Source organism: Magallana gigas, chromosome 1 (assembly GCF_963853765.1).
Source record: "Magallana gigas chromosome 1, xbMagGiga1.1, whole genome shotgun sequence".
NCBI classification, from domain to species: Eukaryota; Metazoa; Mollusca; class Bivalvia; order Ostreida; family Ostreidae; genus Magallana; species Magallana gigas.
In genome coordinates this window covers 57,923,730-57,995,818 of record NC_088853.1, presented here as the reverse complement: position 1 = coordinate 57,995,818, position 72,089 = coordinate 57,923,730, and the positions used below count along the sequence as shown (strand labels likewise).

General features: G+C 32.9%; 5 protein-coding genes, 1 long non-coding RNA gene and 1 pseudogene across 6 annotated transcripts; 2 read left to right on the top strand and 5 right to left on the bottom strand.

The window, feature by feature from the left end:
* Positions 1-12,838: 12,838 nt before the first annotated feature.
* Positions 12,839-20,459, bottom strand: LOC117685616 (uncharacterized). Its single transcript, XM_066086988.1, has 8 exons — positions 20,209-20,459; positions 19,867-19,990; positions 19,398-19,524; positions 18,694-18,818; positions 17,048-17,243; positions 16,861-16,911; positions 16,014-16,055; positions 12,839-14,647 (listed from the first exon to the last, which is right to left on the bottom strand). The coding sequence occupies exons 1-8, from the start codon at positions 20,457-20,459 to the stop codon at positions 14,433-14,435; spliced, it is 1,131 nt and encodes a 376-aa protein (XP_065943060.1). The 3' UTR covers positions 12,839-14,432.
* A 1,653-nt stretch (positions 20,460-22,112) lies between these two features.
* Positions 22,113-23,471, bottom strand: LOC136276085 (uncharacterized). Its single transcript, XM_066086980.1, has one exon. The coding sequence runs from the start codon at positions 23,469-23,471 to the stop codon at positions 22,113-22,115; it is 1,359 nt and encodes a 452-aa protein (XP_065943052.1).
* A 466-nt stretch (positions 23,472-23,937) lies between these two features.
* LOC105321081 (uncharacterized) lies at positions 23,938-29,780 on the top strand. Its single transcript, XM_034466741.2, has 5 exons — positions 23,938-24,008; positions 24,398-24,607; positions 25,626-25,681; positions 26,640-26,777; positions 28,484-29,780. Exons 2-5 carry the CDS (start codon positions 24,398-24,400, stop codon positions 28,512-28,514), a joined length of 435 nt encoding a protein of 144 aa, XP_034322632.2. The 5' UTR covers positions 23,938-24,008; the 3' UTR covers positions 28,515-29,780.
* Positions 29,781-37,706: 7,926 nt separating this feature from the next.
* On the bottom strand, positions 37,707-39,443 carry LOC117685136 (uncharacterized). The gene is made up of 7 exons (XM_066079870.1): positions 38,889-39,443; positions 38,752-38,781; positions 38,573-38,605; positions 38,442-38,477; positions 38,231-38,248; positions 37,976-37,993; positions 37,707-37,793 (listed from the first exon to the last, which is right to left on the bottom strand). Exons 1-7 carry the CDS (start codon positions 39,032-39,034, stop codon positions 37,715-37,717), a joined length of 360 nt encoding a protein of 119 aa, XP_065935942.1. The 5' UTR covers positions 39,035-39,443; the 3' UTR covers positions 37,707-37,714.
* An 18,596-nt stretch (positions 39,444-58,039) lies between these two features.
* On the top strand, positions 58,040-59,022 carry LOC136273988 (uncharacterized). The gene is made up of 3 exons (XR_010712230.1): positions 58,040-58,126; positions 58,550-58,627; positions 58,885-59,022. It is a non-coding gene; the product is annotated as an uncharacterized lncRNA (long non-coding RNA).
* A 1,815-nt stretch (positions 59,023-60,837) lies between these two features.
* Positions 60,838-62,349, bottom strand: LOC117686247 (piggyBac transposable element-derived protein 4-like; annotated as a pseudogene).
* A 4,000-nt stretch (positions 62,350-66,349) lies between these two features.
* LOC109620301 (uncharacterized) lies at positions 66,350-69,031 on the bottom strand. The gene is made up of 3 exons (XM_034462830.2): positions 68,428-69,031; positions 67,467-67,655; positions 66,350-66,739 (listed from the first exon to the last, which is right to left on the bottom strand). Exons 1-3 carry the CDS (start codon positions 68,553-68,555, stop codon positions 66,550-66,552), a joined length of 507 nt encoding a protein of 168 aa, XP_034318721.2. The 5' UTR covers positions 68,556-69,031; the 3' UTR covers positions 66,350-66,549.
* Positions 69,032-72,089: the final 3,058 nt, after the last annotated feature.

The window sequence follows — 72,089 nt, the reverse complement described above, 5'->3', positions numbered from 1 at the left end:
GTTTACATGTTAAATGTTTTGATCTTAGCATTCTTTGTTTACAGAAGCTTTGAAGTGATTACATGTTCCATGTTTTGATCTTAACTTCTCTTATAATACCGGTAAAGACATTAAAGCAGGCAATTCTTTTATTTTATGATAATCTAATGATGATGATTGTTGCAGTCATGGTTATGACTCAAACATTACAATGACCAAAACCCATACAATGTTGTCAAAATATCATTCCTATGATTGGTTATTCATCATACTGTGTCATATTTTTTGATAACTGAAGGTGATTTCATACTAAGTTTATCAATATCATACTTGTTTACACTGATAAATGTTTACAACGGTACTTTTACAATTTTCAGTTAAACAAATCTATACTACTATATTAAAAAAATAGACTCGAATTTTTTAGCTTTAATACCGATAAATCGGAAGAGTAATGTCTTTAATGTGTTTAATATATTCTAAACATCATTGGAACTTGGAGATTACCAATTTGTTTTTATTTTTTCTTAATCAAGCTTCGCTAATGAATAATCAACGAAAATTCCTCAAAAGATTCCGGAAGTCATCTGAATTTTTGGATTTTACAATCTGTAACACCATTTTAACTCAATTCTTCACCTACTCAGACCAACTCCTTTGTTTATTCATATTGCCTGTCGTAATTTTCTGGTCTAATGTACTACCTCATATTTGGTCCATAGAAAAACATTCCGATCTTTCAGTTTACCTTTTAACCCTGCAAGAAGGCACAGCGTACACTTCGTTTCACTTCTGTTGCACGCTGGGTGCCTAATTTTTCAACTGAAATCTGTCCTTACTCTAGAGAGCTGTTATCTTTTGATAAAATTCCTTATCAGTAATTTAACACAGGTATGCAAATTATGTTTTTATCTTGAAAACTTAAAACTCAACACATTGCAGGTATGAGTTATAAATAATGCTTAAATGTTGCAGTTATGCCCAAGGGGAAAGCCCGGAGTCTCCCACGAATCTTTTTTTTCAGTAGTAGATCGTACATCGGAAGTTTTCCTATTCGGCGATACCTCATAAATGTGCTTAGCAGCGTTGAGTAGAAGGGAATCAAAAAATAATAGAAAGAGAGGGTTTTTAATCTTAGTCTTAACAGAAATATTCGGAAATTTCTAGAATAGCGATTTCTTTACTTTCGAAGCAGAAATGTGCGAAGTGTCGGTTTGCGTCGTTCGTTAAAAATTTTACATTATTAACTTTGAAACTTCAAGGTACTCTTTCTTAATGTGAAGCAGCTCTATGGAAAGAGAAAAAGCAACTCCAGCCATGGGGACATGTTTTAATAAAATTACTTGTTTTATGCGAGCAATCCGTCTGCTGTCTCCTTGTATAACTTTCCAGCAGAAACATTCATGTTCTGGACAAAGCAAATAACCCGCAAGACATTGCAAATTTGCATCTCCTGCCAAGTTAGCCGCATTGTCTTCCGTAATGGCAACTACGTTATCTTTTTCACCAAAGAAGATAAGACATTTTCTTTATCTTCAAAGATATTGTATATCCAGTCTGAGACTCATACATCGCCTTACTTTGTAGAACTTTGTTTCCTAGAGTCCAGTCTTTAATGAAGTGAGCTGTTGTAAAATCAAAGTAGAACGCACTCAATGGGAACAAATTGTCATTCCGAGGAAGTCATAATGTTTAGAAAATACTTGTACAAATTTTACTGTTGTTTCCTAATTTTGCGCGAGTAATTTATTCGCGACTCAAGCTTTCTTTGAGGGATAAAACGGTTTTAGATAGGCACTACATCCTCTGCCAAAGGAACATACATCGGCTTCTTGAATTTGTCAATATGCAAAAATGTCTGCAATTTTCATTTAGCATCATTCTTTTCGATTATTGCATTTAACTTCAAGATTTTGGCGCGTATGCTTAGGCTGTGTCCCAGTTTTAAGTGTTGTGAGGGAGTCTTGTAAGAGTTGTCTTTTTCGTCGTGGCCAGCTAACGTTTTGATTCCAAGAATAAGTGTGTCCTAGTTGTCTGGATTTAGTGCAGACTTAATTGAGGTGATTTCAGTGTGATCTTTCCTATTAAAACATAGAACTTACAATTAAACAGTTTTCTTTTTCAACAAGATTGCAAAGATATTAATTTAGGGCATCATGTAAAAATTACAATGAAAATTTAAGAAAAAGTGGCCAAAACAAGAAAAAAAAAGGAAAATGATCCGGATTTTTTTCCTCAATAACAAATGTAACTATCATATACTAGTGCGTACCAGTATCAAGCTCACCAAAAACATTTTTAATTCCTTCGTTTTTTAGAAATCCACCTTTCCTGATTGGGTAAGTAAGAAAAAAATATAATTAAGTGCTCTGTATTGATTTAGGAGACACTCAAGCCGCACATATTTTTGTAGAGTTTTTTGATTTTGTTTGAATGGCAGAAAAGCAGTGAAGAAAGATATGGCAATTTTATTTTATTTGAAGATGATTTTATTTCATCATAGAGGTAGGTTTGATTTTGTGGACCATATCAAAGGAAACACAAAAATATTGGGCCCAGTAATATGCCTGTAATAAGTATATTACTGAAGTTTCCAAAATTTAGAGTTACCAAATCTTCTAAAAAGAATAGGTGTTTTAGAAATTCAGTTAATTCTTCGCGGGCATGAACAGACAACTCTAGATAAGCGATTGTGTAAAATTCTTCTGATCGATATTACATGACAATAAGCAGCATGTCATAGTTTGTATAGTTGAGCAATATGGCACATGGGCCTCTTGTTTTTATTTTGCATTTGAGCTTGCTCACTGTTTTATCCATTTTAAAAATATTTTTGCTTTTCAGAAATGGCAGTCTTGATGCATTACAACTTCATTTTTCAGGTGGTCGTAGAGGCAATGTAACATTAAACCGTATATTGCAGTTTGTTACCGGAGCAGATGAGGAACCAATACTTAGATATGCACTGCCCCCATCTTTATGTTTTGTCTTGTCTGCAACTTCATTTCTACCTACCTCTTACACTTGCATCAATAAGTTAAACCTTTGCATTCTAGAGAAACTTGAGGACATTCCAACTACTGATGTTTGATTTTTATGATTATTCTTTTCGCAACAGTTACTTTCGATTGAATTATTTCATTTTGGAACCGTGACTTCAAATAGATATAGATGCCAAACTATGTATAATTCTGGGGTTTTTTTTGCAATTTGATTTCACTCATGTGACATATTTGTCCATTACTGTCAACAACTTTTGAACATTTTCATCTTTTTTTCTGCAATTATCAAATTGTTGTGAAGCATGCCACTCCTATTATATATTTTGAGTAGAAACTGTAAAAATAATTGCAATTTTAAAAACCCTTTTATCCTATTGTACTATCACCTTATAGAAAACAAATTGATATCATTTTTAGGTCACCTGAGTCAATCAGGTGACATATTGCCATTGGTCTTTGTCCGTCATCCTATGTCGCCCGTTCACATTTTTAATTTGTTGCTGAAAAGGACAGGGCCAATTGTTACTGTTCTTGGTGTTAAACGTCTCACCATCGGGACATTGTAGGCAGGGCCAAATGTGCATTAAAAAGCCAAATATTTTAAAATCTTTTTCTCTACTCCCATATGTGTGAGGATAAAAATGTATGCATGGTGTTTATGAAGCTCTTAACAAAATTTGTGAAACTCATACCCTGGGTCAGGGGTTCAGGCCCTAGGGCGAGACCATTATTAACTGCCAAAAAAATATAAAGCTATCATTTTTTATTACATGTATATTACATATCACCTTTATGTAAAGCAAGGGTTATAGTTAAAGGGGGGATGTCATAATTATTTATTCTGCTCTGGAATTTTAATTAAAGAAACGAGTAAATTCACATATTTAGAAAACACAAAGAATAAAGTTGTTTATCAAAATTAAGATATTGTGAAAGAATATGGAATTTTTTTTGGGAGGGGGTGTTCAACAGTTAATGGAGTTATCTTCCCTTGCTTGTTAATATTTAGTAATTAATCATTAAAAGTGATGTAATTAGAAGAAGGTTGTATGATTAAAAGAGTTAAACAAGTCTTTTTATTGCTTGAAAAAGCTGCTTTGGAACTTTCTAAATAAACAGATAAAATTGCTAATAGTAAAGTATTAATTGACTAACTAAAATGATTGATAAGGAGAACATTTAAAATGATTAAGGGATAAATGTCAGATGGTAATGCAACAACAATGGTTGGATATTGAAAATCTGGAAAATTAAGAATGGAGTAGATATGATTGATAGTAGGGGTTTTTGGTCTGGTTTTCTTCAATTAAATGCTCCACAGGGAGAGTTTCTGTCTAACCCATGGGGATGGGGTATGGTAGGTTAATTGAAATAAAAGGTATAAAAGTCATCTTGTTTTATTTTATGATCTATGAAAATCTTGAACGTTAACAAACGTGGGTCCTAACAGTCTTGCACGTTTTTCGTATCAGGTTATGCAGCTCTTTAATGATCTTAGACCGGAAGTGACGGCCGATCATGGTTTTACCTGATCGCCCCTAGGAATTCAAAAATATATTATTCCTGAGAATTTTAATGATCTATCTTTCATCGTTTTTGAAAAAAAGGGAAGTAAAAAATCACTTTAAAAAAAAAAACTGAACATAACGGTTGACCAGAAGTGACGTCATCAACAAAAATGCACGTGATAAAAGATCTCGAATTTTTGTACTATTCGTGAAAATTTCTTAAGAATCTGCTGTAGCATATTTGAGTTTCAAGAAAAATGTCAAAGCTGCTTTGTCCGATTTTATATCAAGTTTAATGCACGCTTTTGAACGATGGCTATGCTTAGTATATGTATAATAATAGACATTGCAGTAGTTTTAACCGTCAAGTATGCCAAATTTCAATGAAGAAAAATACATACAAAATTTGCTAACAAAACAAACGACATTAAATGGTACCGCGTTATTTCGCCTCATGTTAAATTTCACCACTGACGACAAGATGGGTATGGTTGTATTACGAATTTGACATCGATTTAAATAAAGGTCGAAATGATCAGACAAATTACAAATAAACATGTGTACGTTTTGTTCGCTAATATTTTTGAAGTCTGCTTACTTTACAATCGATGCATAGCATGCGGGTTGAATAACCCCAATCATTTGGGGGACGGAACCAAGCGGTTTCATTTCCTAAACATCCCCGTGATGCATTTTGGTTTGTCTTTTCGCTTGCCCAAAAAGAAACTTTTTTTATTTACTTTGAATATTTCTAACTTTGAAAGGAGACTGATTCTGCTGGTGTAAATAGATAAATGATTTGTATGAAAACAAAATTGATACTGTAATAACAAAAAAATCGGACAAAGCAATATTTTAATATCTTACTTGAAAAATAGACTTTGATTTGCAAGCAATATGTTTGTCTAAATGCATTGATTTTACAAAAAAAAAAGTGTTGATAAGATATTGCAATGAGATAGTGTATATCCATTTTACCTCAAACTTTGTTAAGGTGTGGAGGAGTAGCAACGCTGTTTGTTGAAGTCAACACCGGTCTCACCAATCTGAATTTGAAATCAAATATGAATATATTATGTACGCTTGTACATACTCAAAAAGACACCGACGTACAATGTACATTATTTATACATTTACACTTTTTACTTGTACCGGGCCAAGGCAGAGTCTCGTGCAGTTAGCCAACGAGGATACTTCAGCCATAGTAAATGTAGTCGGGGAAAAGAGATATGTCTTTATTTTCTTCTCATCCTCTGTTAACTCAAACAGGGTGTCCATGATCTACAAAACAATATTCAAATAAACTACACAATATTCCTATAATTAGGGCCCCGCAAGGATTTGCGGGTGCCCTATAGTAATCACTCTGTCCGTCCGTCCTTCTGTCCGTCCGTCACTCTTCCGTCCACAAATTTCCTGTTTTTTTCTAATAACTTTTTTTATGGTTTCCCAATCAAGTTCAAATTTGGTATGGTAGTTCAGTAGGCAGAAATACATATTTTGATGCTAAGTTTGGTTCTCTCTGTCTTCTGGTTTGGAGCTGGGGTGGTGGGGTAGATTGTTAACTATGCAAAAGAATGATTGGGCAAAGAGAGATAACTGCTTAGAATGAATGAGCAAAGAGAGATAACTGCTGAGAATGTTACCATTGTATACATGGAAGGCTGTGCAATATTTGTCCTTTGGGATTAATTAACCTTCCACAGGAAGAAAATCCTAAGCTTTATCTTTATCTGTCACAATGAGATTAATTACTGCACTGCCTGTGTCTGCAAATGAACTTTGTTTTGAAGTTAAGGTCAATTTTGAATGATGTGTAGTATTGTGTACATTCTTTGAAATATGGATTTAAAATATAATATTCATATTTTATTTTGGTTAAAATACCGTACACAATGATTTATAATAATTTTATTTAATATTAAAATCAAGATACATATTAAGATATCCGTTTTCACTATTTTATTTTTTAATTATTTATTTTATTTTTTTCTGCATTAATGCTGTTAATTTTAACAGGTAATCAGATAATAAACCCATTCTGTCATTTCTGAAAAACCACTAAGGCTCAAGAAAAAACACTTTAATTGTTGGATGAAAATCATATCCAACTACAAATCACGAGATCCTATATATTCCAGTTCTTTACATCTTCTGCAGGGCATTTATTTTTCATCATTGTTAATATAAAGAGGATGGAATTCAAAGTTTTTTTCACTTCTCTATATTAATTGTCATAGCGGGGCCCTTCCTGACTGGTCAGTTTTCTAGTTCATATAGATATACATAGTGGGAGTTAGTATCTGTGTTTATTTTGGTATGTTTTTTGTTTAAAATATAAGGACGTAAATTAAAAACAAAACCAAAAAAGCAACTTACGATTGAGTCCGCCTAAGTTCGTTGCCAAAGGTGGGGTGGCACGTGCCATTTACGAGCCTATAATGCCTCCCCGGCTTCAGGGACTCGATAGGCGTTTTCTTAAACGTAAAAATGTTTTTGGTTGTTGTCTCCCCCTGAACAATAGCCGGAACGTAGTATTTTAAACTTCTTTCAGACTTTTCGTAACGGCTTATAATTGTCCTTATAGTATGTTCATGAAGAATATACACTCTGACATTCTGAAATGCTTTGAATAAATAGAAAGAAATATTCATTTATTGATACTGTTTGGATGTAAATTATGCTTTCTCAGGCAAAAAAAGTCACCAAAAGACAACACAACAATAACACGAAGAAAACACAAAGTTGTAAATTACTGATCAAACATATACCAGACTGATAGAGACAAGCGTCAATACTAAATGAATTAAACATACAAACTTATATATATAACACATTTGTTTTGCACACTGACCCGTTTATAAATTAATTAAAAAGTTATATAGAAATAAGATACCAGCACGTATTAACAACAACTCTTACTTTTTTGTAGCCTGATCCTCCATACTTTCGTTTCTTCAGGGAGCCTGAATGAATTTAACAGATTTATGGTGCAATATATATACATGTAAAAAGTGCTGACTTGGCAGTTCTTAACCTTAAACTGTTAAAGGTTTTATTTTTATTGGCCAGTTGAATAAAACAGTAGTTTTTGATTGGTTGTTACCAATCGCGCTATTAGTTGTGTTCGAATGGATCTTTGTGAATGACATTCATGCTCCGCGTGCTTACGTGGAAAAGTGCTGAGTAGACACTTGTAGACCTGAACATTTTGTTTCTTTGCTTGAGTAAACGCGATGAATGAATTGGCAACATAAATGACCGCTGTAGCGGGCTGTTTATTCCCACTGATTTCTATGAAATCTAAGAATGCAATACACATATTTATGTACATATAGCATTGACATATTAACATTGTTTTGTAATATTTTACATATCCACTATATTTTATTAAAATTAAAACCACAATGACCATATTTTTAAGTTACAAACAAATTCCTTCATGAACAAACATTGCATGATAATAGGATAGATATACAGTCACCATGGCGCATTTAGTTAAGCGTCGCCTCTGTAATATAAGGGTCGTGGGTTCGAGTTCCGTTCGGCGTGTTCACATACTATTATTTAAATTGTGAGTGTAAAGTCAATTTGATGAATTTGTAACTGTTTAAAAAAAGAAACGAATAAAAATCTAAAATAAAAGAAATCCTTAAAATAAGTATGCAAGTTTATTAGTAAAAAAATAATTCAGGGATGAGGAGACTTTTTTCGGAAAAAGTTCGGATGTTACGCCATCATTTTTCAACTATTGAACTTTATTGAGTGCGCATCTTTCAAAGAAGATGGTAGGTAGATGACATGTGGATTGTCATTCCGACACTTAATTTTTTTATATTTTAGTATGGGGGGGGGGGGGGGCGTGATGGAAAGAAAATACTTGTTAGATTGTGAAAGGTGTAAGATGTACTTAACTCACGATCCATTTATTTTCCCATTAAAAGATCGGATTGCAGACGATGATTATCTGTCAAAGTGTCATACCCCGCGATTTAATTTACGGAACACGAGGTCACATTTTTTTAGTTGATGCATCGCATCAAAAAGTGGGGGGAAAAGGAATAAACAGTAGAAATTTAACATATAAAGAAGGGAATACCTTGTGTGACAAGCAATTAAAAAAAGGGTAAATTCTCAAATTCATGAACTGTAACTTCAATTCCTTATTTGCAGTTTTATTTAATACATGCTTCTATAAAAGTGAAGGGGGGGGGGGGGGGGGGAGGGGCAAATCCATGATATTTCAATTTATTATATAAAAGTTAAGAAAAGTGCCTGCTGCAAAAAAAGAGGGGAGGGGGAAAGCAGTCCCCCACTCCCAACCCAACCCCCGATGATACGTGCCTGTGTTATTTACAGAGCACGATGTGCTCTGTGGTATTCGCATGATCCCAACGTACTGGTCCACTAATCGGCGCGCAAAACTATGAATGAGACATTTTGGCGCGAAGTCCTGCTTTACCATTCACGCAACGGCTGATATCTTGATGAACTCATCCATTGGCAGAGATCCATGGGGAGGGGGTCAGATGAATTTTTGACATGTGTTTTGTAACAGCTACATACATGTATATTATACTTTGGATCGGATGTTTTGGAAGAGATCTGTCAAATAATTAAACACACTTGATTAGTAGTTGTTAAATGTAGTAATGTACATTAAGTAAGACCCGCGAGTTATAACCCCTTTTCAAGATTAATGAAATCGCCCAACTGAACGAAAATCGGGTCACAACCCGTTTTTGGTGATTTAGTTCCTACAGTAAACATTCCTGCTGTATAAATATATATTTGTTTTAATCCAGACTGATGACACACTTGTAATAATGATAATCCAACACCAATTATTACTTACATTGAATCGTAATAGGCAATATGTCACAACTTGTTGCGATGACCCCCTCCCCCTTTTTCACCGTTCTAATATGGTGGAATGCTGATCTATTTTTAAATCAGGATTACACACGTGCACTGCATGGTGAGCATCCCTTTTACTTGAAAACTCTTGCTTGATGTTGTTATATTACATCCAATATAACGTTTTCATCAATTGTGAATGTAAATGCCGACACCTTAAACATGCATCGGTTAATCTTTTCTGTGAAATATGATATTGCTTGATCCCATTGTCTGCACTGTTTCGGAGAATTTAACTTTAAAACCCCTGACGTCAGGCAATCAATACATCTTTGTATATGTATTTATTTGATCAAGCATCCACTATAGTTATTACCTTATGTCATTTTCATTGACTTCCTTTTCTGTGAAGTAGATTTTATATTATAGATATTCTAAGCAAAAAAAAACAAAACCTAAAACTTCAAATCACAAATTATTGCATGCATGTGCTAGTAATATGTAAAACCTAGTGAAACACAAAAGATACTAGTATAGGTGAATTATTTCATGAGATATACAATTTTGTTCTCTAAATTGAACTTAAATTATTTGTACGAATTTGAAAATACAACACAACAAACAGACTAAAGGTAATTATTGACCTTTTTTTTTCATTTTCACCCCCTATTACAATTCCTCAAAAGGGATCACAAATTCATTGAATAATCTAGTAGAAAACTGTGATTACGAAGAAGGCATCATTTTGTTTCTGGTTATATTTATACGATATAAAATAACTTTGTTAGCTAGTTGGAAAGCGCATTACAACCATAATCAAGTAGGTAAAGTTTCAATGATGTTTAGTAAAGTTTCAATGATGTTAACCTTTACTATTATTATATGTAAACATTTTCATAACTGTTTTCATAAATAATTGCATTAACAAATAATGATAAAGTTTAGAGCTAAAAAAAACTAAAACAAAATGTACAATTCAACACAATGAAATGGTTCTAATAACGATATACCTTCCATTATTTAAATATTTCAATTACTTACAACTGGAGGTACATTCGTATAATTCTTTCATACTAGTATGAATCTGTAAAATGGGTTAGGGCAGTTTACGCATTATAAACCGCGAAGCTATTAATAATTTTTCTACCTTTATTCATTATACTAGGAACCATAGAATTAAAAAAAAATATCCAAAATGTCAACCTACAGAATTCTTTTAATTATAGGTGGTAATATTTTACAAAAAAGGGAGCATATCAATTGGTTTAAAACTCCGATATTTCTTTATTGACAGTCATTTGTACGATATGCGGTTTTTTTCGATTGATTTACAGATTTTTATACAGAGAACACAGTATTTTACTTTAAGTACAGCGAATTCTCTAATTGCACTCCCCTGAAGTATCTGATTAGATTGATTTACTGTATATTTTTTTTATACTGGAAATGGTGCAATAAAAATGAATATTTTACACATAATGATATTTGTTCAAGTATCATTCAAAGAATTCTCTAAATGCAGTCCCCAGGAGAATTTATAATTTATTTAGATTGGTTTACTGTACATTTATTTCATACTTGGAATAATACGTCATGAAATAAATAATTTACGCAACAATATTAACTTTAAAATCCTGTGATAATATTTCATTGCAATCCTCTGCACCTATTTTTTTTTGTCTGGGAATGATGCATTATAGAATGAATATTTTACACAAATAGTATTTGTTTACTTAAAATTCAGAAAACTCCACTCAATGCAACCCCATGCACTAATTTTAATTCATTTTTGATTGATTTACACGGAATTTTACAGCACCAAACAGACAAGACTTACGTGTATCACCAACGCAGAACCGAAAAGCTGATCTCGGTTTTGCTTTGGTCGTGGTCTGCTTCAAATAATATAGACAATTGGTCATTTTTCAATTGCAATATGAGGTTCTGCTTCTCACACCGGGGTCTGCTTTGTTTGTACGCCCTGGGTCAGCCTGAGGTCAGCTCCGGGTCCTCCAAAGCAGACCAGAGACAGAACCTGTGCGGATAGAGAAAGCAGACCAGGGTTTGGTTTGGGTCTGCTTTCTGTAAGGATTAATATGATCGGTAATTTACATTTTATTTTTAGATGAATATTTTGTTGTTTATGAAAATTATCTGTTTCTACCAAGTGCACAAATCAGTCAGGACTTATTGCACTACTTAAAAGCAGCAGGGTTTATACAAACATGTTCACATGCAGCTTTACAATACAACAACAGGGAGAACAGTATAACAACTTCTTTTGAAAACAAATGTTCAAATATGATTTTTAAATCTTTTAATGACTCACTTTTTCAATGATCTGATTTCCAATACTCTTGTGGGCAACAGCGGCTGCCACACGAAAAGATGTGCTCTCTGATCCACCAAATAACACATTTTTTGGTTTTTTACACGCCACAATTCTGTTTAAATTTTCATTGGCTTGTGTACTCCCTAGATTGGATAGTTTGGTTGCATTCTTTGCCAATTCACTAAGGACATGTTGCAATTCATTACGAAAATTCTCATCCGTTAGATATTTTCCAAACGGCAAGTGTTAAGGTTTGTAGTTTTCTGGGTCTTGCAAATTATTGCACCACTTCATGTCACACTCCTTATGATCTCCAAAGACATGGGATGGAATGATTTCCAAATTTTTCTGTAAGACACTTGTGTCATTGTTTGATTTTACAGCGTATGTAAAACATTTCAATAAATGTTGGATTGATTTAGGGCCTAAGAGGGGGTATTTCTTCTCTTTCTTCATTTCATATATTTTACTTGCTAGGTTTTTTTTGTATGGTTAAAATCAGAACCATAAAGCAATTAAATGTGTAACAAACTATAAGTGTAAAAAACCTTTAAATTTATTTGTTTTCTACCACATTATACAACTATCAAACATACAACCGTAATATTGTCATCAAATCATTTTGATATCAAATTTTACAACAAATCTGCTATCTATTACAGGTTTTCTTATTCTAAACAAGGAAGACACCAGAGAAAATTGAGGTCTGCCATCCCGTCAAAATTTTTTGAACCCCTACAGTATTACATTATTTATGAGACTTAGATTTCAAAAGAAGCTGTTGTTTGTTCGAGCCACTTCAAAAAAGATGATTTTAAATGGACTCCAGTGAGGAAAACTCTCAGACCAAGCAGTGTTCCATCGTTATTTAACTGGAGCAAGGAGTCAACCCAAAGGAGACAGATCATTAAAACTCCACTCCCCCAGAAACGTGATGCTGGATACTTTGTGATTAGAAAAGCTTACATTAGCCTTTGGTTAATGTGACTAAAGAAAATCCCAAGTTGCACTAAATTTCACTACATCATATCAAATGTTCAACAGTGTAACAAAAATTTCTCCAAACAAGTTCCATTACTAAGTCACAAAAACATTCTCGGACTGATTCATCCAGGTGTTATATTTATAGTGTACAACCAACATGGCTGCACAGCGACAGAAAACAAACTTCAAAAAGATGTGGGGGAAATTTATTTTAAAGTAATGATTAGTCTTTATATTTAGGGTTAATGTTAAGTATTTTGATATATTTTATGTCTCAAGTAAAGCTACAACTAATTTCTTTTGAATAAATGGAAACAGCTGATTTGATCAAACACAGTTTTGCCATTTAGCAGGAGAAAAATCAACAAGAGGCTAATTTGAATGGGTTGGCCGGGGTACAGGAAACAAACATTTTTTTCTAGGCCTTATGGAAAACAAAAATGAAAAAAGCAAGTTGATCCTCTCTGATCTTAGTTCTTGTGTCATACAATAAAAAAAAAAAACCACGAGGCCCATGGGCCACAACACTCACCTGAGCAACTGGCTAAAAGCAAAAATCAGTTCAGTTCTTGTCTTGAAATATACTAGTAAAAGTGGATTCAGAGAAAAAAGGGGAGGGGGTATTTGAACAAACTTAAATCTATACTTCCTGGGGATGCTTTTAAATTAATATGATACAAAATGACTTTGTTGTTAATAAGATGAAAATATTTATTGATATAGCCTTTATAATCCTGTGTATAACTTTAATCCACTTTTAATGGCTCCTCTTTTCTCCTGGTTGGTCAATGGAACAAATTTAAATCTACATTACTTTTTTCAATGCTTTATAATGATGATCAATGATAGCTTTGTTCTTGTTAAAAATTTTCACAATTTTCCCTATGTATTCCTACATATTACCTTGATCACCCATTGTGGCCCCACTCAACCTCTACAGATAAAGATTTGAACAAACTTAAATCTACACTACCCAAGGATGCCTCCATATAAATGATATGATATGAACAATAAGAGCTTTGGTGTTCTCAAGAAGAAGAATTTTAAAGAATGTTCTATGAATTCCTTCTTAAAAAAATTTATATCTCATTATGGCTCCATCTTTGCCCAAGGGGTCATGATTCGAGCAAACTTGAATCTAAACTACAAGAGGACTCTGACCAATCATGGCTTTGCTGTTCTTAAAAAGATTTTTAAAAATGTTCCTATGTATTTCCTATGTGAAACTCAGATTCCCAATTGTGGCCCCCCTTTATCGTGGGGGGTCATGATTTGAACTACATCAAATGTACACTACCAGAGGATACTATCATTTAACTATGACCAATCACAGCTTTCCTGTTCTTGCGAAGAAGATTTTTCCTATATATGTCTATGTTAAATTTTGATAACCCATGCTACCCCCAGGAGTCATGATTTCAACAAACTTGAATCTACATTTCCTGAGGATGCTTCCACTTGAGTTTCAGCTTTCCAGGCCCAGTGGTTCTTGAGATGAAAATCTTTAACATATGCCATTAATTTTTTACTAATTCATAGTTATCTCCCTTTGGAATAGGGCCCTTCATTTAAACAAATTTGAACCCCCTTCACCTAAGGATACTTTTTGGCAAGTTTGGTGGAAATTGACTCATTGGTTCTTGAGAACAAGGTTAAAATGTGAAAAGTTTACTACTACAACGACAGCTACGACAAATAACAAACAAATTTTGATCTGAAAAGCTCACTTGAACCTTCTGCTCAGGTGAGCTAAACATTGTATAAGCTACTTCATACTTGAATCTTGACTAACATATTGGAAACTTTTTTTTTCAAGGTTTCCCATTTTCTCTTAAAAATTGTTCCACCATTTTCTTTGCTTTTTTTAAGAGCATTAAGGCAATGCTCCCTTGAGGGGCATTTCTTTTGAAAATGTCCCTCAAAATAACGAGAGAAGTATTTCTTTATCTCCTCTTCTTCAGCTGGAGACCATCTGACTCTTTCAGCTAAAAAGAAAGAAACATCAGAATATTTGTTTCACAACAGAATAGACATGGAGTTGCATTGTAAAATCTCACAGCTTTTATGTGTATTTCAAACTTCTGACCAAAATTATGCTTAGAAAATTTCGTTTTCCATTGTCTGAGTATTTAACCATTATAAGCATCCATCACTCCATTTTCAATGCAAAAATATATGTTAAAAAATATAAGAAAAAATGAGCAAGCTCATTTACCCCACACTCCCCTAAAAGTTGACAATGCAACAATGACACTGTGCACTTTAAATATACTGGGTATGTAAAATTCAAAAAGGGCATTATTTGCAAGAATTCATCACATTAAAACTCCATGTCCAACAAATGACAATTTACACATTTAAATAATTAATGGAAACAAATTTATGATGTAGCCACATAAAATTGTTAATATTGGCAAAGCACTTATTTCACGTTTCACGTGAGAGGGGGGGGGGGGGGGGGGCTTGTGTACTTCTATCCTACAAAAAAATCTCTGTGTGTGTTGAATTGTGAACATTCTGTTATCAAAATCAATAGGGTCTTTTAAGGACATAAAATATTTCGCATAAAATTTTATTAGGAGAGCTGATTACAGTAGATTTCCTTATATATACCTAGCTGGAAATTCAAAACTCTAAGGACAAAAATAATGGAATCGGAATTTTCTGGCAATATGCACATCTATACACTGTATCCTAAATATTTGCAAAGATTAACAAAATTCTGCGCAATGGTTTAAAAGGAGTTGTGCTGACAAAAATACAGGACTGACTGATTGACGTACAGGTCAAAAACATTATACTTCACACAACTTGTTGTATTAGGTATAATTAGGCAGAAAAAGCATGTTCAAATACAAGTACTTACATTTCTTAGCCTTTTTTCTAAACACTGTAAATTCGTCTTCAATGTCAATGTCTTGAAAAAGAAAGTATATGATATAAGGAGCATTAATATAAGATGCATACTTGAAAGATGCTGTCATAATCAGCTTATTTTTATTGTACAATGGTAATTTTGAAGTTTTACACACACACACAAAACCCCAATTGTTTTGTCCATTTCGCTTGGGGCACATATATCAATAATCTAGATCCTAAAAATGCTTTAAAATAGACTTTACATTCCATGTTGTATACATGAAAATAAAGTAAGGGATTCATGATGAATCACACATCAAGAAGTGTTGTTTTTAATGAGGTACCAAAAACAAATCACAAATACAGTGATATGTTTACTGCAAATAATGTAAACCGTCATAGATGCTGTTCATGACAATACAATGAAAACGTTTCTTTCTAATTCCTGTCTTATTGACATTCGAGATAACCTAAGAATTAACATGTACATACCATCATCCACATTTTTCCCTTGATCAGCAGCATTTTCAGTGTCTGCAAAAACAACATGAATAACTAAATAACTGAATAACCAAATTAAATTTAATGAACACTGTAAACTGAGTATTTTATGCATCAATAAGATATCACTGAATTATAAACAACATATGCGCACCAATATTAATTGTCACAGACCACATGGATCAGTGTAACTTTTTTCATAACACTACTGAAAGCAATGCGTATCTTTAACTGTATAAATACCGGTATGGGGTCAAGAGGTCATAGATGTGCGTATATGTTTGGATAAACGTTTGACGTAAAAAAAAATTCTGTGACATCATAAAGGTTCGATGATACATTTCAGTGTATTACATACATGCCGTTGGGTTTGAAAAATAATGTATTTCAAACATTAAAAGTCACAATCAATAACCATGGAATTGGCTTATCTGTTAAATACAGGAGAGAGATAACTATCTATGCAGTCCACTTCTATTACATGAATAAAACCCAAAGTGCTAACACCAAATCCCTCATCCCAATTTCAAATTTAGGGGAGAAAAAATTATCATTGCTCATCAACATTGGTGGTATGAGTTGCCAAAAAAGATGGGTACCCCAAGAACTTGCAGTTGCTATAACTGATACAATGAGGAACATACAATTGATTGTTGCTATCTAAAAATCTAGTATCTCAAATACTATGATAGATATATGAAAATGATGTTATATCCAAATTGAAGTCTCAATAAGTCTACATGATATACCCTAATCATTGAAACAATCTTTAGGTATATTGCGACTTTTATCGGTCCGTTTGAGTTTGAGATACCAATGTTTGACTGGATATAATTACCTTGCTGTTCTTGATCTTGGTCTTGAATTTTTCTCTCAAGTGTTCCAAGTTCTACAATGAATGAACATTTTACAGCATATACTTTTAATGTATTTGCAAACTAACTAATCAATTTTTATCTAAATGTATTTGATCACTATGTGATTTCCTTTCAAAATTTTTAAAATGTTTTTAAAGTTTTTTTTACCGTCAAACTGAATCTCCGACAGCTTCTTGTTTTGGTATTTGCCAACAACGTTGAATTCCTGAATTAACATAAGCTTTGCAATGTCTAATCTCTCGATCATTCCAGATGTTTGTCTGAATACGAGGTCATGGACCTTCTGTGTATGGCCAAGGTGATTGCAGATATATTTCATCTCGGTGTCATTCAGATTAAGGGCCTAAACAGAAATTCAGAATTTTTCTTTGAACTAATTGAACTTTAAAATCCATCTTTTGCCAGGAAAAAAACAAGATGTGTTTGTGAAACACTATGCGCCCGGCGGCAACAAAGTTAAAAAAAATATATTTGTAGCATATTGATCACAGTCAAGGCCACAAGGTCATTGACCATGGTGTCATTTGAAAGAACTTAATCAGTGGAGTATGCATACTAAATATGAAGTCCCTATCTCCTATGGTTCAAAAGTTATGGCAAAAAGTGTAAAGAGCTATTTTTAGCATATAGGTCACAGTCAAGGTCACAAGATCATTGACCTTGCCGTCGTTTGAAAGGACTTTATCGGTGGAGTATGCATACCAAATATGAAGTCCCTATCTCCTATGCTTCAAAAGTTATGACAAACAGTGGAAAAAGCTATTTTCAGCATATAGGTCACAGTCAAGGTCACAAGGTCATTGACCATGGTGTCATTTGAAAGAACGTAATCGGTGGAGTAAGCATACCAAATATGTAGTCCCTATCTTCCATGGTTCAAAAGTTATGGCAAAAAGTGTAAAAAGCTATTTTTAGCATATAGGTCACAGTCAAGGTCACAAGATCATTGACCTTGCCATTGTTTGAAAGGACTTTATGGGTGGAGTATGCATACCAAATATGAAGTCCCTATCTCCTATGGTTCAAAAGTAATGACAAACAGTGGAAAAAGCTACTTTTAGCATATGTCACAGTCAAGGTCACAAGGTCATTAACCTTGATGTCATTTGAAAGTACTTTATTAGTGGAGTATGCATACTAAATATGAAGTCTCTATCTCTTATTGTTCAAAGTTATGGCGAAGGTTAAAGTTGACAACAGACAGACAGACAAACAGATAAACAGACAAACAGTCAGGACAAAAACAATATACGCCCGGGATCTATCGATCCGAGCGCATAAAAAGTAAGCTACATAATCTTAATTTTCTGGTTCTTGGGCATCTTTTTCTAAAACAGATGTGAGTAGGGGGCATTTTCTAAAATCATTTATCGGCTCTAAATTATATGGGAGGTATTTTTTAATACCCAAATTTTCTATATACAAAAATGAGACCAATTCTTTGTTCATGATATTCTTTCCATGTCAAAGTCCCATTATCCATTAATTGCTTCAATATCATTATGTAAAACTTGTAGGCATGATATTCAAATGTATTTTTTTTTTCATGAATTAACCAAGTCCCTTTGCAAGTGGCTACCAGAAGCAATGTTCGACTACTAAACTAAGAAAGAGTGAGGGTGGAATTTTTTTTTCAAGATTGGTTTCCACATTACCAAGTTTTCATTTTATCAAAAATACGATAAAATTTGGATTGAGGCTACCTCAACAGATGTGCAAAGGCTTGAGAACTATAATGCCAATTTTTTTCAGCTTTAATATTATAATTTTAAATTAACAAAAATTAAGCAAACCTGGGCAATTGTTGCAGTGTGTTTTCTCAAGTTGTTGGCATAGATTCTCTCTGGGAATCTCAATTCAACTTCACTTCTGAATTTCACTTGATCAAGTGATTCCCCTGCTCGAACAACAGTGCGACCTGTATAACCACACCAAACATGATCACAAACAAGTCTTACAATAAATAAACTTAATTTGGGTAAATACAAATAAAACATACAATGAAGCGCATTGAAGTGGTAAAATTTTTCGTTTGGATTGAACGTTTTCAGCTATCTTAAGACACGCCCATTTCTTTAGAAAGGAAAAATCGGTCAAATGATTCAATAGAACACCTGTAGAACAAGTATTCCATAAATATAATAGCCAATCAAATTGACGGTCTACATAAACGTGTTCAACTGATACATGTGTTATGCTTACTCCGGTAAACAAAATCATAATTATGTACATATTTGTTGCAATGCTTTTATTACAGAAGCGGAGACTTTATATATAGCTTTTTCGTATTTAAAAATATTCATGTCAGTGTAACTCATGTTGCTTGTTGCGGAAAATGGGGTGTCCTAAAACATTACGACGGCTATTTTTTTTTCTCGTTTCTAAATAAATGGGCGTGGTGTAATGTTATAATTGACGTTCAAAACATGACTCAGAATATTTCATCCAAATGGAAAATTTTACCACTTCAATGCGCTTCATTGCAGTTACCACTCACCGGTATTGGGAAACATGTAGTCATTCTCTGGTCGAATGCTTGCCCTTTGTCTGGCAACTGGGTCACTCAAATATTCCAGCACTTTGTTTGTTTCATTTGGGATTAAGACAGGTACACCCCTACCAGTCTGCATGAAAAAGATTGACAAGTTAGAAAACTCATGGTTCATTTGCTTATTAGAGATAATCTAAGGTAATGACAGTACATACATGTACTAGTTTTCATCAAAAAAGTTTTTACATGTATTGACCTCAAGTAATAAAAATTACATGTATTGTGCAAGTAATAATAATCAGTAAACTCAGAACACACATAGCTGAACTAACTACATTTTTAAGCAAGAGACATGATATAATTATTAATTAATTAATTATTAATTAGAAATGCTTATAAAGCAGATATTAGGATAGAAAAATGATTTTGCTACACATTTGAATTACATTCTCTGATAAACAAATCTAATACATACTTTGCCTCGTATTTCCACAAGATCTTGAGTTTTGAGAAGCATTTTCTCAAAATCTGTTAAGTTACTCCGCAGGGCCATGTTTGCTTCATCCACTGACATTGATCTGTTTTTGTAAGCTTCAATACTACAAAGGAAATATTATGAATAGTATTTTAAATTATTCAATATTTACTAAGCATTGGATTTCTAAAATCCAAGTTTAAAATAATCTTCACATAAGGCGTTAAACAATATGCATGATTCAAAATTTGTACTTAGGAAATAGATTTACCGATGACCTAAATTAAACAATTAAGTCAACATTCATTTTTAATTATCATACTATTGCTTAAAAGGTTTTACCTAAGGCATTCTAACTCTCCTGGTCTCCTTCTGTTGTACAAAAGTAACCTTGCCTCAGCAAGTACAACTGCTTCTCGAAAAACAATTTCATTGCTGTTGTTTGGTGTGAGGTATAAGTTCTTTATTTCCCTTACAAGATAAGCTGCTATTTTCTCTATATCAGATGGATCGGGGAGCTCTTTTCTCTTGTTGAAAAGCCTCACATCCAATGTAATTCTTGCCAGCTTTGTCACTTTCACGCTCCATTCCATTCTTAGCAATTGTAAAAATTCACTGGCCTCTGTTTTTGCTTTGTCATTACCCTCCTTGATTCCGATTCCTAATTTTGCATTTGCTAATCTACTTCAACCATAGCCTAGCTTAATTGCAGTGCTGGGATTTTTCAAGTCAGCATTTTCATCTTCTTCACAAGCTTTTACTGCACAAGACACAACTCTATCAAACTGTTTTGGGGCTATAAAATAGTGCATGGAAGCAGAGGGGATTTGCGAATCTTCTCTAAGAAGGGAAAGCAGCTTTGCCGCCAATCTCATTCTAAAACTTGTAAAGTTTTTTCTTCTAAGTTTGTTTCCAGCATTTTTCATAAGCCATATGTTACCTAAAACTGTGATAAGATGGTCTCCTTGAGCTATTTCAGTTGTCTTGTCTCTTATCATAGATGGGTAAACTTCTGTTTTTCACTTGGTTGACGCTGAGGAAGAAATTTTACCTGTCATAATTTTGGACTGAATAATAGCCGCGCCCTTTGAATCAATATTCTCTTGGATAGGACATGCGACCATGTGTTTTGTGATGTTTTCCAGGACAATCCATTCTTGACAATTCGGACATGGTCCGTAATCTTTGACATTGAATTGATTCGACTTTCTGCGTCTGGTCAGCAATATTTCCCCTTCTTCTGCGGCAAGAACTCTTTGATTATGACTGTTGTTTCCTTTGTTTCTAATCAGAGTTTGTAAGTTCTTTAAACGCTTCTTTAAGTTTGACCTATATTCATCATTTTCTTTTACTTTGTCTATCTGTTCTTTTAAGCCCAAGATCTCCTTCACCTCCTTTTCATTTCTATGCTTATGTTGAAGATGAGTTTGTATATTCGTCACCAATTTATAACAAAACATGCAAGAATGCACCGTATCATAAAGTCTACCATGTTTTGAATTGCTTGAATTCTGTTCATATTTCTTCGAATAAATCTTTGTATTTGTCTCATCAAAAATACATTTGTTTGGCAATATATTGCGTTTGAATGGAACACTTGATGTTAACAAATCTGGATTTTCACAATTGTCAGGAGCATGTTTGTCTGGAGCATGTTCTTCAGGAGCATGTTTGTCTGGAGCATGTTCTTCAGGAGCATGTTTGTCAGGAGCATGTTTGTCTGGAGCATGTTTGTCAGGAGCAGGAGTATCTTTTGGAAATTCCCATTCATCCGACACATCACTGTCGTCATCAACGCTTTCACAGTCAAAGTCTGGAATATACACTGATTCTCTATCACTGTCTGTTTCTCCAAATTCCTCCTCATCATCAGAAAAATTCATGTCAGCCAGCAGCAGTTTTTGACCCTTGGGTTTCAAAGATGTACACTGTCTGTACAAGGTTTCCCTGATAGGATTTACAGATTGATCATCAGATGCTGGCAAATCTGCTTCGAATGTAGCACTGAAAATCTGTGGTTGACAGTTAATACTTTGACAATGGTTTATTTCTGTACTTAAGATGCTGTCATCTGACCGAGCCTGATTGTCATGATTTTCAGTGGGTGAGTAAAGCCCTGTATTAATAGTGTTTCTGTAAATCTGTGTGTGGGTATCAAAACATTGATCAAATGCAGGCATTTTGACTTTAAGGGCCTTGCAAGGTTTAGGTAACAGAGACTTCTGTGGCATTTCACCAATGACCAGTTATGTACGAAGAGTGTCATAATTAATTTGACTGTTTTCACTGACTACAGAGGTTAAATAAGCTGACAACTCAGACATTGTGTAAGTTGTACAAGCTCCTAAGGGGATGAAAGTGTCAGATGATCGTTCCGCTGAGCTTCCAATGGTGATTTCACACGACGTACTTTCAACAGGAATAGCTGGACTGCTTGTTCTTTCAGTTGAATCAATTTCTGGAGTTGTCCAAATGGTTGGCGACATCTCCTCTGACAATGTGGCACCACGAATGCTAGAGGAAGTTTCTGTTGACACAGTTGCTGAGCTTATCATTCCAGGAGTCTTTTGTACAGTACCTGAATGCGGCACAGTTGCATCCTTAGACATCACCCCCATTTTTTTCATGCTTGCAACAGAGGACTGGACTGTCATACTTTCTTCACTGACTAAAGAGGTTGAATCTCCTGAGGGGATGAAAGTGTCAGATGATCGCTCCGCTGAGCTTCCAAAGGTGATTTCACACAACGTACTTTCAACCGGAATAGCTGGACTGCTTGTTCTTTCAGTTGAATCAATTTCTGGAGTCGCCCAAATGGTTGGAGACATCTCTTTTGACAATGTGGCACCACGAATGCTAGAGGAAGTTTCTGTTGACACAGTTGCTGAGCACATCATTCCAGAAGTTTCTTCTGCAGTACTCTTACAGGGCACAGTTGCATCCATGCTTGCAACAGAGGACTGGACTGTCATACTTTCTTCACTGACTAAAGAGGTTGAATCTCCTGAGGGGATGAAAGTGTCAGATGATAGCTCCTCTGAGCTTCCAAAGGTGATTTCACACGACGTACTTTTAAAAGGAATAGTTGAATTGCTTCTTGTTTCAGTTGAATCAATTTCTGGAGTTGTCCAAATGGTTGGCGACATCTCCTCTGACAATGTGGTACCAATAATGCTAGAGGAAGTTTCTGTTGACACAGTTGTTGAGCTTATCATTCCAGGAGTCTTTTGTACAGTACTTGAATGCGGCACAGTTGCATCCTTAGACATCACCCCCATTTTTTTCATGCTTGCAACAGAGGACTGGACTGTCATACTTTCTTCACTGACTAAAGAGGTTGAATCTCCTGAGGGGATGAAAGTGTCAGATGATCGCTCCGCTGAGCTTCCAAAGGTGATTTCACACAACGTACTTTCAACCGGAATAGCTGGACTGCTTGTTCTTTCAGTTGAATCAATTTCTGGAGTCGCCCAAATGGTTGGCGACATCTCCTCTGACAATGTGGCACCACGAATGCTAGATGAAGTTTCTGTTGACACAGTTGCTGAGCACACCATTCCAGAAGTTTCTTCTGCAGTTCTTGTACAGGGCACAGTTGCATCCATGCTTGCAACAGAGATATTACTATAAAATCATCCTGTTAGAAAAGGGACTAAAGATAATAAACATAAGAATATCCAGTGGAAAAATTGATTTTTATTTATATACAAGATCTACATGTATTATACTACACTGTCTAGATAGTTTGTATTATGACTCCTTTAAGCTGATTTTATCATACTTATTGTTCCTTAGGTGAGCGATGTGGCCCATGGGCCTCTTATTAATTATGTGAAAGAGCATAAAATCTAGGAATAAAGATGTGTATCTTTAAAACTGAACTATGTTACAAACTTCTACAAACATTACTCATTACAGCTAGACTACTCTTTCAAAATTGAGAATATCATCTTTGCGGGCACAGAACTAAATATAGTCCTTTACATAAAAATTTCATTTAACTTTAAGGTCCTTGACACAGTGGACACTAAAATTGCTTATTCAGAAATTGCAACATTCCTAATCCACCAGTCCAAGAAATTGCTGCAGTGAAAACAAAAGAAAAAGGACAGAGAGTGTCCATTAAAGGAACTGTTGAAAGAGTAAGTGTAGATAAAATGAACCATCACATCACTAGTCTCAAAATACAATACGTATAGAATGATCCATAATACATGGCATATTATTTTAACATTTAAAGAAAAAAATATTAAATGAGTATTTTATATTTCATAATATTTAATTTATTACGTAACCATGTAATATTATTAATTGTTTATTACTTTTCTGTTATCATGATAATACTGTAACAAAATTCAGCTTGGCTGTAGTTGTAAAGCACTCCCTATACAAACCAAAAAAAAGTTTCGAAAAAAATGCAAATTGTTATGCTCCTGTTCAAGTGTATTAAACACGCAGCTAATCTTGTAAATCTGATGATTCAGATTTTAAAGGAAAAAAATATTGATTTCAAGATATTATCTTTTTACAGATGTCAAGTGTCCTTGAAACAGGAACCAGCAAAAGAAAGATCATCACAATTAAAGATCAATCGGGATCGATAGAGATAAAACTTTGGGGGAATATGGTCAACCTGGCCATCGATTGTGAACTTGACCAAACAGTTCTTCTTTCCTGCCTAACACTAGACCTTTACTCAAACCGTGCAAGTTTGAACTCGAACCCCTCAACAACTCTAGAGGTATAACCATACTTCATCTTTTTTAATATGGACATTATCCTGTTTTTGGGTAGTCTGAATTTATCATAAACTTTAAAGACTTTTCCACCATGCCTTGGCAATAAGAGCTAGACCTATGATAAGAGGGAATTCAAATTTAAAATTAACATGAAATCAACTAACCACAAAATGAATGCAATAAATATTCAACAATTTATACCCCTCATATAACACTTCAAACCTTACATTACCCACTTATTTAAAAATTTTACCCAGATGTAATGTTCAAAACTTATCCCCTGTCATGCACCTCTAAAGTTTTACAAACTAGTCAAAAAATTGAAAATTAGAATAGAATTTACTAGATGCTTTCAAAAACTTTGAATTGGAAAATGATGATGTGATCACTATTTGGTAAGTATTACATCATTAAGAATTCTGCTGCAATTCTATATTTTATGATACTGAACTCTATTAGTTACAATATTATTTAAACATATGGACAATTGTAATTCTTCATACTGATCCTTTGTAGAAAAGAGTGTATGCACATATTAAAAGATTAAGGGGACCAGTTCAATATCAATTAAGGACTCTGATCTTACAAACTTACTAGTCAGCTTAAATGTATACATGTCCTTATTTATTCAAACCCATTTACAATATCTGCAAATTACTGTGGTCCACTTCACATTTTCATTTCAAACTGCTAAATCCAAATTATACCCTAAAACCTTGAAAATTAGCCGGATTTAACAAACGGCCGCGCTTAAAAATAACCCATCTATTTCTTCCACTGAAAATTGCTCAAGATTTCAAGGTCATGCAATGACATCCATAGACATGTATTGTACCTGGTCATGTCTATAGATTTAAAAGATTGTTAAACAGGATGCCTCATCTAAAAAATTTAATTCAAAATTATCCATGCATATCATTATTATTTCTGTGTATATGAGTGTTAACCTTTCACAACAATCATTAGAAACAGCTTTGTTTAAACAAAATTTCAAATGATTTCTTTTTCTATCTCTTTCAGGTCTTGAATGAAGAAGAACATGTTAATGGCATAATTGAAGCTGCTTGCTTTGATGAGTAAGGGCAATTATTATTGATAATCTCATAACATTTAACACAAGGCGAATTGCTACAAATTTTAGTGTGAAGCACCTCTATGGTAAGATTAATCTAAAATGTGAAATTCATGGCTCTACCACCTCCAGGGCATCATAGAAACATCCAAATACTAGTATGCGAAAAAGCCAAAACTTTCAAAAATCTTCTATACTTCTCCCACACATATGAGGAAAAACAATGAATGCATGGTTATGATGTCCATGAAACTCTCTACCAAAATAATGAAATTTATGGGCCCTTGGTGAGAAGTTCAGGCCCTAGGGTGGGGCCACTATGGCCATATAGTAAAAATGCATTAAAGCTTAGAAAATCTGCATCTCGTTTTGTATCAAATATATATGGATGTCTTGCACATCTGTAAGGAAAACTGAATTCATTATTTTTTAGACTAGCAAGCCCTCTACCATAATTATAAATTCTATGTCCCTTCAGGTAGGGCTTCTGACTCCAGGACCAGAAAAGTCATATAGTGTCAAGTCCATTCAATGATTAAAAAGCTTCTTCTTTACTTCCGCTGAGTCTGCATTAAAAAAAAAATGACTGCATATTAACCAAGAAAATAAAGACCTGTTTATTTGATGATAGTTTCCTTCTGGGTGGTAGGGATAGCGCTGATTAAATAGAAATATGGCGGACAGTGCCTATTTACGAGCAATGTTCAGCTTTAAGATATTGTGAAAGCATTTTGAAAGGGTTCAAGGGGAGGGAGTTTTATCAATTAATAGAGTTATCTTCCCTTCTTCATATTTAGTAACTAATCATTCAATATAAATCAAATGTAATTAAGGTGACATACTATTTATCGAAATAAACAAAAAATCAAGTGAAATTTATCAAAAATTTCTTTCCCTAAATTGTTAACACCTCTATTCAATAAATCAAAACTTACCACAGTTTACAATTTGAATTATTTTAGAGATGAGCTATCCATCCTAGTGAAGGATCATTTATGGAAGATGGAGGGACACCTCATGCAAACAATATTCCCATTGGGTGAATTTTCACCCAACATGATGCTGAAAGCTATCACCAGAGGAAGGAATATTGTGGAGATGTAAGTTGTAAAAATTCAAAAAACTCAATTAAGTCATCTTTCAGTATTACAATTGTTGAAATACACATAAGTTCTGACAGTTTTAAAAGACTACCAATCCAAAATACTATCTATCACAGTATTTTTATTAACCCACCTTTGTAAAAAGTCACTTACAGTAAACCAAGCTTATAATCAATGCTTAAAAATAAGTAATTATCAATAGGGTAAAGTAAATTATCCATATATTTAAGCAAATTTTAAGGTCCTTGGTACTTTGATATAAACATCTTCTACAGTATTTTATATGCTTTTTATAGATATATCGAACTTGATACACTGGTAATCCCATGGAAATCTTTACAACTCTTTGCTTGATTGACATCAAAATTTATACATAACTCCTACAAAGTAAAAATCCCTTCTTTGTTTTGAGGTCACATATCTTAATGTGTTAATGAATTAAATTTGTATTAACATAGGAGTGTCATTTACTTTAAATATTGAAAACATTTTGCTTGATGTAGATCAAACTTGATAAACCAGTAACTCGTATAAAGTACTTGTTCCTGATCTTAAGGACAAGGTCATGTTTAAACCATTTTTATGCCCTCGCCCTATGCCTATCAGCCCTTTCTGTCATTCCATCATTCACTTTCTGATCATTACCTCAACAACCCTTGGGCACATTCAACTCAAATTTAATATATTGCGGTGTCATATTAACATACAGGTTGTGTTCCAATATCGTTCTGGTCCGATGATTTTTCACAGAGTTATGCTTCTTAAACTTGAAATTTAGAAATTCACATTCTGATCATTATCTCAACAACCGTTGCACTCATTCAACTCAAATTTAATGTATGGATGACAGATGTGTCGCAGAAATATACAGATTGAGTTCAAATTTAGTTTCGGGCCGATGGTTTTTGACAGAGTTATGTCCTTGAACTTTCAAAAGAATGAGAAAAAAATGACCATTTTTCACTTCCCACTCATTTTAAAGGATATTTCATATGTGTTTTTTTTTCACTAAAAAATACAGGTTGCGTTCAAATTTTTCCAATCCAATGATTCTTGACACCTATACCTCTTGAACATTGAAAAAAAAAGGGAAATTCTTTGTTTCCACTTTTACATTTGATGGGGTGCTTATATAAAACTGATAATTCATATGTAAGTCATTTTCTAGAAAATACAGTTCAACTTTGAATGTGGTTCCGGTTCAATGACTTGACAGAGTTATGCGTCTTGAACTTTGAAAAAAATGACAAACTCTCGGTTTCCGCTCTCTACCTTTTGAAGGAATGCATATCTAAAGCGGATATTTCATATGGGGGTTATTTAATAGAAAATACAGGTTGAGTTTGAAATCGGTTCTAGTCTGATATGCCTCTTGAACTTAAGAAAATTAAGTAATTCTCAGGGATACTAACTTCTTTTAGAATCAAACAAATGTTTCCATTTAAAGTTTTGGCTGCTTGCGGGGGCATTTGTGGCGTTACAACACATCTAGTTTCAACATACAAATTATTGTCAGCTCACTCTTTTAAGAATCCTTTGCTTCATTCCCATTTAAGGTGATGTACGGGAAGTCTATAATTAAAAGTACATTTTAACTCCTTATTTAAAAGGTTACAACATCATTATACTTGTACATTTATTTATAAAAAAAAACATACTTAAGTTAAATTCTAATTGTCTACTTCTTTTCCTTCTATTGATAGATCATCAATTGAACTTGCTGAAGAGGAATAAATTGTCATGACGGATTAAAAGTTTGCTCTCCTCAAGACATACTTTGACGGACTATGGTCAAGATTTTTTTTTTTTCTAATTTCTAGTTTTCATTTCAACAACGAAATGTTCAGCTACCATAAGAAGACTGGTTCTTTCATTTTAATTTTGAAATTTTTAAGTAAGCACTAAAATCTTTGGTCAATTTTTTGTGAAATACAAATTGCCTTTGCCCTTTCTCTGTTAAGGCTAGAATAACTAATGTTCAGCCACCATCAATCATAATTTTAGATATTTTGTGAATTTCTGGGTTGTTTTTTTTTTTGTGAAATACAAATTCCTGTTGCCTTTGTTAAGGCTAGAATAACTAATGTTCAGCTACCATTAAGCTTTTCAAAGAAAACAGGTTCTTCGTTTGAATTTGCTCTCCAGAAGACATAATTTGATGGACTATGGTCAAGATGTTTTTATGTTTTCTTATTTCTTGTTATAATTTTAATTTTGAAATGTTTAAGTAAGCAGTGCTTAAATCCATATTTTCAGATATTTTGTGATTTTTTTGTGATATACAAATTGCCTTTGACTTTTTTGTGGAATACAAATTGCCTTTTCCTTTACTCTGTCAATGCTAGAATAACTAATGTTCAACTACCATTAATCATATTATTAGATATTTTGTGAATTTCTTGCGTGGTTTTGTGAAATACGAATTCTTGTTAAGGCTAGAATAACTAATGTTCAGCTACCATTTAACTTCTGAAAGAAATCTGGTTCTTCGTTCGGATTTGCTCTCCTGAAGACATAATTTGATGGACTATGGTCAAAATGTTTTTTTTGTTTTTCAATTTCTTGTTTTCATTTCAATTTCGAAATGTTAAAGTAAGCAGTGCTTAAAATCATATCTTAGATATTTTGTGAATTTTTTGTGAAATACAAATTGCCTTTGACTTTTTTGTGGAATACAAATTGCCTTTGCCTTTACTCTGTTAAGGCTAGAATAACTAATGTTCAGCTACCATTAATCATATTTTCAGATATTTTGTGAATTTCTGGGGGGGGGGGGGGTTGTGAAATACAAATTCTTGTTGCCTTTACTTTATTAAGGCTAGAATAACTAATGTTTAGCTACCATTAAACATTTAAAAGAAAACTGGTTCTTTGTTCGGATTTGGTCTCCTGAAGACATAATTTGATGGACTATGGTCAAGATGGTTTTTTTGTTTTCTAATTTCTTGTTTTCATTTCAATTTCGAAATGTTTAAGTAAGCAGTGCTTAAAATCATATTTTCAGATATTTTGTGAATTTTTTGTTTGCCTTTACTCTGTTTAGGCTAGAATAATTAATGTTCAGCTACCATTAATCATAATTTTAGATATTTTGTGAATTTCTGGGGTTTCTTTGTGAAATACAAATTCCCGTTGCCTTTACTTTGTTAAGGCTAGAATAACTAATGTTCAGCTGCCATGAAACTTTTGAAAGAAAAACTGGTTCTTTGTTCGATTTGTTGGAGTCTGTAAAAATTAAATCTGTACTGTACTACACAAAACAGTGCAAAATGGAATGCTTCCAACATTTTTACCTATCCTGGCCGGAAGGAAACAAAAACATTAATTTTCAACTTTTTTGTTTTGAAAATTGTTTATTATTCGATAGAGACGCTTTAATTATTTTGTTTTAAAATCGATGCACGCATTCTCGAGATTTTTGGGCTCCAAAGTACTGAAGCGAGAGTCCGCGTAGCTCAGTCGTTAGAGTGGTGGACTTGTGTCCAGGCGACCGGGGTTCACTCCCCGAGTGCCGAATGTTATTTTTTCTTTAATTCTGTTTTGATTTAATACGATTTCATCTTTGAAATCATGAATTTTAAATATTTATGGTTTTAATTTTATCAGAAATTTCAATAAAAGCGCCTTTTGTCCAGCAAACAAAAGAGCTCGTTTCAAAATACCGTTGAAATATATACAAATAAATGTGCATGCGCTCTTATACTGTTTCGTATATCCCTGAATAAGAACTAATGAACTACATCATATATTATATTGACAGTCACATTGTCAAAAAAATAGCCATATAGGCTTCATAAAATGACGTCAAATACGCCATCAGTGAAAATTAAGTTACGAAGATTTGACACAAAATCATTATTTGAATGTTGTGCATTTGATTGTGAATTAGTTTTAAAACAATTTGATTAAAATAAATAAATAACAATTAATGTTAAGGTCAATTTTGCTTCATATATTCATTTCACCATGGATCGAACAGAAATTAACCATGCATCGGACAGTTCTATAATAAAATAAAATTTAAAAAAAAAATGATTAATGCAAAGCATTTTCCTCGGACCACTCAAAATTCGAGTTTTTTAGATACTGCCTTTTTAATCTAGAGTTCCAGTAGGTGCTGGCACGATAAATTACCTCTATGGTTCATATTCATGTAAACAGAAGCACTAGTCTAATTCCTGACTGTAGATTCAAGGATTTACATTAAAACAAATCTAAATACCAATTGAATAAATTTAATTTTCCAAACCTCTGTATTTTCACATTAAAACCAGAAAATTTTCTCATTTTTAATCTCCAATGTATAACTGTGCGATGCTTATAGTATTGTCCGATCCATGGTGAAATAGCTATATAAACACTTTATTTATTTCCTTTATTTCATACCTTTTGAAGAATTTCGCTAAATTTTCTCGAATAATTAAGCAAGAGTAAAATTTGGAACTTTTGAAACAAGTTTTATTTATATCTGGACTTTGAAAGATAAAAATCCAAGGGTGTCCGATGCATGGTGAAATCCACAAGATTTCTCAGATATGACTGGATAGTTTTTCTTTAAATTTTCAGGGATGATAGATAATGATAATATCTCCAGGCTTTTCTTTACATTTTGTCAAAGTTCATTTTCAGTCGTCCATTTCCTGTCCCGCAACAAAAAGCTTGTCGCATCGAGATCTCTAAAACGATAGAGACTTGAACATCCAGACTTTATAGTATGATAGACCGTGTTTAAACTATTTTGTTTTGTTCGTCGTAACTTCCGGTCGTCACCGGAAGCTCTTCAAAAATAATTTTTTAAGCATTAAATATTCTTTACATAGAATTGAAATATATATAAATATTTACATATGTCATCTATCCGATGTTAAATAAACAACAACACTCTACTTCCGGTGAGATATCTCAATTATCTCGGGTAGCTTTATAAAAGCAAATTTTTGTACCCTAGATATCTTAGAAACTGTAAGTGATCAAGACACGAAACTTACATGGATGATAGACATTTGATTGAACATGTGTTTAAACGGTTTCATTTTGTCGACCATCGCTTCCGGTACACACCGGAAGAGTTCAAACAAATTATAAGCTGTTTATCAGTTTAACTGTTTTCCTTTGATAATTTCAGTTAGCTCTATAAACAATCATGTACGATAGGCAAGTATACAATCAATATTAAATTTAATTTTCATTGAGCACTTCCGTTTGTCCGTTTCCTATCCCGAGACAAAAAAACCTTATTTTGCCGAGATCTCAAAAACGGTAACGACTTGAACAACCAAACTTTCTGAAAGACCTATGTATGTAATGTGGCTAGTGGATAAATGTACATTAGGTGTCCAAAAATTATGTATTCATTTATAGTTTCGGCATAATGAGTATAGATTGAAATGATTTGAAAAAATGAATTGTTTAATGATTGTCTTCTTACTAATCGGAAGTCAACACTAAAAAATCATTTTTATTATAGGTGGTGTACTTTTTCCTTTTTGTGTATGTCTACATATACAAGTCTTTTGTCTGTCTTAGATTAAGAAAAACCTCCGAAGTTAAACACGAAAATATACACAGGACCGAGTGACTGGGACAAGGTGTGAAAAGTGACCACCTGTGGGGGATTAAACAGATGCAAATACCGATCGGCGAAATACAATGTTAAAACAAAATGACTGAATTTTCACTTTTAATAAAAAAAAATTCATTACGGCAGGGTCCATGGGGGTTATAATTATTAAAAATCTTAAGTTTATAATTATTTACAAAGAACTACATACATGATTAATTAATCATTCTCTCTCTCTCTCTCTCTCTCTCTCTCTCTCTCTCTCTCTCTCACACACACACACACAATACAAATGTAGTTTATAGCGACCTGGTGCATTCTTCTCTATGTACTTAATGTTAATCATTATATACATCATTATAAAAATCAATATCAAGTACCTAGGATGAGTAAGAATGCCCTGTTGACCGGTTGCACCCGATGTGTATTTAAAAGTGCCAAAGATGGAACTTTCAAATTTTCAGCGATTTACGATTTTATCTTTGAAACGATCGATTTTCTGTTTTAATTTTATGAAAATTATTAATCACAATGATAGCGCTTTTTGTCCAGTATAAATATACATGTACTGTGGTTTCATTAATATTCAAGGGTATCAATTTTTGTGGTTAAAGTGAAAATCACAGTTTCAAGGATACGTAAATTCGTGGCCAATGACACTATCAATACAAACTGTTAGTAGAAATTGCACTTCAGTGAACATTTATTTTCATGGATAAACTTAACAACGAAATCCACGAAAATTGGTATTCAACGAATATTGATGAAACCACAGTATGTCTATTTAAATATTTTGATCCTCACTTCCGGTCCCGAGATACATTTATCAAAGAGTTCATGTTTTTGTTTGATCACGATTTTTTTCAAATTTCAATTAGAAAGTTAAAAATTTCACTGATGATTATTACTCTTTATCCGCAGTGCCCTTCACACTCCGAAAGTCCATCGTAACTTCCGGTCGTCATTGAAAGAAACAAAATTCATTTTTTTTTTCACCTTTTCTTGTTTTAAAATATTTTTTCAGTCATGTTACCATACAGACCCTATAATGAATGGAGAATATGTATTTTTGTTCTAAAATATATCCACGTTAGAGTGTAACACTTTTGTCCGGACGACCCAGGTTCAATCTCCGAGTGCCGACTCTTTTTTTCCCCCTTAATTTTGTTTCGATTGAAAATATTATCTCTAAAATTGTGGATTTTACTAATTTCCGTTTGAATTTTATCATAAATCACAGTAATAGCGCCCTGTTGTAGAATTAAGATATGTCTGTTGAAATCTTTAGAGAGGCTTACTAGAATTTTAGAAGGTGTTGAGAAATAAAAGAAACTATCTCGACAGCCTTTTTAAGGTCCATTCAAACGGAAGACCTCTCGTTGCTCGCAACGAGATTGCATCTAGTTATGTTTTTGTTTTTTGTTTTTTGTTTTTTTTTTTGGGGGGGGGGGGTTAATTCTTTCGTTATTTTTTTTAATTTAAGCAGCCTCTACCAATTAGATTGAGTGTGAGAGAGTGAGCACGCGTGAAAGAATATTTAAAAAACTGTATTGAATTTATTTATTATGTTTCTTGAGAGTAAAAAAAAAAAAAAAAAAAAAATATTTCATTAGCATTGCTACACGAGGCCAAATCAAGCATGTATTTTACTGTTTAACATGTTGTTGTTTTTTTTATCTTATAAAACATACAGTCACTGTTGCTGGCAGGAAATCTTTAAAATCGAACGGGAATATAGGGATTTAATTTGTCTCTACCATGATTTGTAGTGAACCTTTGGAATTGTATTGGTTTGAGACCTTCGTTCAAAACGGAGAAAAAATGATATTATGTACGGGTTAACAAATCTGCAGACCTTCGCAAAATGTTAATTTATACCTTAGAACATTATTCACGTTTATCAAAATGAATCAAACACATACGACCTAGAATCATATAAGTAATTTGACATTTTAAACACTATCCGTCTTAAATTTATGAGCTAAAAATTGATAATTTTTCATCATAGTGGAAAAAAATACAAGCGACCTAATTAGGATAGAATTAACAATTTGTGGATGTTTTAACTACTTTTCGAACTTTTCTGGCAACGTTTTTATTTCCGAATTATTTTTAGGTATTATGAATTCATTGTGTATGTTTTGTTTTCTCTATTGTTTATGATGTATATTGATCAGTAAGTTTTAAAAAAGTATCCCTGAATGCTTATATAATGTTAGAAGGTTTCATTTAAGGTGGAGTAATCCTTCTAGCGCCTCTCTCACAGGTGAATGAAACGTGACACCTGTATTCTGATTGTTATCTATAAACGTATTTGAATTCGTTATTCATTCATAAAATCATTTTTTAAAGTCTCGAAATCACTTGGTGGGCATGTTTGTTTAACAATGAATCCCAGGGTGTATATTTATAAGGGCGTTCACAATTCGTAACCGAAAAAAAATTCATATTTCTTTATAAATTGAAAAAACGCATTTTGAACAAAAAAATATCTAAGGGTTGAACTTCCGATATACTTACGTTGGGATAACTGTCTTACGGGAAAGTTTGTTTTGTACATCAAAAAGCGAGTATGCTAAAATCATATTGACAAACGATTAATAGTACGATTGCCTAGTAGAGAAGTTTTGATGATGTATAACATAAATGCAATTTATTAAACACCACTAATGTTTCATCGTCATTAGTTCTGAATTAAATTTTTCAACACATAAGCACAATTAAGGTGAAAACCCCCCAGAAAATACTATGTTTTTTTATATTTTAAAAACACCGTTTGGAGACAATAATGACAAAGAAGTAGTTGATTTCCGTTTTGTCCCTCATTCATTTATCTGAAGTCTTGTATCCAGCAGTACAGCGATTTGTCCCCCTTGTCTGCTTTCTACATTCATCCCGTCGCGTTTCTGCGTGTCGGGTTTGCTAGACTGGTGGAAATCCATTCTTCTGGTGGTCTACATTGAAATATCTGAAGTTTTTCTGGCTTTTTTAAAACAATTTTGATATTTTTTGTGCAAGAAAAACGGAAGAACCAGCGCTACTGCGATAACTGTAAATTCGCCGCCTCGAACTGGAAGCGGCATTCTAGATTCATATATATATATAATGTGACAAACACACACATAAAACAACAGTGTTGTTTACCTATTTCTCGCGAGATGTCTAAAATGCACCAACTTATAACAAATGTCATCAGTTCCGTAAAATGTATTCAACAGTCTGTTTGAATAAATGTTTCTGTTTGAATGGGATGAAGGAAACCATAAAAGCGATATTAGTGAGCAGTAAAGTCCTCGTTTTATTAATTAGTTGTGAATGAAACATTTTATTCAACTTGTAAATATTTAAGATCGATCGGAGAATGTTGCCTCCAGTTTGAGGCGACGAATTTCCAGTTCTATAATGGCGCCTGTTCTGGCGTTTTCCTGACATCATTAATGTAAATTTATTTGCAAACCCATCAATTATGACAAGAACAGTTTTAAGAAGTTTTTTAAAATATTGTTTAAAAACATACAATTTGAAACAATTTTTTACTAAACATAATTACATATTAATGTCAGTGAACACAAATAATCTGAGCACACTCAAGGTATATTTTTTCACAATTTAATATTTAAGTCGTTTGACTTTGAAATTGAACTTGGCAAAACTCCATTTGATTCTGGTTTCTTAGGAATTCTTGCCAAACTCCATCTCTTTTATTCGTCACCAACCTTTTTGTCGACTTCAGGCACCAGTTTCCTGAGAGATTCCGAGGGTCGAACTGACATTTACAACGGTTAGTATTTTTTTAGCGTTATACCTTTATTAGTTACGTAGTCGGTTCAATCTTTCTTTTCTTTGTTTCATCCCGATTTTGCAATACCCTCCTAATTTTTTTTATAAAAAATATCAATAACGATTTTTCCATATGTAAAAAAAAATGTATTATTTAAAATACCTATTTTTTCAAAGTTACAAAAAGATATTAATCAAAGGAACGACCACAAAGGCGTCAAGCTGACATTTTCTTTTATATATTTTCTTTTAAATATAGAATATCAATAATTTTAATTTCTTTACTAATAGTCGTATATCAAATAATTTTAGAATAAAAAAGTAAATGAATTATGTTTTGTATTGCTTTAAAAACAAAAATGAATATAGTTTCTTATAAAATAAGTAGTGATGGGTTTTTAATACAATAAATCTTCATGGTTACAAAAATCGAAGAAATTTCAAAGATCTTTAATAAATTGTCTTTCTGCTTAAACAGTCTTTTAACAATTTTCACAGGTTCATAATTTAAATACATTAACAGTGTGTTATAATAATAAATCATACTTTTATTTATTTCAATTCACTCAAGACATTATTGAAGAAATTACATAGAATACCGTTTATGAAAAAAATATGGGATCTAGAATATCCGAAGACGCTAATGGAAAAAATCCCCCCGTCTTTTACTAATAATATAATAATTCAATAGATGCTTGTTAAAGTAAAAAAACTTTTTTTTTAAATAAAGTTGTAAATATTTGATATAATTATTTTTTGCGGAAACAAAAATGAAATAAATCAATCATCATATTTGATAAGAAAAATAATCAGAAGTACCCAAGGGCGTCATCGGAAATATTGGACACAATGATAAACGGTTTTTGTACACATTGTCTTCTGTACATTTTCGTCCAAGAGATAGTTATATAAAAAAAAATGCCTCTTTTTTCCTAAACGCAAACTTTAATGTTACTTTCTGGAATATATTGAAAACTATTTTTTTTCCAATGTGATTGGAAATATGAGTCATCACACCAAAGCAGAATTTTTTTTTTAAATCAATCAATCCATTGCTCAGTGTCCAGATTTCTGGAACTATAGATACCAGGTTTTCTTTCTTTCAAGTAATTCAATTGCAATATACACAACTAACAATGCAAACACTTTTAAAAAAATATTTATTAATTTTAAAACATGTCCATTTTCTCCTCCTGTCTGGGGGGAAGGGGACCTCTGTTAATCTGAAATTAAATCAAACAAAATATTGCTAAATTCATAGGGAAAAAAATACAATTTATTTATTTGTTTTTTTTTTTTCATTTATGTCTTTGAAATATTTGTTTGTTTATTTAGGTTTAGAAATTTATTCAAACAAAACACTGTTAAAGTCATGACAAAAAAAAAATAGATTTTTTTTTTGAAGTTATATTTAATTTTTTTGTTTGTTAATTTTATGTAAGAAATTTAATCAAAGACATTACTGTTAAATGCATGACCAAAAAAAAAATTTCATTTAATTTTTTTTTTAATTACATTCAAAATATTCATTTGTTAATTTTATTTCAGTGCATTCATTTTATTTTCAATCATCAACATAGACTTAATTTTCCAATCATTTCTCGGGCTCCTCGGGCTCCATCGCCGCAGTGGAGGTGCTGGCCGAGGCCATACTTGCGTTTCCCTCAAGCGATCTGAAATTTATTGTACACAAACCTCATCATTAGGTTAGAGAAATTTTTATCTAATTCATTAACATTTATATATATATATATATATATATATATATATATATATATATATATATATATATAAATTCGTGACAATAATATTCCCATTATATCTATCTTATTTTCAACCTTAAATGTAAACTTACCCAAATACAGTGTCATCCCTATGTAAAAAAAATTAATATAAAACAAATAAAAAATAAATATAGAATTAATAAATAAATGAAAGAAAAAAGAATAAAAATAGACTATCTAATGAAATACTGAATAAATATTTGTTAACAAATAACTGTATTTCATAGTTCTTAATTTACATACACGTAAAAAGTTATCATTAATTTTCTCTTTCTTTCTTTTCTTTTTTTTAAATGAAATCGTTTTTATATAAAATAATAACTCACAGCAGTTGTCTCTCGAGACTAAAATAAAATGATTAAAAGACAGTGTAAAGAAAATGCGCAAAATTGGTTAGATAATGTTATACGTTTCTATGTACATAAAAGCATGAATAAATATCGTAAACATCCAAAACCATTAAAAATGACATAAATATCATACAGTTAGTATTTGATATAACAGATATTCTATGGTGATTAAAAAAGACATACATACCTACTGTCCAGAAGGCAGTAACTCTCCGTGGTTGAACTATGGGAAAAAGGAGGTAAAATTTGGAACTAAAAAAATCTATATATATTTAAAATTAAACCAAATGAAACATGTAAATTTGTTACGTAACTTACTCGTCGCTAATTGTGACGATTTCGATCCTTTTCCTGTTAAATAAAGAAACATTGTGTGATTATTTGTATTCATTCGAGCAAAAAAAATTTTTTTACATATATAACCATTCAAACATTTAAAAAAAAACATAACTCAGTGACAAAAATATTTTAATTTAATAAAAAAGAATCATACTAACGTTGGACGAATCGGCGCATTGGGGGGTAATCTAAATGAACATGAGAATTTAGGGTCACATTATATTTACTGCATACTAGAATGTATAAATTACAAATTTAATATTTAAAAGGATAAAATCAAAAGTAATTTACTGACCCAATCGGCACCGACGGAGTGGATGGACTAAACTTAAGAATATATGAAAAAAAATATATACGTATATTTCTAAGATCATTTACAAGAAATTGTGTTTCATTAAATATAAAATGTACTAACAGGTTTCCCCTCCTCTTCTTTGACATCGGCGTGCTATATATGTACGGACAGAATATGAAATGCTATTAATTTTGAGTGAAAGTTGAGTGTAGAATTTATTATTTCTGTACAATAAAACAATTGAAACTTTTAATTGTTGGGGAAAAAATACTAACCCTGACGAACATCCCGGTGAGGAGCTGTACGTCCTCTTTCTGGATGCTACTGGAGTACTTTACATATGGGGGAAAATGATGATCAATTTTATTGTTTTTAAGTGTAAATCATAAAGAAAAATTTGGTTTAAGTAAACAGAACGGAGATTAAAATCATATACACTGGAGAGTACGTTTTATTTCTAAAAACAACACAAACGACACTTACGAAGAAAGAATTGGAGTGGTACACTGCTCCATACTTAAACCAAAAAAAAAAAAATTAAAAGACTAATTTACAACTTCGTTCTACATTCTATTACAAAAGATATTTTCACACAAAGCTGCTTCATATTTCAAGTTATCCCTAAATTTACTTTTTTACTTTACAGTTGTCTGGCTGAAGTTCTCATTGTAATGTGTGTTTAAAAAAATTGACTCACTTGTAGCTAACTTTTTTTTTATTAAATCGTGTTATTTTTTTTTCTATTATCAATTACTCACGGACATGGCAGGTCATCCAAGTCGCTAATCGCTTGCGCGAGATTTCTCATTACTTGACGCACTTCCCCGCAAGTACAGCGACTTAAAATTATATTTAAGAGAAATAAATAATTTTATCGCTATTTTTCTTGTGCAGAATTTACTAGTTGTATTTCTGAAATAAATACTAGTTGTATTTCTGAAATTAAAAAAAAAAAAAAAACTTACATTGCCATGTTTGAATCCTAGTAAATATATTCCAAAGACAATTTTATTGAGCGTTTTCTTCGGTTTTAATACAGCTTTGAAAATTTTCGTGCTCATTATAATTTTAAAGAAATTAAGAAAAATATTATAAATCAAATTTCGAGGCAATTTGGGTTTAGGAAAAAAAGATGGAGGGGCCCATTATGCTTTCTTATCTTTTCTGAAACTCATCCTTTCATTTTTTATGTTACTTTGATTTTTTATTCTTTTGTTCATTTTTTTTTTTTGGTAATTATATTTGGTACCCCTGCTGTCAAATTTTGTCGGAATTTGATATATATTATCACTATCTTAAAACTTCATCGTGAGAAAGGGATGAAGGAGATCGGTAGGTACTTTTCTCCTTAGAAATTGTCTAAATGACTTTTTGAAAAATGACATGTTTGCAAACTTAAAACCGTCAAACACGGCCACTAGGTTAATCACGAGTTCGAACGCGTGACATTAATTCCCTTACGCACCCTCCTAACTGGTTTGGCCTACAATTATTAAAAGGGAATTTCAAATCAAATCAATTGTCGTTCAAATCAAAACAATTCATAAAACTTAAAATTATCGAAAAAGCGACTTTTTGTGTAATCAGTATCCTCGTCAGGTACAGAATGACCAAATAAGCAAATTTTGATAGACACAAATGTATGTCATAATGGTCAGACGATATACACAATACAGTGATTGTCTGTATACAGAGTCCAAAAAAATTGGTTATCATCACTTTTTATTTGTTCGGGATCACCCTAACCCGCACTGTTAACGGGTGTTAATGACTGATCAAAATATCACGTGAAAGGGTAAACTTTAATTTCATGATTAAAAGTTCAGAATTAGTGCATTTCAGTTATTTAATAACACTGCTACATAAAAGATAAGATTTTATTACCTCCTTAAAATGCATTTTGTGATTCTTTTCTCTGTCTGTATACTATTTGGAGGGGCATCGGGATGTGATATGTGTAAAATTGATTTTGGCAATTTTGCAACGTGCACTGGTGAGGAGGTTTGTCCCTTTTATGCATCATACGTAGAGGTAGAATGTTTCATTCGAAATATAACCACCTTAGTTCCGATCGTACAATTAAGAATAAGGGTAAATTGCGGATCTATTGTACAGTATGTACATTTATGCAAAGAGACCCAGATCAAAGACATAGTCATGCTGGACTCGACAGAGAAAAACCACAGGTGCAGAGGTAATTATTTATTTATTTCTAAGGTTAGACCGATCATAAGAAAACACCGATCGTGAGAAAACTCCGCCCCCTGTTACTTTTATCCAATGAATAAGCACAATTAATTGCCGATTGCATCACATTTCGCAATGGCTTGCCGTTTCGTTAATGGAAGGCCTTTGTGCCCTGGTAATAATTTTTTTTTACTCCAAAAAACGGATAGCGGAAAAATCTATTTTTAATGTTATTAGCTAATGTAAATAATTTTTTAGACGGTGGCTATAAATAGCCACGGTCTATTGCTACGGTCCTGACCGGAAGAGTATTTCTCACGGGGACCCTAGCGGATAAGGAACGACAACTCTGTTCGGTATGCAGTGTTACACGCAATGTTTTATCTATATGTCGATTTCAGAATGAGAACTAATTTTAATCTTATCAGATATTTTAAGCATTAAAGCTGCTAATCATTTTGTACCTATATTTAAATAATCTCACAATAATCGCTTCTTGTTTTTTTTTTAAACAGGTTTGCCATTTTATATTTCAGCAATTATGCTTCATCGATAAATTCAGTCATTTTCAACGCATTAATTTTAGTTGAGGCAGAATATTTTTTTGTTGTTGTAGCTTATTCTAAAGAATTCACAACATATACTGACAATGAATATTACATAAATTACATTTTATTGAACTTAAACCGATCAATGGCACACTTTCTTCTACAAGTGTGCATGTGTTTTTAAACATACAAAAAGCTTGAAATTTACGATACAAATGTGTTTAATTTTGGTCTGACCTGTGATTTACCTAATTTTGTAACCCACTCAGCCTGTAGGAACATTAATTTTATTACATGCACCTCAATATTCATCAGACAATATTTACTACTGATGTTGACGCTTTACTTCCTGCTGACTTTCTCTCAAACACGCTAATCGATCGGCCTCGGATTGTAAAATTCACGTGCAAATCAAGTCGCCATTTTACAATTTTACATGTATACATGAATAAACAAACCACATTTTACGATGCTTCAAAGATTTTCAGTTCAGATTTTTTTGTAAGCAAATAAGGGATTAAAGACATGCTGTAAAACGTCTTATGGATTTCTCGGCGTGTCAGCTCCTGTATCTCTAATTTGCAGCAAACGCTAGCTTTTTGTGAGAAAAAACAATCGGTTCAACTCATGCAATATTCCATATTCATTTATGGTACATTGTGAACGGTAATGTAAGATATAATAATTTTGTTCACTTAACAGTTTCTGATGAATTGTTCACAATAAACTGAATAACGCAATTCGATGAGCGAAGCACAATTCGGACTTTAATCTATATGCGCCCATCTCTGCTATAAGAGAACTTTTTCTTTGGTTTTGGGGATTTTGTCGCTAACAGATAACATTATTACACATGTACGTAAATATCGCCCCTTTTGTTCTCAAATAATTTTTAACTCGCGAGTACAACTCTATTATGAGCTATCTTAGACATTTGTTTTCATTTACAAATAGGCGGGCCTATATAAATGCGTCAGTTTGCAATCGAAATACACACCTGTCATCACTCAACGAAATGCTACATCGGCCGTAGCGTATACATCCATGCTATATTTGCGATAAATAATGAAACATGAAGGTAACAAAATGTGCTTCATAGATAACTGTAGTATTCTGCTGAGCTACAGAACTATATAGCTTTCCGAAAATATTGCCGGGATTTGCAAACCCTAGATCTATTGTATAATACATGCAAAGAATAAAATGAAATTTATATACACAGCTGTACGGTTAGAAAAAACATGCGTTCAACTTGGATTTTGTTTGTTTGGTGTTTTTAAAAACTAATTTTGAATAATTAATCAATATTTGTTATAAGTTTACTAAAAAAAGTTTAATGTAGCAAGTAAATTATGCGTGTTAAGTGTACTGAGAAGCGATAAGATATACATGTTACTTTCCCAAATTCGTTCAAATGATTTGAATAAATCTATAGCTAAATACAATAAGACAAATGTTCTTTAAAACTTGGATTAATGAAACTGCCGCGACTGAATATTGTATGATTTTTTTTTTCAAATTTGTATTCACTTTCGTTGCGAGCAAATGGAAATAATCCACTTAAGTCGAAGATAAAATATTGATTGACTCTTCTGTTTCATGATGACGTGCATTCCAGAAGCAATACCAGTTTTCTCAAACAGGTTCTTGTAAACCATTCCGTTTTCTGTACACCTAAATTTATTAACTGACTATGAGGACAAAGCAAGTGAGATGCACATGGTCCACAAGCAAGTGTGATGATGCAACTTTTCCCCCGTGAAGAAATTGAGGGAAAATGCTGTCGAGAGGGACAATAACCGTACTACATGTATGCCCAAATAGTTAGTAAAAACCTGATAAGTACATGTATTTTATGATACCAAAGTTTTATTTGTTCTCGTTACTTTGAGAAATCTACAATATCTTTAAAGCATAATAGTCCAATCCACAATTTTCAAAAGTTGTTCCCCTTTGCGGGGTCAACCCAAAGGTCAAAAGGAAAAAAACCCAAAAAATTCCCTTTCTTTATACAATCAATTATTTGGGCGTACTGTGATAAAATCGCTTTGGATTGGAATTATTCATTTGATATGTGGTGGCAACCCACATATTTAATGAGTCATTTTGGTGCAATCAAAATACGTACATGTAGTACATGTATAACCGAAAACGGAGTTTTAATGTCAACTGATAGATACAAACATATAGATACAAACATATAGATACAAACTTCTATACTACAAAGGCTCCTATGATAAATCTATAGGATTTCCCCAAAAGATGACGATAAAGAGACACAACAATTGTAAAGAGTGGATTGTGATCACAACTACGATTTCCACATAATTATCCATGTAGGTAACTCACGACCAGTTGTGCGAGTAAGCGTCAGGTATTAGTACACGTATGAGATGCGGCTGTGGATTTTCTACAACAATAATTACCATACATGTAATATGCCACTTTCAAACGGCGCCACCGTCTAACAGTACTTTCAGTACTTTGATTTTTCCTCCCAATAGACGACGCAACCACCGCAACAATGCCGCCAATGTGTAAGTATGTGCATGATTGAAGATGTTGATTTTGTTTTATTTTTTATTTGTTGAATAATTTCTCGGGTGCAGATACACTTTGATATTGCTTTTTGCTTTTTGATATTCAAATTTTAGCAGACACTTCCTCTGTTCAACCCTCCTTAAATCAAATATGTCGCAGACCAGTCGACCGTACAACACACAATTTCAACACGTACATACTCTCAAACTGTCACAGCGACCCCATTTACCAACATTGATTCCACACTTACAATCCATATCAGTACCCCGCATACTTTGACATCAGACATCACTACATCACATCATACACGCACCGCAGACAGCAGTACACTGTCTACTCGACCCACCATTCTCTGGCCGCACAGTGTATAGTACACGCAAACTATCATCATTTCTACTTTAATTACTATCATTTTTAATACATCACTTTTAATACATCACATTCTATCAACATCAATACTGATAGAAACATAGAAGAAACTCCGACGACAGAGGAGGTCACGGCACAGGGACATCGGCAACGACTTACCGGGACAGTGACAGCGACACAATCCGTAAAAAGTACACAATCTGACTAACGTTCCTTCTTGTGATTGGCATTATTATCCCCTCGCGCAACTTGCTATAGCGTCGCTGCTGTGCATGTGTGCGCTTCATTTCTGTGAAACCAACATATTCTTATAATACTTATGTTTTTTTTTAAAAGGAATATATAAAAAATTTTGAATATAATTTTACTTTGTTTTTTTTTCCCCTTATTTTTTTTTATTTTCTTGCTTCCTACAGTTAATTATCACAAACTTGACTAGTTAAGCATATGAAAAAACTAACCGTAGGCTGTCAAGAAAAGTCTTTCATCATCAAGTACATTAGGTGGGAAAAAACCTGCAGCCATGTTCATGAAGCTATCTTAGGACTATGGTGTGTCCTAAGTACATCTTAGGATACGTCTTAGTCTTAAGTCTGTTTCTCGAAGCTCTCCTAAATTTAGGAACCGCCATAACTTTGTCCTAACTTTAAGACATCACCTACCTTGTCCTAAGACCATCCTAAAGCTATAAAATCACGTTTTTAGGGATACTGGGATGTTGTGAAGCCTTTTCTTAAGACCGGTAGAATAAGGCAATATTTTCCACAGTTCCAGCATTTTCGACAAACATCAAATTCCTAATCCGGGAGGGGGGGGGGCATAGTTAATTATTCTATCATGTATGTTCATTTTAACAAAATGATGTGAAGGGGGACCCCAAACTCTCACCAATTCCCCGTTGCTATATGCCTGCCTTGGAGCTGGCAAATTAAGATATTTTTTTTTCGCAAATACTATTTCTGTCGGACGAATGAAAGTTATTCACTTATTTTTGTATCTACATTGTACACTAAATGAGTTAAATTCATTGTTTTGATTATAATAATTTTCGATAACAATTATTTAAATGTCCTTTGCTATAAAAAGTAAATTTACATCGGGTTACATATACCATGCGTGATCATTTCTAATTTTTATCACTTTATTCTAAAAAAAAAATAATCTTTAAAAATTTGTAATGTTGAATGAACTGTATTTATATATTTTCGAGATATATTACAACTTATTTCTTATTTAACATGTTCGTGTATTCTATATATTGCAGATTAAAGGGAAATTGGTTGTGTTTGTACGAGTACATGTGTTTCCTCGTGTAACGTTTCAAATCCTATGAAAATCGCGTGTTTATGTATTACATATACTTGAATGACAAGATTCTCAAATGTTAATTATGAAATGACAATACACACGTGTTGTTTACATAATTATCTGCCTGTAAGCCAATTCTGTCCTGATAAATATTTTCTTTTTTTAAAAAGAACAGTGATTTGAATTTTTTGGGGCTTGTAATATTTTTTTTTTTATTATTATTTTTTTTTTTGGGGGGGGGGAGTGTTTATTTAAAGAAAAACAAACTAAATTGTTATTGGTAACTAATATATTTAGGTAAATGTAAAATTATTAAAATGCATACATTAAAATTACTGGTTTTAGGCCTTTGTGTTAACTACCGAGACGTACAATTTTCTCTGGCAAAATGTTTAATCATTCATCCCTACACAAGTCTCTCAAATTCGATCTGAATGAATAAATGTGAAAAATAAGATTGGTTGTAGAAGGTTAGGATATCCTAACTTAAAATGTTCCTAAGTTACCGTCGAGCTACATCTTAAGACGTGTCCTAAGTTGATCTTAGGATGTTCCTAACTTTTTTCCTAAGTCATATCTTAGGAACACACTTAGGTCATATCTTAGGAAAATTTCGTGAACATGCCTGCTGTTCACCTACTGTATTTGATTAATGCTTTTCCCCCAGTGCACACGTTTCATTGTATAAGAGACATCTTTTCGAAAAATTTGGTGGGCGTTAAAACGACCGTTGAAATATTTCAGCTTCAAAGAAGCTACTGTTCTTTTCTCTTGTCTTCTTCTTCCTTCTTCTCCTTTACTTCTTCTTTCTCTTCTCCTTTTTGGTCTTCTAGATTTTGTAAGTACTGTTCGTACTTATAATCAAACATATATACCAGTCTGCCATCAATGTCCCTTAACTCCCAGAAGGATAGGGGTCCATTGCTATTTCCCAATCCCAGTCTTCATGCTCAGGGATTGGTAAAGCAGTATCCAGCCCGTTTACCGCAGCCGAAGGAGTTGAATCGTTTGGTGTTAAAGGCATTTTGAAAAATGATAAAAAATTGTAACTACTTTTTAAAATATACCCTAAACTTTTTTAATATACATCCTTTTTTAATGTTCAAGTGCGCATGCTACATCACCGCATTTTTTCATGTAATTTTATTTATTAAAATATCTCTCTCTGTGCACAGGTAAGTATACCTTATTTTCACTGTTTCCTCAAAATAGGTCATCTATATCGACCTATTATTTCTAAATAAAATTCACGTATTGCTTAATATTATCTATTTTACGTTATCGATACTACAGCGCATGCTCTCAAACCATTGAATCATCTTATGGTTTCGTCATAACCTAAAACCTCCTACTTTTTTTACGCATGCTCACTAAATCTGTATATTCAACCTCCCTTTCTTAAAGCAACCAATGAGAACACGACCTCTATAAATTTACTGTTCTAAAAAGTCCCCCTCTATAGGGCCTCAATAGTAACTACGTCACCACCTCTATATTCAATCCTCCAATGAAAACACGACCTCTATATTGCTACCTTTTCTAAAAATAGTGATGAAAAATCACCTCTATAATACAACCTCTCTAATACAGCCAATCAGAAACGAACTCTATAAATGCAATTACGTCATCACCTATACCTCCACCTCTATATCAGTAGTAATAGTATGCTGATTCTAGCACACTTTAGATCCACCCATTCCACTCTATAAGTCTACCAAATATGTAAATATAGCAGAAGGCTTGGAGACTATCCCTACCCACTGTCACTCTTAAGAGCCACCCATTCCACTCTATAAGTCTACCAAATATGTAAATATAGCAGAAGGCTTGAGACTATCCCTGCCCACTGTCACTTTAGATCCACCCATTCCACTCTATAATTCTACCAAATGTAGCTAAATATATACCAAATATGCAAATAAAGGTAAGGCTCAAATTCATTTACTTATGTGCTAACAGAAGGCTCAAGATCTGACTTCACCCATATAGATCCACCCATTCCACTATATAAGTCTACCAAATATGTAAATATAGCAGAAGGCTTGGAGACTATCCCTACCCACTGTATTGTTAAATATATACCAAATATGCATATAAAGTTAAGGCTCAAATTCGTTTACTTATGTTCTTACAGAAGGCTCAAGATCTGACTCCACCCATATGATAATAAGCAGAAGGATTAAACATCACCCACTATATCTTACAGAAAGCTTGGGAATTTAATGATTCCAGAATTTTCCATTGATAAATTCTTAATATCATCATTATATAAGTAGGACATTAGGTTTAATTTATTCATTCCATTTGAAAATACCATCAGGGCACTGACTAGAATTTAACAAAAAATGGAAAGTGTTAGCATTGTTTCCAATTTATTAGTGGCAAACTGTGACGATGATTGCAAAAAGTCCTTGAAGAAACATAAACTGAATTTCATTTTCCTCTTCGTAATTTCAACTATCGTTATTATACTTTTATGCGTGAATACAGTACTGTTGGAGGAAAAGCGAAACACAAGAGAGCTTTTAACAAGCGATTGCATTCAGTGGAAGTGTGTGAATTCTACCTATATACCTCCAAAATGTTCATATGTCGACAAATATCCACTCAGTGATGAGGTCTACTTAAGAATATGTCAGTCGGATGGAGACGTTTTAATAGATATACGATTATTCAAAGATGAAGAAGGGACTAGTGATGGAATACAAATCACCAAAATGCAATGGCAATATTTGAAAAACTCAATAGCTCACATAGATTCTTCAATAATGAGAATATCGCATTGAATATATTTTGTAATCATCATTTCTTTCAACGACGAACATAGGCGTTTCACCGTCGTCCTCAAACGACTGAGTAAAGTGGGGTTGCGCAGATTTGTATGCCATAGTGCTGTTTGAGTTGAGTTGAATCCCCAATCTGTTATATATACCCCTCACAAAGTAATAAAATATAATCAAAACAAATGAACAGTTCAAATATAGCAAACAACTATTGTCTTGTAAAGAAGTAAACAACCATGGTCTTGATTTTGGACTCTTGATATTGATTACTCAGCATATGTAAGCAAGTGCCGAACAAATTTCTTGATGTTCGTTACGTTTTCTTCTTTTCTTTCATTAAATATTATGTAAACGTGAACCACTTTCATTTTTGCAATGTCCTAACCAAGGTATATAGTTCATAGGTTAGTGAATCTTTATGTTAATATCAGACTCCCAACTTTTTATATTTATAAATTACAACTGATATAAATTTGATATGATAGATATTTTTACAAATTCACATTTTAATGTGTACAATAACTTCTTGGGCAATGACTCGTCCTTGTTAACGCAATACTGTTTAAAACTTGTTTTGACTGAATAATATTGATTTTGATGACTTAGCATATCGAGAAATTTCCTCATTGATTGTGACGTTTATTTGTATTTTTACATTAAATGATGTAATTCAAGCTAATCATAATAATTAAAGCTTATCGCAGCAATTAAAAGATCATGAATTTAGTTCTGTATGTGTGCAATAATAATATATTCAAACAAAGCATATAAGGTCTAAATAGTGAAAATTAAAAAAAATGTTTTTTTTTTAATTTTGAAACAATAGAATCGGGCTCGAAATTCAACACATATCCGTTGATGAAAGAGCGCGATCTTGGCAATGGCTGGTCTGGTCTTTGTCACTCTCGGGTTATCATGGTTATTGTGTTGCTGTACACAAGCACAACCTCCACCCTTGGACGCTATCTGCGACTCCAACGGCCGATGTACATGGCATGGAAGTGGGTGGTATAGGGGCTGTGTGAGCGACATTCCTGTGCTCACATTCAATCAGTTCAACGATGGCGGTCTTTTGGACCTACGATGTAGTGAAGTACAGGTGCTATCAATCGAGAGCAGCACACTCACATGCGCAGATATGAAGGCACATGTAATCACACATACTGCTGTCACCATTTATCTTGGAGAATCGCAAACTGAATGTGTAAGATTAGTTATCAATATCGTTCTGAAATAATGTTGCGGGAGGGGGGGGGGATATAGCATTTCTTTTTTTTTGTGGTAACTATAATAAAGATGATAGAGGTTGACTAATCCCGAATAACAATTTTACAGCACATCTCACCACCCTCACCTGAGACATCAAGGACCCCTCATCCGACTTTTTTGGGGTAACTAATAAATATAGAAACAGTTAGACAAAATTTTTGCAGCATGTCTCTTTTTAAGTGTTTCCCACAATACAAGCATTATTGGATAAAATAGACAATGATCTTGTGAAAGATTTTGGGTGAATTTAAATTTCAAAGCTTTGACTTTCTGTCTAGTTTGCACTTTTCATTGCAGAATGCTGATGAAAAATTGACAACCTTCAAAATGACATCTCCAAGTGCTAAAAGCGAAGAAGTAAGTACACTAATAAAGTAATTAACTGATTTTATTAACTCATTATTTAACTTATGATTTTCCCACATATGAGTGAAGATCTTAAGTAAAAGAAAATTCTCCAATAAGCACACAAGCAATTTTATAGGTGCATCCCACAACGTCTGTGTCAAGTAATCCCAGTAATCCCAGTGAAACAGACAATGTCGAGTTTGATGGAAAAACGCTCACCATTCTCGTTAGTAAGTACATTAATATTTATATCATTTGATTTCATTTCAAGGCTTTATTATCATTGTTTGAAATATCATGTTCACAATAATAAGTAAACCATATCAAATCATGCATTCTGTTTTACATATCATCTTTGTACTTTATTTCAGTATTTTCATTCATATTCTCATTCATCACTCTGTCAGTAGTAACTTTCTGCTGCACACGCGCATTTAATGCAAGAAGGAAAAGACTAAGGAGTCTCAAGAAATTAAGCAATAAGATATGCATGAAAGAACAATTTGCCGAAGCACAAAGAATTCTAGATAGAATCCATGCGATTCATGATGAGGTGGATGAATTATAGATTTTTTTTTTCACTTTCAAACATCCCCCTTACTCTATCCTCCGGAAGTATTGGATGCTTAATTTTTTGCAGTGTATATGCCATCATTGATTATTTATTGTTAATGTTTTGTTTTTTATAAATATACATGAAGTATGTGCCAAAAAGAATTTGGATTTTAAATACTCTATCATTTGATGTAAATTACTTTTTTTTTTTATTTTACATGTGTCAAAAATGTATGGCCAATCATGATAACAATCATTTGATGTAAATTGTAATTGTTATTGATTATTATATTTTTTTCTTAATATACATAAGGTACGTATCAAAAAGATACATACATGTTCTTGATTTTTTGTTTTTATTATTTTTTTATATACATGATATATGTGTCAAAAAATATTTAGACTTTTTTAAAATGATTTTTGTTGACTTTATTAAACAATAAATATAAATGTCTGTTCTTTTTTTTTTTAAATTCCAGTCAATAAATAATTGTTAAATTCGAGTCAGTGCCCTGATGGTATTTACAAATGGAAAGAATAAATTAAAATTAATGTCCTATTTATATATATTTACAACTCGTCAATTTTCATGCCATTCATATAAAGATATATGCATAAGTATATAGTTGTAACACTTCAATCAGAAGATTTGCAACCCCAAACGATATTTTTTCAAGGATGTCTCTGGCCTGTGTCATCGGAGCGAGGGGCAATAACCTGTCTCCTGGTGGTCTGTACTTGGTGTTAGCCACCAGAAGCCACCGGTAGAGGCTCCACCGTACCCCTGTGTCTGATGTTCCCATGACGGATAACCTGTCCTAGCACTGATATACGGGCACCCTTCAACAGGACATCTGTATACTGAGACACATTCTTGGTGGTACTCCTGCAGTCCTTATAACTCTGGAAAAACAATCCCTCACACCTTTCTACTTCGCATTACATTCCACCCTCCTTCCAGGGGGGACGTATATCCCGGTCTAGTTCCATCAATTCTTCCTCACTGACAAACAGGTGCAGTACAAATCCTTCCATTGACATCTCCCCGAAAATATTTCAACCAATATACTAAATACTTTTATTCAAAATCTGCATGTAGTTACAGTGTATAGAATAGAGCGCTCAACAGACCAACTGTCTATGAAATGTTTTAAAAATGGCCTTTAGTTTCCATTAATTCAGCATTTAATTTATAAAATGGCATTGATACTGGTTTGCCTTCACAAATTTCACGATTTTTCTTCCATTTTTATCGACTGAAATTCCTAATGTGTTGTAGTCCAATAGTAATAGCTTTTTAAGACTCAAGTCATCATGATAAAAATATCGTTATTAAGGTTCCTTAATGATACACGTTAAACGAATTTTAGAAACATACAACAATAAAACAAATAATATATTCATAAATAATAAAATTTTACCATGTTTTATTGTCCTTGTATACATGTATTTTTTTATATAATATAATAATCATTTTTTTGAAGCAATATATTTATTGCTGGACAAGAATGCATCATACATTTTGTCCATCTATCATATACAGTAATCTCTGACAGATATTGAAAAGTATATTTAGTTCTTCAAAAAATATACAAGTATAAAACATGTAAACAGTTAAAAAGATGTTATGTTTTTTTAAAAAATTCAAGCATATACAAAAATGGAAATATAAAAAAAATCATCTTCACTCCCTTCATCATCATCATTGATGATCTCAATGTTAGCACCATTATATTTAAAAAAAGAGAAGCACCATGAGTACATGAAAATCTGTAAGACAATAATAAAAATATGTAAACGAGCAAGATTAGTTTTTTAAATATTTTTGTATACATAGTTTTATGTATTACACATTATGACATTTATAGATAACAAAACTAAAAACAAAAGCTTCTTAAATAAACAGTTCTAAAGATTCTTGTGGAAAAAAATAAAAATACAACAAAAAATGTTACTGACCGAAATTTGTCTCAAAATAATCCTGGTTGGCACAATAACATAATTTTATTTAATGATAACTCCATATACTTGCATGTAAATATTACAATATCACAATGAATACACTTCCAAAGAAACTAATATTTATTTTGCTAACAAGATAGTCAAAGGGAAGTAACTTCTAAATGCAAAACAGAAAACATGAAAATGTAGCAGCATAAAAAAAAATCTGAAAACAAAGACAGTTTACCATTAATGAAGAATGTTCAACAGAACAACTTGTAACTATTGACAAAAAATATTGTTTAAAATTTAGACCAAGAATATTGCTTTATATTGTATAGTTACTTTCCTTTGCATATCTAATTCATCTAATCTAACAACACTTGATCAAAATTAAAACTAAACTACACTGGTTTTAGACCAGTTTAGTCTTCGGGCACAGGACAGTCTGGTTCTGTGCCCTACTGGCTCTTCCTCTTCCTCCTCCTCCCGGTTAATCTCTGGCGTAATGGCGACACTAGTACTAGACGGTGAACCACTGATGGTGGAAGATGGTGGTGTGTGCATCACCATCAGTGGTATCACGCTCAGCTGTCCTGGGGAGAAGGCCGGGTTCAAAGTGGGCTGCTGTGTTGGCTGGTTATTTGTTGATGGCTCTTCCCCGCAGCATTTTTTGAGAAACCATTTCTTGAGTAGTACCAAGAATGCGGCAACCGATGCCATAATCGCCCACATTAAAAATCCTACAATTTTTTTTAGAAAAAATTAGTCATTTGACAACTGAGAAAAACATAAATTTATAACGTACATTAACAGATCATGTTTTTTTTAAATTTAAACAGTTAATTGTACTGATAATTATTTACTCTATGAAATTAAAGTTCTGAAAAATGCATGATAGTTAGACAACATGAAGTTCAAATGAATGTGAAGTAATTACCTAAGGCCATGTCCGTAAGAGATTCAGTTTCCTCCGCTGAATTCATTGCCTTCAGAAACTTCTCTTTTAGATCCTTTATAGTCGTTCCTATAATAAATAATCCATAACCCTTTTTTAAAAAAGGTTCAATCAATTTTAAGATTATTTTCTTTGTGTCCACCCATTTTTACATTTAACTCTCATTTAAAAAAAAAAAAAACTTACCATGATTTTTAGACAGGGTAGTCCTTGTAAGAGTGGTGGTCGTCTCTGTTTGTTTGGTTCTTACAGTTGTCTCTATAAAATAATTTATATTTTCGGTAAGAGTTGTAACTCTTTATCTTACTACCAATTCTTTAAAAACGGAAAGCTGATCGACTAGATCGCTTTATTTTACTACACATTCCATAGTAAATGTTATTGACTCAATAAACCAATCATTTTGACGTTATAAGTCACGTGACTTAATGGCCAATACAGTTAATGAAAGTTCACACATCCCATGCTAAATTCTATTGACTCGATTGGCCAATCATTTTGACGTTATAAGTCACGTGATTTAATCAAATGAAGAATTTCCCACAGTGATGTTCCAATAAATGATACATGTATGCGTTCCCCATTAAATTCGGTATATAAAGTCAAAATGGTAATTATTACTTTTTTTCTAGTAAACCTTTTTTTTTATAACACGGTTGACCTTCTTTATTAAAATTTCTTACCGTGATTTTCAGGCCGTGTGGTTACTGGAGTGGTGATCGTCTCTATTTGTTTAGTTCTTTCAGTTGTCTCTATAAGATAATTTATATTTTCGGTAAGAGTTGTAACTCTTTACCCTACTACAAATTCTTTAAAAACGGAAAGATCGTTTTATTTTACTACACATTCCATAGTAAATTTTATTGAATCCCTAAGCCAATCATTTTGACGTTATAAGCCACGTGATATAATTTAAATGAAGAATTTCCCACAATGATGTTTTAGTAAATAAAATATATATGCGTTCCCCATTAAATCCGGTATATAATGTAATAATAACTTTTTTCCTAACGAAACTTTTTGATAACACGGTCGATTTTCTTTATTAAAGTTTCTAACATTTTATAGATATAATATTTTTTTATAAAATTACACAATGCATATACATAAATGCATATTTATAAAGTACATTTACCAGTACAAATCTGCTGAAACCTGTCACGTATGATCACTCCGTGATTGTTTTTCCATTCGATCTTTTTAATTGTTACTCTGCAATCAAACATCGTAATTTTCCGCAAGACGGGTTGTCCATGTAAGGTAACACATGTTGCAAATTTAGGTTTGGTACATTTGTACGCCCCATGTCGAAAAGGACAGGGGGGGGACAATTGGCACACTCGGTAATTGATACCAGAAAGATAATGACAAGCGATGCTGCTTTGACCATTTCCATTTTCAGACTGGGACGGATGGCGCGAATTCTACGCGGATTTTTGATCATGTGATCTGCACGGACTTTTGATCGCGTCATCTCTTTTGGTTAGATCGGTAACCCATATTTGGGTACCGGATATTTAAAGACACATTATTATCATCAACCCAAGACTTAAATGCTAAGTTTATATACGACACATTTCCTTTTATTTTCAGTAATCAAATCTAACTCATTCTTTTTATTGTACTGTTCTCTTTTCTAGAAATATTATTTAACTAATTTCACTTTAAAGTTTTAACGTAAAAACAATTAAAAATAAACTGCAATGATGTATTAGTACAAAGTGTTATCCTTTAAAAATTTTAAAAAAGCTTGAATTTAGATTCGTATATAGATTATTATTCTCATTATCATACAACTTTTTTTTTACATTCTTATTTGTGAAATGCGTAAAAACGATTAAAATATATCACATCATTTCCTCTTTTTTTTTAAAATAACGTTTTAGTGCTCTTTCATTCTTTTTGAACTAATTGTTTTAACAAGTGCAATGTGACAACAATGTAGAAGAAGTACGGTATTACACTGCTCGGATAAGATAAACATATTTATAGCATCCTTTACTGATATACCGTCGACTGATTTACTTTGTCAGAATTGTGGTGGGAGCGAAACAACAAATCAATTAAATCAAGATAATAGAACCAGCTTAAAAAGTTAATTTCGGATGAGTCAGTTACCCATGTTTTACATTTTTGTTTAAATTTCACACTGAATACATATCCTTGTCCACACTTATAAAAAGTTGACACATAAGTATACCAAGACTTCATTATGTCTTGTGTTAATATCTGTTTTCAATCATAAAACCATTTGATGTTTTAAACTTTAATGTAGTACACCTCTCTAACGTTTTTCAAAAAATTAATATTTCAACTATTAATAGTTATGTGTTTCATTTAAAACGTTTGAAGTTGGTATAAATAGTTTTGAACTCTTTATTATCTCTCTCGCTAGGGAAAAAGAGGGGAGGGATAACAAAGTAGACGACACGGCTCGGTTAATACAAACAAATTTATGGCGTCCTTTATTGCTATACTGTCGACTGATTTATGCAGAAAAATCAAATTAATTTACATTAATCTTTATTTTTGTTTAACCTTTGTTCAATGTTTAAATGTAAATATCAAAAGTCACTATTGTTTATATCAATGTCAGACTTGTGCTAGGAGCGCCCAAGAGAGAAGGGACATTCTAAAGCTGAAACAACAATTAAACCAACACAATAAGGTCAGCCCAAATCCTTCTTTAACACATACAGGGCAAATTGAGGTTAACGTTTTCTCAGCATTACTTAAAAAAGAGGCTAGTATATTATATCAGAGGCTGTAATACAAAACATTCAAGTTAGACACGTTGTATAATAAATGTGTCGTTTCACGGTAGATCGGTCTTTAAAACCCCCTTTGATCAGGATAAAGACGTTATCAGAACCCGCATACACTAGGTCGCAATAATTGGCTCGAAAAACATTTTTGATGGTACAGAGTGTATATGGTTGATTCGTATAAATAACAATTTTTATCGAATTATGCATATATCATTGTACACTACAAGTGAGATCTAGAAATGCAATCATGAGTAATATTATAAGGCCGTAGTAGGTATTGCAATATTATGTACACATTTTAAAATAAAAAAAAACACTTTTAATAATAAACGCAATTTCATTTCCAAACCCCACCAAAAATGAGCAGATGATGTGGCCTAACACAACATATTTTGTACTTGTATATACACGATATGCATACCGGTTTAAAGTACTTGCCTTCATTTCTTTATCCTCATTCCCTTATTTAAATGAAAAAAATAATTGTTAGGTCATTTTTACACGGTTAAAAAGTAGATTTAGATCAAACCACAGTATCTTATCTCACCCCTTTCTATTTGATCGAACTACTAATTGCAATTTTATTAAAGTTGGGATATTACTGAACAAATTAGTAAAGGACGCATTGTCCGTTAATAAAAGTACTAATATTAGGTCATGTCGGGATACGTTACACAATCTGCACGCAGGTGTGAAAGAAACATTTTAGATAGATATAAAGATTGAATAAATCTACATCTACTCAGTATAACGAGGTCAGGTCGTGTTAATCTACTTTTGCGCATCTAACCACGCAGGTATGTTATGATATAGAGCGGTGTTTTAAATTGGAATTTTGACACTGTTCAATCGGGAGCAAGGCCCTGAAGCTCTTACTCCCCAAATGTTTCTGATCTATGACGCGATAACTTTTTTTACCCTCAGTTCCGTGTCTCGGGCTTACAACCCTCCAATTTTTTCTGATCTATAACGCGATGAACTTTATCAAAAAAAGCAATTCTAAATATCCCACCCTCAGTACCTGACTCTTGGGCTTTCACACCCTAATTGTTTCTGATTTAAAACGCGATTAATTATTTAATTCAAATTTTCTAAAATGCCTAATGTCACGTGCACAGTTTTGGTAGAGTATAAATAAGGGGTTGTTAAAAACTGAATTATCATCATTGACAAAATATCGGACAATATGGCAGAAGCATTCCTTGAATTTCTGTAAGTAAAAATATACATTTTTTTTTAAAATAATTCCTTATTTTTATTTTCTAAACTTGTTTCATTTTTTACAAGTACATTAATTGTAAAGCTTAAGAGTTTAAGAATTAAAATTTCTTTTCACAATTTTAAAACCCCTAAATGGGTTGTGATTAGTGAACGAAACATAACAAAGTAAACGGTATTTCACAAGTTATAAACTGAGTAGGCATAGATTCGTTCATTTCATTATTAAAAATATAAAGGCTATATTATGCATTATTATTTAAACGCCTAACATTTTGTACGAAAGTAATATAAAACATGGTAGGGTGTAATTCCTTTGTTTATTTTCTCTATTACTGTATTTTGTTTACAGCGACGCCACAAACTCAGCAAACTCATTCAATGAGTTTGAAGAAATATGGTTGAAGATGGGGGAGGAGTTGGAAATGGAAGGCCTGCCAAAGGGGTGAGTTCAACAGCTTTTGTTAAGAGTTATCTTTCTTCGGCCTGATTAAATATGTCCTTTTCTTTTAGTCCTAATATAACGCCTACTTTGTTTCTCTTTATAGATTATATACATTATAAATATATGGTTTTAATTGAAATCAGAAAGTGTGTTATACATTTCTTTAAAGGCCTTCCACTCCTACCCCAAAAGTAAAAATAACTGCTTTTAGAACAAGTGAATGCAAACCGAAACAATTCTACTTAAAATTTATAAACATTTATTTTAGAATTGAAATGATTTTAGAACCATTATAAATTTTCCAATCAATTTTGTATCATTACACCTTTTATTGATAATAAAATAAAATTAAAAATATGAAAGAAAAAACCGTAAGTGTGAATGTATCTTATTTTCACATTTTTTCTCACTCTTTTATTGAAGTTGTATTCCACCCCCTTCCTCTCCAGACTACCATTCGACATTGAGTACAATTGGCACGAAAAATGAGTCATTAAAAAGGTAAAAATTGGATTCTTGTGCAACGCGTAATGTACCAAAATGTGTTATACATGTATGTGTATTTAATAACTTTTTTAAAAAATCTTTAGTCATTACATTTTCATATTGTTTAATTTCTAAACTATTAGCTTATTGATTTTTATGAAATAAAATTTAAAAATTTAAACTTAAAAAAAGCATGTTTAAATAAGTTAGATAGTTTAGTTTAACCATAAAAAAAAGGTAGTGTCTTTCACGCTCTCTCTCGATCTCTTTAGACCTCTAAGTCCTACACCAGAGAGTCACGGTAACTGCGACACCTTTTCACCAGTTGCCAGCTACTCGCCGGCCCTGGATTCAAACTGTAGTGCCTTTGCGCCAGTGACATGTACCATTAGTCAGGCTGAAGACTCTATCCTGACTACTTTAACCCTTTAACATTTGGGCATTTTTGAAACAAATTGTTAGGGCTATAACAAGGTTTTTAAAATGTTTTCTGAATGAGTAATGAACATTTAAATATATATGTATCATATATGAAAACGATTGTATTGATGTCAAGATATCATACATGACATAAAAATTGGGTTGCCATGGTAACATTTCGCGCATGGGCTGGGAAAAGAGCACAAACAACATAATTTTTTTCCTAAAATATTATGCAAATTTGGCTTTTATCATCCATAGTTATTACAGAAAATCAAAATAGATAGAACTAACCTGTTACACAAGTTGCCTTATCATTTATGTTTTCACAGATAGTATATTGTATATGGTAAACATGGAGACACTGTAAATTTTTGTTGCTTAGCAAATCATCCTATTGCCCACATTTTGAAGTTTTTGTCAATTTGAAAATGTTTCTTTTATTTTTTGAAACTTTTTTTGAATAATCAGGAAAAAATAATTACACATGTAGCTATAAATTTCTAGAGACACTTCAGTTGTGCAGATTAGTTTTTGAGTGGTTACCATTGAAACAGAGAGGTGTGGTATTCTAACTTTCCAGTATTTTTAACAAAACGATAACTTCCGCTTTAAATGTTACTTAAATAAGCAAACTTTCAAGTATGATTTACTCTTTATATATATATATATATATATATATATATATATATATATATATATATATATATATATATATATATATATATATATATATTTCTAGTTGTAACGCAGCATTTGATTGGATAGATCACAAGAAACGCCACAATGACAATGCACCAACTTGTCAAAAACATACTAATCTGCTTGATGTTATGTTTGAATTTTGAACAGATTAATATGATTTGAAAAACGCAATCAGCAATCAATTTTTGAGTAAATTACAGAAAATTAAATTTTAAGGAATGAACTCAATATCTACCCAATTATGCTCGTATAACCTGGGTTGGAGCAGTTTACGTGTAAACTGCTCCAACCCAGGTTATACGAGTATAACTTGGGTAGACATTGAGTTCATTTCTTAAATGTATAGAACATATTCCATTGTGGAGGCAGAATTTTAAACTTTATAATAAAAAATACAGCAAGTGAAGGCTATCAGTTTTTATCATTCTACATAAAGTCAAAAACAAATTAACACAATTAACATAAATACTTGAAATAAATCTTAATGTGTAACTGACAAACAATGCTTACATTTGGAGTTGCACTGAAGATCTAAAATCATATACATATACTTGAAATCTCTCTTGCTAATTGGTAACACAGAGAAAAACAATTCTTAATGTCTGAATTTCCAAAATAATAACATATCAAAGCTCAAAGTTTCCTTTTTCTGCTCTTTGTCCTTGCCCAATCTTGAATAACTTTCCCTTCTGGAGAATGCCACTTTAGAAAACAGTTTCTTTCTCTCTGAAGACAAAGTGGCACTTCACATTTCGAACAGTAATAGTGGGTCTTGGTACTTGGAACTTTCTGTCCTAGCATTGATGCTTCACCATTGCAGCATATACAGTCTCTCCGGTTTTCTGAGATCATCGGCAAGCACTGGTCAACACTAGGTTTAGGACTGGGTGCAAGTTGGCGGTTCAAATCCAAACCCATCAATGACATGGCAAGACTTTCACGATACTCAAGCTGGCCAAAGCTTGCTGAAACTCCATGAACTGAACTTTCATTGACTTTGTCCTTCATAAATTCCTTAAAGCTATACACGCTATAATTTGCGTCAATTTTGAATAAAGGGGAAAATGTATGTGTTTGATTACTAATAAAAGTTACCTTTATTCTGTTAATTATAATGCTCAATTCGATCACGTAACAAATATATCAAATAATAAACAATAAAAACTATTTATTTTCCTGCCAGGAAAGTAATGCCTCCTCGTGAATATCAATCTATCACGTGATATCGACAGCTAAATTTAGCCTATCATACCAAAACTGGTGAAGGGTCAACATCTTCATAATTGTGATAGTTTCACAAAGGAAAGGATATTTTCAGTAAAGCATGAATTTGTCCGATACACGAGTACAAACAAAAGAAAAAATTACAAGCCTGTGAGTAAATATCAATACTTCCTTTAAAAAGATGACGTAGACCTGTGTTTTTCCCATATGTGCTATTTATAGATCCTATAAGTGTTAATGCAGAAGTAAGGGTATCGTGAATGACAAACGTATTTTACTCATTATACATGTATGTATTTCAAATTAACAAATGTTAAGCATATTAAAAATCAAGTTGGATATTTAATTAGGCAAACAATAACGACCACCAAGTTCTCCGCGGACATGCGCAATGAGGTCGGTTTCGCTCTTCCTTCATCAATATTCATGAAAAGGTATATTTTCCTGGGAGGAAAATAAACAATTAACAATCTATATCTTTGTAACGAGATGGAATTCACCATTGTAATTTACAGATTAAGGATAACTTTTATAAGTAGACAAACACATGCGTTTTCACTGTCATTCAAAATTGACGTAAATTATAGCGTGTATAGCTTTAAGAATGATGTAAGAATTCACAACCATAATGTCTATGCTGTGAAAAAACAACACTTTCCACCAATGAAAGATTGATTTGATGTAGCATGGATACTTGTTTAACATTTGGTTGGATTTGTCAACACCTCCCATATTGGTATTGTAGTCCTGAACAATCAATGGCTTTTTTCTTATAGCCTGAACGTTCATTTACAGTTAGTTGGCACTGTCCAATTGAAGAACCTTTATGGATAGGAGAAATAATGATTACAGTTTTGCAGTCTCTCCACTGTACGTAGACAAAGTCACCTTCCCTATGCCATCGAAAATCTCCACGTGAGGACACCTTTTCAAAGAGTTCAATATCTTTCAAGCATTGGGGCATAGCACTACTTGTTCTTTTAACAGCACCTATCAGATATGTTTTCTTCTGTAAGAGATCTGTAGCCAAATGTTGGGTGGTGTAGAAAGAATCAGTATAAATTCTATATCTCTGGTTGACATGTTTCTTGCTCAGTTCCATCCCTACATTGTATGCCAGCCCTTTGGTTCTGTTATTCAGCTCTGTTCTCTTTTTGCCAAGGTATACAAAAAATGCATATGTATAACCAGTAATGGAATCTGCTAGTACCCACAACTTCAGGCCAAAAGGTATTGGTTTGTCACGGATAAATTGTCGGATCCCCGAGTAGTGATGTTTTGATGCTACCATCCGTTCATCTACAGACACAGACTCGTATGGCTGAAACAATGACTGTGATATGGATTCCACTTGTTCCAAAAGACTACGCACTCTTGTCAGCTTGTCATCTGTAAACAAAAGAAGAGATGTTATATATAAATCAATATACATATATGTACAATATATATTTATATGTTTACACAGGAACATTTTCATCCTGTATAATTTTCCACCAGTTGACCCTTATGATTGTTAGAAGATAGGCAAAATGAATGCTTTTCATAATGAATGGCAGGTTTACAATAAATACACAATATAATTCAATTGATGAGCATATTTCTAGGAATAAAACATCGCATCAAATTTACTGCAGATTTGAACATCTTTACTGAAAATTACTTTTGTCTTGAACAACAACAAATCCTACTTTCAAAAGGACTAAATTCTCAGAAAAAATTAAAGGATTGGAAAGTCCTTGTAATAAGAACATCTACACATTGTCTTCTAAATACATAGAAAATTTTATGTAATTCCGTTAAGAAGTTAGGATGGCGAAAAACAGGACTGAATGACAGACGGATAAAAATAAAAATAACCCCCCCCCCCCCCCAAACATGTTGAGTGGGGTATAAAATATGAAAATGTCCCCAGTATTAAAATATTTGTACACATTCATTATAATTGGCTTACAGGATTACTTATGTTTGTACCTTTATTAGTACAAGCATTGTCAAGCAGTGTCAGCATTGATCTGCAGAAAAGACAAAATAGCCTTAAATCTTGTGATGCTCATGACAGCTGAGACCATGTTGTTGTTGTACAATGGACAAGTTGACCAATATCTCTCTAAAGTTTGGAGATTGACCACAGACATGTATATCAAAATTCCCACAAACCTAAAAGCAAAATGAATACAAGAGGCCCAGGGGCCACATCGCTCACCTGAGCAACAATTGCCTTCATTCTGATCAAATTAGCATTACAGTATCAAAATATCTTGACAACTGAGTACAGTAGATCTTGCTAAAAAAAAATTGAAAATCTGCCAATTTTTATCCACCTCTTATTTTTTGGTAAATACCAAGCCCCTTTTGTTGTTGTACCTGTAAGAAGATTTTTCTCTATTCCTATATACCCCCCCCCCCCATTTCATGGCCCCACTTTTCTCTAGGGAATCATGGTTTCATCAAACTTAAATCTGCATAACCTGTGCTTTCACACTAAGTACTGAGTTTTGAACCGAAAACTTTCCCAGAATACTTTTAAAGATTTTCTCTTTATATTCCTATGTAAAAATTCAAACCGCCATCACGGTCCCGCCCTACCACTAGGGACTGTGATTTTGCAAACTTGAATTTACACTACCGGAGGATGCCTCTATACAATTTTAAACCTTTTCTGGCCAAATAGTCTTTAAAAAGAAGATTTTTAAAGATTTTCTCTATATATTCCTAAGTAAAAATTCATCCCCCATTGTGGCCTCACCATACCACTGGACTATTATTTAAACAAACTTGAATCTATATGATCTGGGGATGCTTCCACTCAAATTTGGGCTTTCCTGGCCTAATAGTTTTGAGAAGAAGACTTTTAAATATTTTCTCTATCTATAAAAATTTATCCCCCATTGTGACCCCGCCCTACCCCCAGGGACAATGATTTGAACAAACTTGAATCTACACTTCCTAAGGATGGTTACATGCCAATTTGAGCTTTCTTGGCCAAATAGTTTTGAGAAGAAGATTTTTAAAAGATTTCCTCTATATATTCCTATATAAAACCTGATCCCCCAATTGTGACCCCACCCTACCCCCGGGGACCAGGATTTGAACAAACTTGAATCTGCATTATCTGAGGATGCTTCCACTCAAATTTGAGCTTTCCTGGCCTAATAGTTTTTGAGAAGAAGATTTTTAAAGATTTTCTCTATATATTCCTATGTAAAACATGACCCCCTATTGTGGCCCCACCCTACCCCCGGGGACCATGATTTGATCAAACTTGAATCTACACTACCTAATGATGCCTCCACACAAGTTTAAGCTTTCAGGCCGAATAGTTTTTGAGAAGAAGATTTTTAAAAAATACCAACAAATTTTCAATAATTCTCAATTATCTCCCCTTTAAAAAGGGCGTGGCACTTCATTTGAACAAACTTGAATTCCCTTCACCTAGTGGTGCTTTGTGCCAAATTTAGTTGAAATCTGTTTAGTGGTTCTTGAGAAGAAGATGAAAATGTGAAAAGTTTACAACAACGACAACAACGACGACGACAGACAACGGAGAAATTGTGATCAGAAAAGCTCACTTGAGCCTTTGGCTCAGGTGAGCTAAAAAAGGTTAAGTTTACAATACAATAAGTTGTTAAAGTTTGTTTCTGGAAGAACAGACTTTGAAAATTTTCTTAATAAATTTTGACAATTTTTTTTTACTTTTTTAATCTTTAGTTTTTAAGATCTGTGTACAAACAAAGAATTGTGAGCAAATCTCTGTATCTTGCTTATAATTCGAAGCTTAACAGTCAAATATGGTTAGTAAATAGAAATTGTAAACAATTAAACACAAGAAACATGCACTATAACAAATAAAGAACACAATTTATTTTTTCGAAATGAATCATATATAAACATGTACATATACCTACATATTTCCGACAGCGATATCAAACTCTATTTAAACTGAATAAACTCGAGAAAATGCCAAGCATCTCAACAAAACCTATTGCATTAATCTACCATTACGCAAAAGATAATGCCGAATTACCGATAGACTGAATTGTATTTCAGTACTTTTTTGATACATCAGATTTTGCTTAATTTGCGCAGGTAAACGGTTAACTGTTTGATTTACCGAAGTCTCTGTTTGATTTGATACGTAAAAATCACGAAATAAAGACGATAGTTCCCAGGTTACAAAGCATAAATAATGAAAACGTAACGAAAATCAGAACAAGCTAACACCAATTAACGTCATGTGTGAAAACTGTCAACGCATTGAAATATTTAGCCTCAATTTACTTCACAAAATCGGCACCAATATATTTTGCATGTTTCAAAAATTTCCCTTCATTCGCGAACTGTTGCACAACAAGCAAATTCATCATAGTCAGATCGACCCTTTTTCGTATAATGTCATGGCTGCTTTAAACAAAGAACCTCGTTTTAGAAGTATGGAATACGAGTCTTGGTAAAATGGGTACGCAAACCCGGGCCGTGGCAAAATAAAAGCCGGGGCAGATCGGCAATCGTCAATGCCAAATACGCATTATTTTGCAGCAATATTTACAGCAAATACAAATATACTTGTCCATCAAATATTCTGAAATTTTAATGATATTGGCAGATTAGTAACTGCCAATCTTTTGTTTTGCCCAGGCCAAGTCTTGTCTACCCATTTTACCGGATGCCGAATCCGAAGCTATTAAACTAATTGAAACACGCCTTTCCTTTATTATTATTTTCGTAATAACTCAGATTTGAAACAGAATTAGACCTTAATTTTTGCAATTTACATGTTCCTTCCAATAAGGATAATTTATGCTAAACTACGTTGAATTGGAATCAGTAGTTCTTGAGAAGATTTTTAAAAATGCACCCCCCTTTTTCTACAGTTTCAAGGTTTTCTCCGCTTTGAATACAGATCGGACTTTTATTTCTACAATTTATATTCGCCCTCCCACAAGGATGCTTTGTGCCAAATTTGATTGAAATTGGATAAGCGGTTTTAGAGAAGAAGTTCAAAATGTAAAAAGTTTACAGACGGACAGACAGACGGACGGACGGACGGACAGACGGACAAAAAGTGATCAGAATAGCTCACATGAGCTTTCAGCTCAGGTGAGCTAAAAATTACCAAATTTATAAATCAGTATGAAAAAGAAATTTTAAAAAACCACAAGTACCGGTACTGTTTATGTTATTCACATACACTATAAACTGAGATTCAAATAACCAAAACATATAAAACTATCAAAAGCAGCGATTATGGTTAATAACTTTTCTTCTTCACAACAAGAGGCAAGAGTGTGATACAGGCTATCATACATGTTACTCTTTAGTCAGTGCATTGCTTATTTATCAATACCCATATAAAATAAATATAAGATATCAATTAAATCATTTGACAATTTATGTGTTTTTGTTCTTTAAATCTGTATATACTCAGTAGATACTTTTTGTACAATGCAAAGCAGTAATAGGTACAGAGCCCAGCACAAGCACAAAAAAAACCCATCTAAAGTTTACTTGATAAAGTAAGTAGTTTTTTTTTTAAGTAAATAAGCAATATTGCTGCTTTTGTTTGTCATATTTGTGTTTTGGAGACTAAATTACCTGTACATCTCTTCAACAGTGACCCTTGTCCATTCCCCCATGCTGTTGGCATATGAAAGATTTTGGCCCTTAGAAATCAAAGTTTCTGCATGATGGTTGGTGGCAATACAAATCTCTAGCATTATTTCTTGAGTCAGGAACAGAAGGAAAAAATCAACTGGCTTTTGGAATACTCTGACTGTCTGTCTAAAAAATGATTGTTATTGTAAAAATTAAAATGCAAAACTGTATGCAGTCAAAAACAGTTAAAATTATAGTAACTGCCAAACAGTCTCCCATTCTTTCAGATAACACTTGTAGACAGTTGAGACACAACTTTGATTAATGAATATGTATTCAAATTGACTGATATCATGATAGAAGTCAATCAATCACATACTGCCTAACTCAATCTTATTTTGAATATAGCTTTTATGCACAGATTACAAATTCTTTTCAAAGAGGATGGGGGCTGAACTAATTATAAATAACTGTACAGCACATCTATACTAGGTTACAAATGAAACCAGACTAATAAATAATCACCCTCCCTAATTTAAACTTTTACAATACCCCGTTTCAGACAAGACTGATTGCTTTAAATTTTCTAATGAATAACATTTCATACCTCGCCCTATTTTGACTCTTCACAAGGAACATGATTTTTTGTTCTCAGTGTAACCATGTTACAGAATTGTCATACTGGGAAACTGCACTGGATTTGAGACATACATCTAATAAATTCTTTTGGGGCAGTCCTAGTGTTTTGACACGAAGTTTCAATTTGAGAAATCATAATAGTACATGTATGTAGTGATTTCTAGGAAGGGTGGAGAGGTGTTGGTCACAGTTGAAAGTAAACTCCCTTCTATCTTCAGGGGACTTTAGTATATACCAGAATAAAGTATATTATAATGATTAAAAATATTTGTACCTGGTTAAAAAACCAAGCTGAATACCAGGAGGAAGACATGGCCTGAAGGAAAACAGCCGGGAGTCCCTCATTCCCTCATCAATGTCATTCTGATCTCTCCAGTATATATGTTCTGCAAGTGGATCCTGAGAAGCAGAGCTATCTGTAGTCTGGGACAGAGTCTGAGAACTTGTCTGTGATGGGGGATGTCTGAAAAATAATTTAAGACATGCAACCAATATTCGCTGAAGACCATTTCTTACCAGTGTTTTGTTACATCATTTTATCGACACATAAAACATATATATATAATAAATGTTGTAACAATGCACTGGAGAGAAATGTTACCTGGTCACAGTAAACATCTAAAAATAATATTTATTTCAGAGTGTTTACTGCTTTTAATTCAAATAGGCTACTAAAGACTTTAATCATACCGTTGAAATTAAATAAAAATTTAAAAATATATTGACTTGAATTATTTCAAAATATAAATAGGTCTGAGAAGACTCTAAAAGTTAACCATCAAGAATGAAATGCTTCATCAGAAAAATGATCAACCATGTTTTGTAGCACAGAAGTCAGTCACTTGTTCTAATTTTATCAATTTTCAATTTACAAAACACCATTTTCACCAATACCTCTACATGTTAATCATGATAATTGTACTTTTTTCTGTTTGATGTGACAATAGAGAGAGAGAGAAAGAGAGAGGCGGGGGCACCTGCGTACATGCGTCGCACATGACGATTTTTTGTATTTGATGCAGCATGCAGTTCGTATCTTTCACAATTTTACGAATTTCATGAATGAATGTGGAAAAGAATCTGATGAAAAAACATTTTATGATCAAATAGTTTTGAATTAAAATAATTAATAAGCTGTACAAGGCGGTATTCTTTAACAATATATTCATTTTATGAAAGCTGCTGGCTATTTTTTTTTTCTCCGGTGTGTTGTTTACACACTGCAGATTACTTACCCAATTTGCAAGGAATTTGATGGTTCAAAAGTTTCATCTTGGTCATCTGCTTCTTCGGACAATCCTTCAGTCAACAATAAATCAAGATAGTCTTCCTCATCCTCGGAGAGAATCTCGTCAAAATCCATTTTACCCGCTGTTTATTCTCAACAATAATGCCGGAAGTGCATATTGCGCCCTCTCTATTCTCGTCACAAACCGCGCGAAAATTTAAATTTGCATACCATTTCAACGGCGCTTTGTGTAATATATATTCAACTGACAACTCTCGAAATAATACCAAAAAGAAGCTGATATCTTATAGTTTTATAGTATCGATTTTCTTTTTTCTATTACGTAATTGCTATTTGTTTATATGCGTTTTTGTCAATCGTTTACGTTTTTCTTCGATAACAGTTCACTGCTTGTAGTGAACCCTAAAGTTTTTTCTCTATTTTAAGATCTAAACGCAATAGTTGAATTAAAAAAAAATACACGATTAGTTTCCTTGAGGTCTTAAGATTTTTAGGTTATAAATTTTATTTCGAAATATTTCTTGTGTTTCTTACACAATCAAGAAACTTTTCAGAATACGTGTAATCACAGAAATCGAAAATTACGGAGATTTCTCGCATAGCCTCCTCTTAAATAACTGTTAATTTACACGTTTCCTTTTTAGTACTGGTTAATATTTTCTATATAATTAAATTTAACAGAGTCTCACAATGAAGTTGATACCTTGTTTTTAGAAATCCGTTCACTATTAACAAAACTATCTAATATTTTGAGCAACATGTATTGATAAAATTTGCTTACCGGTCAAATTTGACCGGTACGAACGTCAAAGGGTTAAGGTGATGAATGTTTAAACACATTATTTACATAGCAATATTGAATTATCATCTTATTGATTGCCATCGATGTAAATTCATTTACAAAACGGTTCTGAAAAAATGTGATTGAATTACTTTTGCTAAATTCTATGTTATAAAAGGTGTGTGTTATTAAAACTCGCAAAAGAATTATCACCAAATGTGGGATATAAATAAATTTAATGTGGAATCTGACATTCTGTAACTAAAGTTGATTCTGTTTCATTAACAGGCGAACAAATCCGGACAAGATGCTCAAATTGGAAAAAAGGATGAAGGAACAAAGCAAGCAGGATGTCTTGCTAGAACAAGTCAACGTCTTAAAAACCCTCCTGGTCAGAGTTACAGTAAATTGCGAGCAAATGAAAATTATCATAAACTTTTTAGAAGACAAAGTAGATAACAGTACCTCGGCTAAAAGGGTCAAGTTTACAACGCTATAGTTGAAGCCCGTCTGTATCCGTGAATCCAACAATACCATCCTTAGCTCGCGATGATTGTGAAAAGATCAAAATAATAACTGACTTAGTAAAGTTTGTGTAACAACTGTTTTTTCTTAATTTGTTGTAGATCATTTTTATGTTCAGTTTGATAAGTATTTTTGTCTGCTTAAAAATGTCTTAACTTTATCTATATTTATGATGCTATATTCATGATGTGTAAATTGGAGAAGAGGATGAAGGAACAGAGCAAGCGGGATGTCTTGCTAGAACAAGTCGAAGTCTTAAAAACCCTCCTGGCCAGAGTGACAGTAGATTGCGAGCAAATGAAAATTATCATAAACTTATGAAGATAAGTTGTCTAAAGTAGATAGCGGTACCTCGGCTAAAAGGGTCAAGTTTACAACGCTCTAGTTTTTATTTTTGATTTGTGGTACACTAACAATTTGTGAATGGATCCTAACAATATCGTCAAGACCATGCATTGCTGTGACTAACATTTATGTAACTATCTATTCTCTCATACGTGCTGGTTTTCAATTTTTTTATGAGTTCAAAAAACAGAATGTTTTATAGGTATTTTCATTCACATGTGTTCCTATTTCATAAGTTTTATATAATGCAGAATCTTATATTTTATTGTACAATGAGATTACTTTTTATGTCTTTAAAATATACACAAATGTGTTAATAATTTCGTAGTAAAAGAAATAATAAAATATTACTTACTCAGTTGTATTAGATCTTTTGATGGCAAGTGATGTATGTGCATAGAATCTCAAAATTTGACCTTTTTATAGCAGGCAAAAAAAAAAGGATATTAATTTTTAGAACCCTCCCTTGACTGTTGCTATGTGAACTAAGGTGACCCTGACAGTTGATATTTATGGTATCATCCTTCAACTGTTGCTATGTGAACTAAGGTGACACTGACAATAGATATTTATGGTATCATCGCTCAACTGTTGCAATGAGAACTAAGGTGACCCTGACAGTAGATATTTATGGTATCATCGCTCAACTGTTGCTATGAGAACTAAGGTGACCCTGACAGTAGATATGTATGGTATCATCCTTCAACTGTTGCTATGTGAACTAATCCTTTGAGTGTTGCTATGCATATTGACTGTGAAATGCCCTCTTTATTTTTACTCTAGAGTCCTTAACTGTGAACTACCCCTGACTGTAGAGTCCCACCTTGACCTCGTATGACCTCTAGATTGACTGTGAACTACCCCCCGACTGTAGAGTCCCACCTTGACCTCGTATGACCTTATGGGGAGAACCCATGACGTCATCCTGACTGTAGACTGAGTCCCACCTTGACCTCGTATGACCTTATGGGGAAAACCCATGACGTCATCCTCCTGACTGTAGACTGACTGCTCTCTGTACCCCTTACTACTAATATTGCAAATGATCTAATTAAATCGCATCGGCGCAGGTGATTAATAACATTAAATCATACATATTTTTAAGAAAAATCCTTTGTTAAGCCATATACTTTGAAGTTCTTGCTAGGGAAAGAAATAGATATTTCGTTTATGGAAGAATCATCAAAATAATGCACATATTTACTAATCAAAAGCGATTTACAAAAAATGGGGCAAATCCGTAGGTTTCCCAAGCACGATTCACATTGGTACTTATATTCTCTACCAATTTTACGTAAAATATTATTAAATTGTATTGATCTTTCACCTGCGCCAATCTGGTTATGCATTAAAATTTCTTCATTCAGTTGTTTACACGTAGCAGGGAGAGGCTCCAAACCACTAGTTATAAATAGTATTTTACTTAAAACAAAGCTTAAACAATAACGATTAAACTTTATTGCTTACATAAATTTATCAAACGAGAGTTTTCTATAGTAGGTAATAAGCCATGAATTGATGTGAATACTTCGATCCTTGAAAACGTTTGCAAATTTCAGTCTTTGCATGATTTCTAAGAGAATATTTAATAATAACAAGTTAAAAAATACAGTACAGAGAGAATGGCTTCAAATATTTTGAAAACAGAACCGTGACACAGAGGAACATGAATAAAGTACCACATCCTGTTGGCGACGTTGATCATTCCTTTAAGAGGATTTCCGGTCGTGTGCTTCCTGATCTAATATTACCAACCGTTTAACGACGGTTCTTCTAGAGAATTACTAATATATATAATTAATTTCGACAAAAGCAGTTCGAAAAACAAATCAATTTTTTTCGCAAGTTATAAGATAACGCACTGCACTGTTGGTAATAACTAGCATATGTAATCTCTCAGCAGAGCAAAGAAAACCGAAATACAGTCTATTTGTTTACATATAGTTTTAAAACAAAACATAATGGTTGGCTCTTTGGCTAGTAATTCTTGGAATGCG

Bases quoted from the DNA above. Each gene is read 5' to 3' on its own strand.
- LOC117685616 (XM_066086988.1), bottom strand. From the start codon at position 20,459: ATGGAATGGAGCGTGAAAGTGACAAAGCTGGCAAGAATTACATTGGAT. The intron at 18,819-19,397 runs GTGAGTGGTAAC...GTGGTTATACAG, and splicing joins CTACATGTTTCCCAATACCG to GTCGCACTGTTGTTCGAGCA. The intron at 16,056-16,860 runs GTAATTATATCC...TTGTTTTTGCAG, and splicing joins CCAAGATCAAGAACAGCAAG to ACACTGAAAATGCTGCTGAT.
- LOC136276085 (XM_066086980.1), bottom strand. From the start codon at position 23,471: ATGGATGCAACTGTGCCCTGTACAAGAACTGCAGAAGAAACTTCTGGA.
- LOC105321081 (XM_034466741.2), top strand. From the start codon at position 24,398: ATGTCAAGTGTCCTTGAAACAGGAACCAGCAAAAGAAAGATCATCACA. The intron at 24,608-25,625 runs GTATAACCATAC...TATCTCTTTCAG, and splicing joins ACCCCTCAACAACTCTAGAG to GTCTTGAATGAAGAAGAACA. The intron at 26,778-28,483 runs GTAAGTTGTAAA...TTCTATTGATAG, and splicing joins GGAAGGAATATTGTGGAGAT to ATCATCAATTGAACTTGCTG.
- LOC117685136 (XM_066079870.1), bottom strand. From the start codon at position 39,034: ATGTCAAAGAAGAGGAGGGGAAACCTGTTAGTACATTTTATATTTAAT. The intron at 38,782-38,888 runs GTCAGTAAATTA...ATGTTCATTTAG, and splicing joins ACTCCGTCGGTGCCGATTGG to ATTACCCCCCAATGCGCCGA. The intron at 38,606-38,751 runs GTTAGTATGATT...TTTATTTAACAG, and splicing joins AATGCGCCGATTCGTCCAAC to GAAAAGGATCGAAATCGTCA.
- LOC109620301 (XM_034462830.2), bottom strand. From the start codon at position 68,555: ATGGATTTTGACGAGATTCTCTCCGAGGATGAGGAAGACTATCTTGAT. The intron at 67,656-68,427 runs GTAAGTAATCTG...ATTATTTTTCAG, and splicing joins TCAAATTCCTTGCAAATTGG to ACATCCCCCATCACAGACAA. The intron at 66,740-67,466 runs GTACAAATATTT...ATCATTTTTTAG, and splicing joins CAGCTTGGTTTTTTAACCAG to ACAGACAGTCAGAGTATTCC.